This window comes from Schistosoma mansoni (assembly GCF_000237925.1).
Source record: "Schistosoma mansoni, WGS project CABG00000000 data, supercontig 0176, strain Puerto Rico, whole genome shotgun sequence".
Taxonomy (NCBI): Eukaryota; Metazoa; Platyhelminthes; class Trematoda; order Strigeidida; family Schistosomatidae; genus Schistosoma; species Schistosoma mansoni.
The window spans coordinates 305,010-377,098 of record NW_017386060.1 but is presented as its reverse complement, the minus strand read 5'-3'; the positions used below and the strand labels follow the sequence as shown (position 1 = coordinate 377,098).

At 35.4% G+C, this 72,089-nt stretch overlaps 1 protein-coding gene across 1 annotated transcript; it reads right to left on the bottom strand.

The window, feature by feature from the left end:
* Nucleotides 1–14,711: 14,711 nt before the first annotated feature.
* Smp_137210 (hypothetical protein) lies at nucleotides 14,712–52,074 on the bottom strand (the record flags this gene model as incomplete). The annotated part of the gene is made up of 20 exons (XM_018796187.1): nucleotides 14,712–14,854; nucleotides 16,120–16,264; nucleotides 22,044–22,124; nucleotides 23,992–24,302; nucleotides 25,766–26,094; nucleotides 27,471–27,762; nucleotides 30,513–30,807; nucleotides 31,744–32,092; nucleotides 34,482–34,616; nucleotides 40,568–41,010; nucleotides 43,095–43,257; nucleotides 47,456–47,556; nucleotides 48,515–48,811; nucleotides 49,419–49,608; nucleotides 51,189–51,300; nucleotides 51,338–51,427; nucleotides 51,465–51,638; nucleotides 51,670–51,865; nucleotides 51,903–51,972; nucleotides 52,016–52,074. 20 exons carry the CDS (start codon nucleotides 52,072–52,074, stop codon nucleotides 14,712–14,714), a joined length of 3,975 nt encoding a protein of 1,324 aa, XP_018646913.1.
* Between the last annotated feature and the right edge of the window lie 20,015 nt (nucleotides 52,075–72,089).

Below are 72,089 nucleotides of genomic sequence, written 5' to 3'. Positions count from 1 at the left end.
TGGATTGTACTGATACCCACATCCTATCTATTTTGCATCAACTTGTATCATAATGGCTGTAGCGAAGTAATCCGTACTGTATATGCATATGCCAATCATGATTGACCGAAGTTCAGTCAAAATATCAACAACACGATTAGCTAAACCATTTCAAATCGAATTAAAATGTAGGTTAGATTATTTGCACACTAGAAAAGGGAGTACAATAGTGGTTAATAAAGCGTCATTTACAAGCGTAAAACTTTCTTTAATCAATAGGCTTTCAAATGATCATATTGCATTACTTTTATTTTTCCCTTTTTTGGTTTCATAATATCTACATATCTTCATACCAGCGGGAAAATATTCGCTAGTCATCAAGAAACTTGTTGATTTCTATCTGGATATACATTTCGAAATTTTTCATGTGAAAAACATTTGAAAGGACCTATGGAACCTTAGATTAAAAAAGTTTGCTATACAGTTCTTATGTAGTTTTTTCAAAGAAAACCTTTGCCTAGTGAAAATATTAATTATATTATCAAAACAATGCTTCACACATCAAATGTTATAATCAGATGTAAGACAAGCAGCTTCACTCTAATTAATTTAGTGGCACTTGGTCTTTAGTGATTATCTAATTACATTTAGTCCGTGATATGAAAATTTAAACTTAACGATATTCACAACAATCTAAAATAACGAAAACCCTGTTCTCATTAACAATAATAATTCATTTATTCAATATTATATTTTTGCTACAATTTAGAATTCTCAACAAGTTATTGACTAACTTCAGGAGTTCTGGTCAAAAGCATTGATCAGTAGGGTTCAACCATGTTGAATTTGAGATAAATACCATCACTGGGAGTGGATAAAGGTCATAGTCACCCAGTCATAATCAATATAGAACATTGGTCCAAGTTACCGCATCACTTGAGCACGATGAAATAAAATTATCAAAATGAATAGTAATATCACAAATCAACTGAAGTTAAACTCACAAAATAATTGGATGCCAACTCAGTAGTCTTTATAGTAAGGTCTCACTGCGGTGTCATAATGTCCGGAGTTTGAGACCCATTACAAGCACAATCCGAGCTACAACTGAATGGTAACTTACATGTACCCTGTATCATAAGACATGATAGCGTGTGAATGCAATGTTTAGTCTCCGTGTTTAAACAATAATTTAATCATTGTGGTTCAGTTGTATTATTCTCATACACTGCCTTAAATTTCCTACTTCAAATGAACTAAAATTTGTTTTACTATCGTTATCAGAAGCAAATGAAGTGTTTGCGATATTTAACTAACGTTTTTTGACTGAATTATTAACAGGACGTGTGTTCTATTCATCATCTGTCTGGAATTATATTCAAGTGTTCTTTTATGATTTGTAAAAGTCATTGTTTGTACTAAATGTAGTACACCAATTGTATTTGCAAATTATTCTTTTGCGTAAAATTGTCATTTATTACGTTTAAGCACTTTATTTTCACTTAAAATTAAAAGTGAAATTTCAATCGAATAACCGAGAAATCTTTATCCTTGTCATTCTGATTATAGTGCCAGTATAAGTCAATCTTTTTCAATAATTTATCGTGTTAGTAAATTTTTATTAAAGTCAGTTCAACTCAAAGTCCCTCAAACGGCAGAAGCAATGGCTATTCGGGTTAAAAAAAACGCCGGAACTATGCGTACAGAAGAAATATGTTCAACCACCTCTATTACATTCGCTAACTTAAAGGCCAATAAACCAATCATAATTTTAACTATAGAATGAACGAATTTAACTAATGTGTATGCAACCTTTCTTAATCAAATATTGTTTTTGTTATGTTTATTCACATACATTGTATTATTATTATTATTATTGCTTTGATATCACTACCAATCTCTCGAACACATGATTAATTTACTTAGCACTCACCCCACTAAATTATTTCTGATTGAATTCTACCGAACAATCGATCGAATAGGTAATTACATTATCACTATCTCACACCCTGTTTAATGTATCATTTATTCTGATTATCAATTGCAAAATTTCATTTAATATGTGTAAACTTCTTCAAGTTAACACTTCATATTAGTTATCTCCACTAGATATTGGTTTTAAATTACTAACTTACTTACTTATGCCTGTTACCCATAATGGAGCATAGGCCGCCGACCAACGTTCTCCAACCCACTCTGTCCTCCGCCTTCCTTTCTAGTTCTATCCAACTTTTGTTCATTCTTCTCATGTCTGTCTTCATTTCTCGGTGTAATTTGTTCTTTGGTCTTCCTCTTCTCCTTTGACCTTGAGGATTCCATATGAGGGCTTACCTTGTGACTCAGTTGGGTGATTTCCTCACTGTGTGTCCTATCCGCTTCCATTGCTTCTTCCTGATTTCTTCCTCCGCTGGAATCTGTTTAGTTCTCTCCCACAGTAGCTTGTTGCTGATAGTGTCTGGCCAACGGATCCGAAGTATCTTGCGTAAACAACTGTTAATAAACACCTGTATCTTCTGGATGATGGCTTTCGTAGTAGAACTGTCTTGACATTAAAATTGTGTTTACTTCACTTATACATTACTAAGTACTCAGTATGTAATGAATTATGTCACTAACTTTCGAAGTCTTTAATCTATCTCGATTTACACTCCATTGAGTTTTTTTTAAATAACCGATAACGTGCCGGTGTGTTTCCTTAATTCACAGCGATGGAATCATCATGTTTACTCAGTTACCTAAAGTATGAAGAATTTGGTAATCATTTAGTTAATAATACAATAACCATTTTATTCATTCATAAGAAACGATCTACATAAATTAAGTTGATATTTTTTATAAGACGAGGAAATGACCTAAATGATTCCTAAATACGGAAGAAATTTTTAGTCAACTGTAGTCAGTTCACGATCACTTGACTTTAATAAATACTCGATAGAATTTTACTCAGCGTAAAATCGTTACGTCTTTACAAAATAATATAGAGTCAAGAATAGTTCAATTCAGAATCAAGTTTATGAATCATAGTTTTCATTCTGTGAGCTACCTACTGAAATAACTGATGTTTAATTGCGTACTACATTATTGTTTTCATTTAGTAATAGTGGAGGTATTAAACAATGTGGAACTCTTTTACAAAATTGAAGTATAATACCTTTTGAAAAACTGTTCTAAGAACCATCTATTATTCTATTGAAGGAAAAATTATGATTCCTAACTCTACCTTAACCTATTATGAAGTAAAATAAAAAACAAGATACGTATATATATGGATATATAACAGATATTTGTTGATGTAAAAATAGAACAAGTTAATCACTTAACAGTTAGGTGATAATCAATTATGATTTATCAAGAAATTAGAAGGCGATACAACGATGTGAATAATCTAAAAAACTAACTATTAGGTGGTTTGACCACAATAACCTCTATCAAGTTCGAATTAAGAACAACTATTTCAAAAAAAGGAAAAAAATAAACATGGTGTAATAAGAATATTCAACAATATTCCTATTTTTCTGTTATGCCCTCTGATAAGAATGATGATTTGATTCCACCTAGATTCCATGAGTTTTCACATAAAATCAGTGAAATACTATAGTATTGATAAATCTTTACATGAATTCATGTAAACTATCAGTGCAATAAGTTACTACACGTTTCCTACCACAATTGCCAGAAATATTCAATCAAAAGAACCCATGGAGTTCTAGCTAACAAAAAAATTTCTTTGAAGATCTGTATATCAATTTAATGTGTTATCATATGTAGGAACTGGAGTTTTAAAGACTAAAAATCCAGGTTAGCATATAAATATATCGTTCACAAAACAGTCATCTAATTTGTATGTTTATGTTTACACGTTTAGAACAAGACATTGTTTACCATTTTAAAAAAATGCAGTCTTATACTAAGTGTGTGGACATAAAAACAAGTTATATATATACTGAGGTAAAACGAAAGTAAAGTAAATAGCTACTTAACAATAAAAAACAATAAACTTATTTTGATGGTGATAGTCATTAACGTAACACTCATTCTTCTACCCCAAAACTCTATTCTGTCCTTACAATAATTATTGCTTATAATGCGCTCTTTGAGTTGATTACCTGTTATTTGAAAACTTCTAAGGCTATTGTAGACAACATCAAAGTTGATTCTGATTAAAGGTTGGCTTTTAGAATTAATCCACGAGTAAAAACTTAGTTTACCACAATAACCATGATTTTGTTTATGTTCAGAACCTTTTTTTATCCTAATGAGCATACGGAATCTTATTAACCTATTCCTTTAATTGATCAATGAGTGTAACTGTTTGAGCTTCTCCATATTATTCGATAAATTGATGATAAGTTAGCATGTCTACTGACTCATTATTTATCGAAATGCCACACTTCTAGAAATTCTCTGAGATTCATAAAGTTACGTCGATCGATGATCCACACAATTTATTGATGGAATTTCATAGCTTTCTCAAGGTATTGTTTAAAATATAACATTTGTATGTTACCACATAATTCATCTTTATAAATTCATTGATAAAGATAGTTTTCATTTACTTAAATTTACTTATTCTCACAGTTGATCCACTTTATCTCGAAATTATTATTGTAGTTATATACTTTTTTCATTGTCATTCAATGCAAAAAATAGAATAAAGTGGGTAATGTTTAGTTCGGTTTTCATCTTGTTTATAGTTGATATTTTTGAAATCGTTGAAGAGTTAATCTGTTATGTATTGAAGCTTCATTGTACCGTCTCGAAATATATATATATATATATATATATATATATATATATATATATATAATAGATAAACAAGTATTTATAGGCAGTTGTCTACGCAAAGTACTCAACATTCACTGGCCGGATACTATCAGCAACAGCGTTTTATGGGAGACGACAAACCAGCTTCTAGCTGAAGAGGAAATTAGGAAAAGACGTTGAAAGTAGATCGTATATACATTAAGGAAATCACCAAACTGCATCACGAGGCAATCCCTAACTTGGAATCCGGAAGGGAAGCGGAAAAGAGGGAAGCCAAAGAACACATTACGCCGGGAGATTAAAGCAGATATGAAAAGGATGAATGTTAACTGGAACGAACTGGAAAGGATTACCCAGGATAGAGTTGGATGGAGAATGCTGGTCGGCGGCCTATGCTCCTCCACGAAGGGTAACAGGCATAAGTAAATAAGTAATATAACAGATAAAAATTGTTTATTAATTTACTTAGTTGTTACATAAAACATTTTTTATGTGAACAAAAAAATCACCATTCTGGAGAATTGTCCACTATTTTCTTAATTTATATAGAATAGGGTTCTTTGTGAAGATTGGAGTAATTTTAATAGTTCAATTCATGAATTAATTAAAGCTAGACCATCATAGAAAACCTTGAAGCACTGGATGGCTGTCTCGTCCTAGTATGGGATTCTTCAGAAATGCGTATCCACTAATCCCGCGAGTAGGATTTTATTAATTTACTTAGCGTTACATAAAACTTTCTTTTCTTTCGATTTAAATAAGAGATTTTTACCATTCTGGTGAATTGTCTACCACTTTCTTAATTTATCTCGGATAATTAAATTAACATTAGAACAACAAGGGTGGACAATCAACAGTATGTTTGCTTAATTAGTTTTTTTATTCTATTATGGTATTAAAATTGATACATTTAAAGTGTTAACTATTTAATTGAATACATAAGAGATGGATACAGTTTTATTTTATAGATACACCTTAATTTAATTAGTAGAATTTATTAAAAAACAATGTGAATAAGTTTAATGAAGAAAACAATCGAAGTGATGAATATCTATCAACTTTTCATAATGAAATAAATAATTGTATTCAATTAAGATAATATAATTGAGGAATTAATTAATATGATTAATGTTACAATGAAAGAACAAACCAGATTCTAACGAAGGAAGAAATCAGGAAGTAGCGATGGAAACGGATAGGACACACATTGAGGAAAGCACCCAACTGCGTAACAAGGTAAGTCCTCACATGAGATCCTCAAGACCAAAGAACACATTACGCCGAGAAATGGAAACAGGCGTGAAGAGAATGAACAGAAATTGGATAGAACTAGAAAGGAAGGCGGAGGACAGAGTGGGTTGGAGAGTGATGGTCGGTGGCCTATGCTCCATTGGGAGTAACAAGCGCGAAGGTTGTAAACATGAAAAAATGTTAGCGAGTGAAGCATAAACGACATGCATTGGAGATGGCTGGGAAGCCAACTCAATTTAAGCAAACGCTAATCAACATTTATAGTCAGAAATGAATGACATACATATGATGAATAAGATACGAAATGTGCATACACATACGCTCATATAAAAATATAGTCAAGGTTAATAAGCGAATAATGAACAAGATCAAAATAGACTCATAATGTATAGGTGAATTGGCTTGGCCAGTAGCTAGAATGAAGTATATGGGCTTAACATATAAACTGATACTACAAACTGACCTCGAGAGTGTTCACCTACTTACTAGTGTTAAATGAGGGTCATAAACCAGTGTTATGAATTAAAATTATGACTTACAGTTTTTGGTTAAGGTTAGGGATTCGATTTAGGGTTTTCATCACAAATTGAAATCAGCTACAAAGCCAAAACCTATTTAGCCGATCGGATAAGTGAATTTCGCGCCAAAATCTGAGACCTATTATCCTAAAACTGATCATCTCGTCCACAAATTATAATCTCGTCGAAACATTTTTAAATTATTTTATTTATTTTATTATTATTATTATTAGCTTTATTCAATATTATATTTTTTGGTACGATATAGAATTCTCAGCACAAAGTACTTCAACAAATTTCCGTTTCTTACTTCTTCGTCCTTCCTGACGATAAATATTGAGTGATCGCCAGTTAGAAGTTAGCAGCCCAGTCAATCGACATCCGGTTAATGTGCATTCTTCTCGCTGAATATTGCCGGCAACCACGATATCTCTTATTAGGCCTTCTGTAATCTTTACAGCGAAAGGTCTTACACTTTTCAGAAACGCACCTGAATAGGTTGTGCGATTAATAAGCATAATGATATATTAAAACAAACGAAATTAGATAACTTGTTGAAATATCTAGATGACAGGAACAGGTAGCCCAGGTGTTTAAACAGGCCGCCCTAGAAATGGAACATAGTGAGTATAAAATAAAAAATATTGCTCGATTTTCTGGGACTTAGATTTAAACTGCTGAGCAATGAATATTTTCTAGACTTTAACATAGTTTTTGTCAAACTTGAATTCTATCATTTATTAGTAGGTTATCACTTTCAATGTTGATCATTACATCACATTTGAATAGTTCAAATTTTAAATACCTATTTAAAACTTAGATAACGGTTAGAAGATTAAAGAAGAGGTTCGTAACGATGAAATAATAAAATCAAGTGATTTGCTTATCAACTCAAAGTAACCATAAATGAGCATCGACTTCAAATTAATTAGTGGGTAAAATGTTTTATCATAATTACAATTTAGGTAAACAATAGTTGAATAACTAACAGAAATCCCTCCGAAATTCAAGCATTAGATTGTGACCAATAGATTAGACTTTTCTATGACATTTAATGGATTCATTCGCACAGATGTACATTGTCCACGCAAGCAATTTCAAAATGATGCAGTTAGTCAGTCAGTCACAACGTAGAACTTCGTACGTACCTACATCAGTTCGAGTTGCCATACCACATGGATAGAGGATATTCGTAGGCTGCTAGTATTCGATCATAGGTGTCTTCGAAGCATTGCTCGTATATCCTAGGACCACCGAGTAAGCAATGCAGTTGTTAGAAAACGGGTACTAGGTCAGAATGGCAAATCCATTGATGAAGTAGTGAAACTTCATCAGTTGAGATGGCTGGGACACGTGTTACGTATGCCCAACCACCGACTGCCCCGACGTGCGATGTTTTATGGTGTAGGAGTAGGTTGCAAGCTAGGGGCGGCCAGACCAAAACGTGGCACAAATCCATGAAGACACTGGCAAATGGACTGAGTCATGTTGGTAAGTGTAGACTACCTGGGTGGGATCCGCGAAATGATAGCAATCGATGGTTAGAGACCTTGAATGATATGGCTCAACATCGTTTGCAATGGCGAGGGTGCATCCACACTTAGTGTTTTCCCAAATTCTAATCTTCTGAATTCTTCATGTCTCTAACTTTTTCTCTTTCCAAATTTATTTCTCTGGATTATACTCCTTGAATAACATCTTCAAACCCTAATCTTTCAGATTACTGTTTATACTCTTACCGTTGTGAACAAGAACACTAGTTGGGGACAATCGAATGTATTAAAGCAAAAATTACAGACTATCTCACTAAATTCTGATAAGCATACAACAAACAGTTAATTTGCAAATTAACAAGCAATTGTCTTAATCTTCACTGTTCCTTCTGTAAATATCAGTTCATCTTCTCTGATTCCATTCATCATGCATTTTCCCACTAATTGCGCTTCATTTCAGTTCTTTCCTTATCGGTCTTCTGCCAAAATACATTCTATGTCTGACCATCATCATATACTACTTATATGGATATAAGTAGACCACACTACATTACTACTTCTATCACTATGGGATTTGAATCGACAACTGCATCTCTGAACTTGGAAAAATATTACTAAAACACGAATATTTAGGGAAGTTATAACAGTCATATATATTTACAACGATCCAAATCCATTTCAAAACGAAGGCTACAGAATAATGGAATAGATTTTCTGAATTCTAACAAGACTTCACATTAATCAACGGTAAAACATAACACAAAAGTTGTATTTGTTTTTGAAGTCATTATGAGTTAATATCTCATAAACACATCACTAATATAATTTTACATTCTTATTGTCAATAACTTAGCTTTATTATATTAAATATTAGTACTTTAATATAAAATAGAACATGACAGAATTCATGACAAATGTAAATTTAAACTATTAAAATGTTTATGCATCGCTTCATATGGTATAGAAGATTGATAGCTAACAGTTGGCCACCCATCAATATTTTCATCGTTTTCAAATGTCTATCTATTCGAATTTTTAATCAGTTCTTTAATTAGATTTTTCGTTTTTTAAAATCATAAAACTAAACTACTTATAACTTTACTTCACCATAAAAGTCTACATGATCTCTGTACAATGTACAATCAAATAAAAAGAAGAAACATTGTTTTGACATATCACTCATAAGTTATGCATCATTTAATTTTCCAAATATTTCATGGACTTGTCAACAGTTTGTTAATGAAATCAATGACTGAAATGGTATCCACTTCTAAACAATAAAACGTAAGCAAATAAGTAGTTATGATAATAATAATAATACAATTCAATGAATAAACAAGTTTTTGAAACATACATTATATATCATTAGAATTTACACTGTTGTTATTGTAATGAATTAAATGAGATATAAATCTATTCCACTGGATCTAAGTCAATTATGACTTGGGTGCATACATACATACATATACTACTTCTACCACTATGGGATTTGAATCGACAACTGCATCTCTGTGCTAAGATGGTATGGCAACTCGAACTGATGTACGTACGTACGAAGTTCTACGTTGTGACTGACTGACTTTATTTTTATATAGTTGAGATCATGATTCATTTGAAGCTAGACCACCATGGAAAACCTGGAAGCACTGGACGGCCATTTCGTTCTATCGTGGGACTCCTCAGCAGTGCGCATTCGCGATCCCACCTCGCGAGATTCGAACCCAGGACCTATCAGTCTCGCGCCAGTGCACTTAACCGATAGATCACTGAGCTGGCATTCAACGGTTAAAAAAAATATAACTTTCAAAATTGATTTGAACTGAGATTCTGTTAGAGCGGTTGTCAATGTACTTCAAAGTTATAATTGTCGATAAATAGTTCCAGTTCTGTTCAGGAATGTATCAGTATTTTAACTAATCACATCAAAATGAAATAACGAGTCAAATTAGACACTACATGTGAAACTTCTATTGCAAACTAGATTTAATGTAACTAGACGGTTATTGTAAGTTTAAAGATCCATCGTGTGATGCTTAAGGATGTTAAAATTAACAAACGACTGAAATCAAGCGTATACTTCAGGCACTTATTTATTTAAAACTTCACTAACAATTTGTATAATTTGCCACAATAAATGATCAAAAGGTGAGATTAAAGCATGAAATATGAACTAATAGCAATCAAAATGTATATTTGTCAACACTGAAATAGTCATAATGAAGGTGATGTGCCCAGTTTACAAGAAAACTATCTGTAAATAGAGTTTAATCCAAAATGAGATGATTTTTGTTTGAAAATACGATATTACTACAGTAAGAAAAGAAACACTAACTCATTTAATAACACCCGTTACCCCTCGTGAAGAAGCTTAGGGCTCCCACCAGAATTCGCCATCAAACTCTATCCTCGGCGATGCTTTCCAGTTCTTTCCAGTTGCTAATATTACCTATGATGTTTGCCTCCAATTACCGAAACAATCGGCTCTTCTGCCTTTTTCTTTTCCTTTCCCTCCAGGAGTTCAAGTGAGCGCTTGCCTTGTGATGTAGTTTGATGATTTCCTCAATGTATGTCCTATTCAATTCCAACATCTTTTCCTAATCTCCTCTTCATTCGTTAGTTAGTTTGTCCTCTCCTATAGTAGGTTGTTGCTGATAGTATCCGGCCGACGAACATTCAGTATCTTGTGTAGACGACTGTCTAGAAATATCTGCTTTATTTTGCACCGGTCTTCACCTGGAACGCATCTGTCATCTGTCTTCCATGCACCACTTTGCAGTGAAATCCGTCGTATGAATTCCGGATAATGATTTTATCAACTACTCACTCCATTGTGTCGAAGTTTCCATAATGTTCTCTTATTCACACTGTCAAACGATTTCTCACAATCAAAGAAGTTGAAGTATAGTGGTGAGTTCCATTTGATTGATTGCTCGACGACGATCTGTAGTGTAGTTATTTGATCTGTGAATGACAGATCCTTACGATATCCGGACTATTGGACTCGAAGCTGGACGTCCACTGAAACTTTCATCCGGTTCAGCAACACTGTCGAAAACTAATGACAGCAGTCCTATGCCTCTGTGGTTTTCACGTTTGTTCAGATCTCCTTTCTTTGCTATTTCAATAAAGTTTCCTTTCCAGTCCATCGGCACTTGTTCCTTCTCCCAAATCTTCCTAAACAGATTTTGGAGCATGTTTGCAGTTACTTCCATGTCTGACTTCAGTGCCTCAGGTTAGTGTGTCGTCTGGTCTTGCTTCCTGCCTACTCTTGTTTTGTCTGTTGGTCATTGTGATCTCTTCGATCGTTGATGGAATGACATCTGAAGAAACGCCTGTAGGTTCTGTTCAGTAGAGCTGGCCTATTCAAGAGTTCCTCGAAGTGTTCCATCCATCTGTTCCTCTGTTCTTGAATCCCGGTGATTGAACTCCTTGCTTTGTCTCTGACCGGTCTCTCTAGTTTACTATATTTCTCTGATAGTTTCTTCATCGTGTCATATGTATAGTTGTCTCATGTTTCCTTCTCTTACAGCTTTTTCCAATGTCGTTACTAAGTCTTCCACATTTTTCTGCTTGTCACCTCTAATGCTCATCTTCACTTTATCGTTTACTCCTGTGTATTCAGCTTGTGACTTGACTTTCTCTGTTCTTAGTCGACTGTTGTTGTTAATTACTGTCTTCTTGTTCTTCCTTTACTAAATCTTGTCTAGGGTTCCGATAGAGATTCATTTTTAATGATGATGCCTGTTGCGGCTCACAACCTCGTGACACGTTGGAGCTAGTGTTTTTTTGATCCTATTCCATTTGTCCTCCATAGTAGTTTCTCCTTTCAGTAGACCCTATAAAGCTTGGAACCTGTTGTCGAGAGTAACCTCAAATCGATTAAGTTTTTCAGTATCTCGAAGGAAGACTGTATTGAACCTTCGTAATGCTGTTTGTCCAGTTATCCAGTACTTCTTTAGCTTCATTTTTATCTTGGCAACCAACAGGTGATGATCTGAAGCTACGTCAGCACCTCTCCTGATTCTCACATCTTCGATTAACTTTGTGAATTTCTACTGATGCAAATATGATCAATCTGGTGTGGTCCGATGAAACCCATGTAGCTTTGTGTATGTGTTTGTGTGGGAATATTGTCCCGCCTGTAACCATTTTGTTGAATGCACATAAATTTGAGGATCTGCCACTATTCTCGTATCCTTCTCTTAGTCAGTTCATGTCGTCCTATGATGTCTTCATATCAAGTGTCCATTCTAACTTTGGCGTTTAGATTGTCAGGTGGTTTCCTGTGCACTTCGCAATGATCGATTGCAGCCTCTAGTAATACTGATCTTTACTGTCGTCGTTGCTATCATTGGTGGGTACATAACATTGGATAACATTCATTGTGATTCCCATTTTCTTAGTTTTGAAAGATGCTTTGATCACAAACACAGTCAGTGAATAATTGAAAACATTTGAAAAGCATCACAGCATTTACAACAAATCACGAAACAGTCACATCTCTATTTCAAACAAGAATGTTATTAATTAGCGAAAATATACTAGGCACTATCTTCAGAAAACAGGTAGATCTTTCAATTAAAACATTACCAGATGGGAAAATTGATTCGTTGTAATCCTGCGACAACACTAGTTGAGGAAAAGACTGAATAAATGATTGATTACATGTCAAACTACTTATTAATGAATAGTAGCATAACGCAAAGAACTAAAACTAAGGGCTCAGAGTGTAAGCATCAATGCGGTTACGTTCTCCCAAACTAGTATAGGGGATTTGTAGAGATTGTAGAATTTCATATTTTGCATCATGCACTGAACTTATTTAAAATCTCTGTCAACCAGGTAGACCTAATAAGCAGTCACCTACCGATGGCTTAGCAATATCAAGGATTAACTGTAGCTAGTAATGTCAGCTGATGGATGTCACCTTAGTGATCTAAAGGTCCAATACTCACTAGTTTAATCTTCGGTGCGCATTCGTAACGACCATATCATATAAAGACAGGGATAAAAAATAAAGTATGAATCACGAAAATTAGATCCTTCAATAAAATCCACGTTTCTGAGATTTTATAATTAAAGATGTACTAGACGTATTATCTATGTAAGGTGATGATAAACACCATTCAATTTCGCTTGAAAAATATCTCAGAAGCAACAAGTATTGAAACTATTTAAGATAATCAAAGCCCGGATTCTTATGATAAATAAGGCCACAAATAATTAGAATATTTGCTTATTTCATATCAAGCACTTAATATCTAGCTTTAGATCAATGAAAACGGTGCTGAGAAAATACAAAAATTGTCCTCACCAAGTTGCTTATACATCTCTAACTCTAGCAAGTCAAAGATGAACTAATAAATAAAACTTTTGTATTCAGTTCAAAGCCCTAACTAGATCTACACGACATGGCTAAACATGATAACAATTCACTTTGACAAATTTAGTAGTGTACGTTGATATAAGTAGAATTCGCATCCTTGTATCATTAAAAAAGAACAAAATAATAAAACATTCAACTCAACTATGGACAGAATGAGATCCCATTGAGTTTAATGTCAACCATTTTTGTTGCTGATTGGGCGATAAATTAAGTACCTCAAAACTATTTTGATTAATCGCAGTTCTTAACTGTTGATATCATGGTTATAGAGTGTGAGAAAATTCATTAATGTTAATTTAGGATCAAGGGATAATGCTTGTAGCTGAAAAGTTGATAACGTCTGCTACCATTAATGAATTGAACGCTGAAATCCAGTTTGAAAGCCTCATTCGTCAGAAAGATTACCTTATTCCAGTATCGAATGTGAGAAAATTATTAGATGACTGACAAATTTATTATTCATGCTGTAATCTAGTATCGAACTTGAATTGAAATACTAATCATAACTGACGATGGAAGTGAGAAAACAACTAATCCAAAAGTTTACTGGAACTACAAGCTGACTGACTTATGTAAGACATCACAAAACCAGGAAGCACTGGACAGCTGTTTTGTCCAATATGAGACTCCTCATAAAAGTTGCCCACCCACAAACTCCATAGAGGATCGAAACTACGATCATCAAAACTTGCAGCAAGTGCTTAATCTTTAAACTACTAAGCCAACAACCAACAGTTTACGTTTCATACTTCAAATAACTTGTGGTGTTTTTACGTCACACTTCATGCAATAACAGTTATATTAACAAATTCGATACAAAAAGTCGAAAATCACACGTAGAAATGATCATCCCATCTTTTTTCTTTTAAAATATATAAACAAATAGAAAACAGAAGAAAAACAACGATACAAACAAAATTCAAAACAACAAAATTGAAATGTAGGCAGGAAACTTGAGAAGAATATACTTTCTGAGAAAAACAAAACAGAAATACAAAAAAGTGAAAAATAGATTTATCCGCACACACACATACATACACACTGACAAGTAAAAAAAATACGAAAGTGTGCAAAACGGAATATAATATTAGTCATGTCAAATGATTCGTTATATATATATATATATATATATATAGTTCCATCTATCACAGTAAACAATATCAACTCGTATTTTGGTTAAAATAAATGACGAATGAACGGGAAAAAAATATATGAGGTTAAGAAATTGCGAAAAACGGAATTGTTTGGTTTCTCATTATTATTAAGTTTCAGTAATGATCATGATTGTTGTTGTGGTTGTGGTTAGTTCAAAAATTTATTCTATGACAAAAGAAAATCTATTTCATCTCTTAATGAATCAGCCATTTTTCCAGCTAAATTACAATAATACATAGCAGCTTCATGATGACCAAGTTTTATTAGAAATGAACCAAATTCCATAAATATTGATTCGTAAAATGATTCTGTATTTAAAAGAAAAAAAATTTTAAAGGAAATTATATATATATATATATATATATATATATATATATATATATACTCTCAAATTAAACACACATTGAGGAAGTCACCCAACTGCGTCACAAGACAAGCCCTCACATGGAATCCTGAAGATCAAAGGAGAAGAGGAAGACGAAAGAACACATTACACCGAGAAAGTGAGACAGATATGAGAAGAATGAACAAACGTTGTATAGAACTAGAAAAGAAGGCCTAGGACAGAGTGGGTTGGAGAATGCTGGTCGGCACCCTATGCTCCTTTGGGAGTAATAGGGGTAAGTAAGTAATATATTTTTACTTACGTAACAGTTAGAAAAGGCATAAAAATTTCATTTGACTAATGAAAAGAATGATACGCTAATGAGAAATAGTAAATAACTAACTATAAAGAAACCATTTCATTATATTAACTAATTTCTTCAATAATAGGTCCTTAAATAACAATTTAGATGAATAAGGTAAATCGTTTGTTAATAAATTTGATCACTATGCTAAAAATGTACTGCCTTATTTGAGTGAGTTAAATTTAAACAACTGGATATTATTTTTATGAGTTGTTATTTTATAGCAACCAGCCTACAATCAATTTCGATTATGGTTAATTTTGGTTAAGCCTTTTTATTAACTTACTTAACAGACATCGTCATTTGAATAATAACAATTTACATGATCTTTGTACTGTTATGACCACTAGAGCACATGGCACTCTAGCCAAAATGTTGATTGTTTAAGCATCATTCGATGGCTCATACTCCGCCCCAATATATGCGGGCACGCAAATCCTATTATCAGCTTTTGTTTGGTTTTGCTGTGCCCTTATCAAATTTGACTATAAATTGCCTATGTGATTGCTTGTTACTCCCTTGCTGATATTCGCTCATGTGCCTGTAAATTTCTGGTCTGCGTCATTTAACAATAAACTTTAGTTGCCGCTTCTCTTTGCCTTCTGATTTTACTCACTTTTAAGATTGGTATTATAACGGTTATCAAGGTGAACGATTAACGAGGCACGGCACTACAATTTTAACAACTAAATACATTAAACAATCATCATAATGTATGAAGATCTAATTTGAAAAAAAACAATGTTCACCACGAGTTTAATGCCTTGACTACACATGCACCAAACGAATGAGAAAAAATTTTAAGATGAAATCTCTATATGGGAGAATAATAATAACAATAATAAGCCTTGTTCATTAAAAAAAAAAGAAAACAAAATATTTACCTGTTTCTTCAGTTGGATTCAATAAGCCTAATTCACGGCATGCTTCCAGATATCTAGCTGCCAATTGATATTGTTTAAGATTAAAAAGCAACTTTAAAACATTAGAATGATCTTCTAAATAAACATAAATGAGTATAGCAAAATCCTTTAAGTTGTTTATAAAAAAAAGAAAAAGAAAAAATAATCATATTATTGTTACTATAAACATTAGAAATCTGGCTAAGTGATTTGACTTGAAAATATAAACAATAAGCTATAGAAAGCTAATAATAATAATAGTAACACTTTTGTCCAGTGGACTATAGATGAGAGAGAGCTAATACATATACATCGACATAAATCACAGTGATCTGTAACAGTCCCTTAAGATTGGGGTTTGACAATGAGGAAAATCCAGTATAACTTATGATTGTAATGATTATTGATACTGAGTAAGAGACTATGTTTATATTGGTGTTACACAGACGAAAATGTAATAGGCTCAAAGTAAAGAGATTTAAGTGTTAAACTGATGTTGATCACCTGAAATATTGAAGTTGAAAATCTAAAAGAAATGCTAGTACTGTAGTGAACAAGAACACGGGTGGGGATAATCGAATGTATTTTAGCACAACATTAAACAATATCTCATTAAAATATGAGAACAATATAGTGAACAGTTAATTTGCAAAATAACAATCAATTGTCTCAATTTGACTATTTCTTCTGCAAATATCCGTCCATAGTCTCCGATTATGATTGTTCATGCATTTTTGTATCAATTGCGTGCCGTTGCCGTTCTCTCCTTATCGACCTTCTACTGAAATACATTCAATGCTCGACCATCACCATATACTACTTATGTGGATATCAGTAACCCACACCAGAGTACTAATGGTCATAATTTTTTAAAAATAATTAGTCACAGTTACAAATTTAGAAGGATATTCTACGTATAAAAAAGATTATGGTTGTAAAGTAAACAAAAGAATTCGAAAAATATAGACTCAAGATTAGATTTGAAATATGTTTATTTTAATAGATAAAAACAAGAATTATCCTTTGCCATTTAGTCGTTAGTCAACCAATGAATAGGTAGTACAACTATTGCATGAATCATAAAGATGATGAGCAACTGCACTGATGACGAAATAATTCGTGAATAATAATTGTAAACCATGTTTTATTAATGATTTACTAACCGATGAGAACATTATTTATGACACGTAAATAACAATTAGACACACATCTGAAGTGATAGTATTTTGTTTGTTTTATTTTGACATATTAACTTTGAAATAACTCCGAATAGTTAAAGGAAATAAACAAGGAGTGTATACTACATTACTACGCATTGCCATAACTTCAGGTTGGTGATTATCAATGAAACATAAATAAACGAAGGTGGTATTTACTTAATTTTAATAGTATAAGAGATTTATTTTTTAAGTTTAGTTACATTTATTATGATTCTTACAGCTTAGAGCTTGATTCAGCTATACAAGCACATAGTCCCTTATTGAAAACGTAGAAGACCGATAGTAAGCGATATAAGTAGGAAAAAAATAAGAACAATGAACTAAACATTGTATTTCATCAATTATTTGAAAAATTCCCATATTGTGATTTAGAACAACATATCTAAGCGAACAATGTTGTTTTCGATTAGATCCTCATCAGGCTTTACTCTAATATACAGTAATATTTATATGCATATACGAAATTATTAAACCAATCAAGGCAGTTTATGAGTCAATGATAACTGGAATAGATTACATAATCAAAATTAATAATAAGTGAAAAGTACAAATTGATAGTGTAATGACAGGTGTACTAGTTGTGATAAGAATAATAAAAGGCTTGAATCAATGTTACATAATAGGAAAATAGGTCAATGATTAGAAAAATATAGACACTGAAATAACATTCATAGAAATTATAAGATTACGTAATAAGAAGTGTTCAGATAATTGGAATCGAATATTAGAAAAATTATAAGTAAATAATTGATAGGGGGGTGAAGAAAAATAAACGAAGAAAGAGTATGGAAAATAAAATTATTTATTAAGGCCAAGGGAGAGATAAGGGTGTTACAAATTTCTTATGAACACAAAGACTTGGGTTGTTGGATCGAATTCCTATAGCTTCTGCTATGTGTAGGAGACGAGATCGAACCCCATAAGGAAAAATAGTAGGAATACGATAAATAACTTTAAAAGACTGGTTTCTGTCAACTTCATGACCGCTATCAATCAAGTGTGAAAGAATCGAGCTCCGTATCGACTTGACCATACCTTTTCCTAACCACGAAGGGAGGTGTTCACTAACTCTTTGGTTCAATTGTCTGGTAGTGCGCCCAATATAGCTTTCTCCACAGGAGCAGCTGAATTTATAGATACACATAGAAGTGGCATAACCAGGCAACTTATCCTTTAGTTGGGGAATCACCATAGATCGTGTCGAGTAAGAAAGAAAGAGGTCGGCAGCATTAAACGTTCTCTTAACTGCTTTAGTCAGTCTATCCCGTAGTACATCATCAGCTAAATCGCCGTTGAATTGTAGTTTCAGGAAGAGTGGTTTCTTCGCAGCTGTTGATATCTTTACTTTCTTATTTGTTGAATGTAAATGTTTATTCAGGAATCCTTGTGGATAACCCCTTTCAATCAACATATTATGGATAACCTCTAGCTCATTGTTGATAGAATCGACTGAGCAAATCTTCCTAGCTCTATTTGCCAGACATTTGACTAAGTTCCTTTTATAGTAGATAGGTACGAAGCTTAAGAAGTGTGTGTACTGGCTAGATGAAGAGCTTTTCCTAAACAAACTTCTACTGATGGAACCGTTCGCTTTTTTTATTAACAATACGTCAAGGAAATTTAATTTATTATCTATTTCCTCTTCACATGTGAATTTAATAGCTTGATGCTTATTATTAAACTGTTCGAGTAGTTCGACTTTGCCTATGTCCTGATCCACGATAATAAAAGTGTCATCAACGTACCGACAATAGAAGTCAAGCTTGTTGATAACATCTTTGAGGGGTCCATTCTCTAGTTTCGCAAGAAAAAAGTCCGCTAGGATAGGACCTAGAGGTGAACCCATCGCTATACCATCAATTTGTCTATAATATGTATTATTAAAGACAAAATGAACATTCATTGTACATTTCAAAAGTAACTCTTTAAGACTGACCTCCGGAATTCCGACATTGATTTGTTTTTCATGCAATTGTTGACACACAAAATCAATAGTCTCAGTTAGTGGAACGTTGGTGAACAGGGAAGCTACATCTAAAGATATCATCCGTTTACCACTTAAGTTCAAATGTTCCACCTTCGAAATGAAATCAAAAACGTCTTTCACGCTTTTGTTGACGACTAGTTTGTGTAAGGGTTCCAGGATTTGAACTAGCCACTTTGCAGTTTTATGGTAGGGTGAATTATACATGTCTAAAACTGGACGAAGCGGAAGACCTGCCTTGTGAACTTTGGGTAGACCATATAGTCGTGGCATGTTCGATCCGGTGGGTTTAAGTGAATCGTGTATACTCGGAGTGATTATTCCTTTATTTTTTAATTCCTTGAGTGAATGAGTCAACATTTTCTCTGTTTTCATATTTATGTCTTTTACGTCGTTGAGTTTCTGAAATTTAGTCGTGTCATTCAAAATCGAGTTCATTTTATCGATGTAATCGGCTTTGTCCATTAGAACTAGACCTCCTCCTTTGTCAGGCTTGCTCATGATTAGAGTGTTATCTTTCTTAAGTATATGTAAAGCGTCTCGATGCTGTTTGGTAAGTGGATTTTTTACAGTATATTTACTATTCTTGAATTGTTGGCAGATGTCCACCAATGTGGTCTTAAACCTAGTAAGTTCATCAGGAGAGGTAGGGACCAAATCTGTTGTTTGTGTAAATAAGTTTTCAAACTGCACATCTGTATCAAGTTGATTTATTTTATTCCTATAGTCACAAAATCTAGGGCCGAGCGACAAAGCCTCTAATTGTAATCTGTCTAACGTAACACTAGAAAAGTTATGAACGTACCGCTCAGGGTCCATAGGAAATTTTCTTTCAGGTTTATCATGTCCCAGTGACTGAATTAGTTTTCTCTCTAATTTCTCTGATCTACTTTTCGCTACCATGTTAGTATAATCCATAAATTGTGATTTTATTTGTGGTGGTAGGTTATCTACCGTAGATCCTCTTTGTGAAAGATTTCTTTCCAGATTGTTTATGTACATTTTTAATGAATCTGTCTGGTTAATTGCCTGTCGTTTAAGGGTTCGAGAATTAGGATAAATTTTGTTCCGGCGTAACGATTTCCAATATGTTTTAGGATATCTATCAGTCCGTATACAATCATTAATAAAATCAATAAAAGGAACTTAGTCAAATGTCTGGCAAATAGAGCTAGGAAGATTTGCTCAGTCGATTCTATCAACAATGAGCTAGAGGTTATCCATAATATGTTGATTGAAAGGGGTTATCCACAAGGATTCCTGAATAAACATTTACATTCAACAAATAAGAAAGTAAAGATATCAACAGCTGCGAAGAAACCACTCTTCCTGAAACTACAATTCAACGGCGATTTAGCTGATGATGTACTACGGGATAGACTGACTAAAGCAGTTAAGAGAACGTTTAATGCTGCCGACCTCTTTCTTTCTTACTCGACACGATCTATGGTGATTCCCCAACTAAAGGATAAGTTGCCTGGTTATGCCACTTCTATGTGTATCTATAAATTCAGCTGCTCCTGTGGAGAAAGCTATATTGGGCGCACTACCAGACAATTGAACCAAAGAGTTAGTGAACACCTCCCTTCGTGGTTAGGAAAAGGTATGGTCAAGTCGATACGGAGCTCGATTCTTTCACACTTGATTGATAGCGGTCATGAAGTTGACAGAAACCAGTCTTTTAAAGTTATTTATCGTATTCCTACTATTTTTCCTTATGGGGTTCGATCTCGTCTCCTACACATAGCAGAAGCTATAGGAATTCGATCCAACAACCCAAGTCTTTGTGTTCATAAGAAATTTGTAACACCCTTATCTCTCCCTTGGCCTTAATAAATAATTTTATTTTCCATACTCTTTCTTCGTTTATTTTTCTTCACCCCCCTATCAATTATTTACTTATAATTTTTCTAATATTCGATTCCAATTATCTGAACACTTCTTATTACGTAATCTTATAATTTCTATGAATGTTATTTCAGTGTCTATATTTTTCTAATCATTGACCTATTTTCCTATTATGTAACATTGATTCAAGCCTTTTATTATTCTTATCACAACTAGTACACCTGTCATTACACTATCAATTTGTACTTTTCACTTATTATTAATTTTGATTATGTAATCTATTCCAGTTATCATTGACTCATAAACTGCCTTGATTGGTTTAATAATTTCGTATATGCATATAAATATTACTGTATATTTCATCAATTAGCACTTTAAGACTGTGCATACAAACGGAGGGGAAATGTAATCCTAGAGAGGAATGTTTGATATACACAAGCAAACATATCGAATCTAAGGTATTTACGCATATATTATGCTAATAATAAATAAGCGCTTTAGTTTTTCAACATTCCGAGTCAACTATCACCAACACATTCATAATACTTGTAATCCTACTGAAGCAAATACTAGGGAAAAGTAATGATGTCTAGGCATGTGTCATTTTGTTTTTTATCATCCTATATTAAAAGATGAGAATAAATATTTGAATATCCGTAGAAAACAAACGATTGAAAAAGTGTTTTAGTGAAAATAACTACCTTTCGACACTCAAATATAATAAACAGAAGGGAAAATTAACTAAACATGAGTATATAATTGAAACACCCTAAATAGACATGGCACAATGAAATATATAATTGTCAAGAAACATTTCAATGAAAATAAATGATTGAAAACAAATCTGGACATACTTTTCGATTAACCTGAGGTGAAGCTAAATAGGACGCCCAACGTTTCATTACTTTATCATGTTCTTCAATTGATAATGTACACTGAAAAAAAGGCGGGTAGAAGTGAAAATAGTAAATGATGAAAGACACTAGAAAAGGAACACAATAACTGAAAAAATGATAGTCTAGTGATAAGCAAGTAATAAATATAATATTCTATTTTGTTCAATATGCATACATTCTGGTAAAAATGTGTGCCAAACGACAGAAAAGTGGCACCCAAATACAATGATAATAACATGAACGAGTAAAAAAGGAGAAGAGTGTACTACCAAATAAATCAGTGATAGAGGACAGTACATGATAGGAGATATGGTTCAGTTGGAAATGCAACCATAAAAAATATTTTCAATTAAAGGAGTCACTCTCACTTTTATGATGATTGTAAAAAGAAGTACAATAACATCACTACTGAGTTTCCTCATCTCTAGGATCCCAGCCAGAGAGTGATGATGAATTACAAGATACAAGTCCTACACAGTTTTCTATCATATCCAAGTACCAAATTATAAACTTTCCACCTCTTCCTTTTTCCACCGAGTCCTAAAGTCGGGAATCAATGTGCTAAGAAAAAGCTGTTGGGGTGAAATTTCTTACACATGTTCAATCCACCGAACATAATGTTTCAAGGTAATGTCACTAATTGAAATATCACAACTGAACTCGAACGAAATACCCACTACTCATTTCAAAATCTATAAAAAAAATTGGTTTTCACTGTATTGATTCAATAACTTTTTATAATAAAACCTATAACTTAGTGTATAATAATATGAACTAGATCAAATATTCGCTAGGAACAGAAAACGTGAACCAAGACAAACATCTGAACATAGTTATCATTATTAAATAATGTCGATGAAAAACAAAAAAGATTCAGTGAGTTCATGTAAAGGTATTTTGCTAGAGGATAAACGAATTAGTAAAAATGTGAAACTTTTTCTGTTATTTTGCAATAAAAATTACTTAGTATATTTTTAATATTGTATTTATTAAATAACCAATTCATTATACTTTCATTTCACTTGACTTATTATATGTTATAATATATTTTGATATTTAGAAATTACAGTTAATTAATTATAAATCTTAGCAACAAGCTACTGCGGGAGAGAACACCAGCTTTCAGTAGAGGAAGAAATCAGGAAGAAGCGATGGAAGTGGATAGGACACACATTGAGAAAATCACCCAACTGTGTCACAAGACAAGCCCTCACATGGAATCCTGAAGACCAAAGAACACATTATGCCGAGAAATCGAGACAGACATGAGAAGAATGAACAATTGGATAGAACTAGAAAAGAAGGCCCAGGACAGAGTGGGTTAGAGAATGCTGGTCGGTGGCCTATGCTCCATTGGAGTTAACAGGCGTAAGTAAGCAAGTCATTGTAAATATGTTTGTTTAAATTTTATATTACAAACATTCTAGTTATTTGTCTGTTGAGATTTATCATTTATTAATATAGTTGTGATTTTGTATTTTATGCATAAAGACATGTGAGTTAAATAGCAAAAAGAAATAGTGCAAAACCAGTAATAATAATAATAATAATAATAATAATAATAGTAAATTTTCTGATGTTCTGATGAATGTTCAGGAGAATTTTGTATATCCTGTCAAAAGTTAACGTATTACAATAACAAAACTAACGAATTCATTATTGGTTAGTATATGTTAAAGGGATAAAACATTTGTTTTAATGAAATACTTATCACCTAACTGCATTTAGATCAGTTTTCTAAGATGATAGTATTCAGTAGTTTTAAGTTAGTGTAGGAAAATATCCTGTTATTGTTAATATATTAACAGTATGTGACAGAAATTATCATCAAAAAGAATTATTGTATCAATAAAATTAATTATTGATATTATACGGTTCAAAATGATCAAATATATAAAATAACTACCTTAGCTAACCATACAGAACGATCCCATCGATCGAATGATTCTAAATAACGGCATGCATCAGCTTGTAAGCCAATAAGACACAATAAACCAATACCGTCATTAATTCTCCCATTAGAAAGTAAATTTGTAGCAACTAATTTTAATACACTTAAATAATTATCCTCTGCAGGTTGATTTACATCAGACTTGGATAGAAGAGATTTTCTAGAAATATTTGCCGTAAACAAGCAAGCACGATACATATTTATAGAATAATTACTTGAATCTGCAGGTGTTTCCAGTAATAAAGAAACTGCACGATCTTGTTGACCTAAATTAAAATTAATTAATTAATGCTACTTCAATCACAATAAAATCGCAGATAATAACTAAAACTATAATAAAAATAATTAGTAGTTTGGTTATTAAAACGCAAGCTTGATAAAGTTAAACTATGTTTCCGAACCAATCAGGATCGAACGAGTGAGTTTATAGTCATGGTAGATTTATCAACCTAGAATGACGTTCACAGAACCACTTCAGACTAAGACGTGGACTGTAGACTATCCAATGAATAATTTTAGTGATTTAAACATCATGACGTTACGGGGGTCTTAGAAGCGCAATTTTGAGGACTCACATACTAGGAAGAAATGTTCATCCCGTGTTGTCAGGACTTTATTGGATGTCTAACTTAAATCGGTTTGAGATATCAATGAAATTCTGTAATAATCATAACCCTGATTATTTGCGGTCCTAACCATAAATAGGAAGATCCAAACAACCAATACAAATTAATTAAAATTCACCCCGTTGCACAAACCAGTGGCTATCTGGACTCAGTAATTAAGCAGACAACACTAAGGGGTTTGGAGAAAACAAAACTGGATTCGAGTCTTCACGTGAACATCTCAGATGCAGGTGCATACGGTCGATGAATCCCAAATAGGACGAAACGCGCATCCTGGATTCCCCTGTTATATATATATATATATATATATATATAGAGAGAGAGAGAGTTGCTTATTTCTAACAAATGGAACCATTTATTTGGGTTTCGAAAAGCTGCTATAAATATAGCACATGGTTTGCACAATTCTGTTACGAAGCATGGACGCCTCTACTAAGATGTCGTTTTACATGGAACTGTGATGCACTTAATGTGATAAACAAAGATTAAATTAGGCCAGAATTCGTAAAACACGACCATATAGCAGAGATAAGAAATGGCTATCAATTTACCAGTTAAAATCTGTTGGCAGAACATACAGATGTAGCTAATAAATATTAGAAATGCAATCTTCCTTAAATGTTGTCAGTCTGCTTCTTTCACATAGAGGCGGCTTCCTACAAAACTTATGCGATGAGGACAGTGGTAACTTTAAAATTATTAAGATACGAACCAAATTGTGAACATGTAGAATCAAGAAAAGATGACTAAGACTCTTACGATACCCTATTTTGGCTGGATAATAAGTAGAGAATTAATCCAAAGGACAGTAATAAAGATGTAAGGAATTCCTAATAACCGTCATGTGAACAGAGTGATAGTAGACTTTGATGGACAATGCGTTCTCAAACCGAGCAAGTTACTGTTGTTAAATAGTAAATCAGTAAATGTGAAAATCGGGAAATAAAGATTCGGTACAATATAATAAATATATTCTCATAGGAGCAATTATCCATGTGTGACTGAGAACTACTGACAATAAGCTAAATCTCCAAACATTTCGCTAAACCTGTCTATGATGCCACGTTTACCGGAACCGAAACCCTAGTCAAATTAATACTTACCGACCATAATTAGTGTATCAACACAATCCATAATTTCAGTAGGTGAATTATGTGATTTTTCCATACATGATATAAACTTTTCAACATTCTGACGATATAAATCACAGTCAGCTAAAAAATCCCAAGATAAATCTAAAAAATACCGAGACCATAACTGGTTATTTAATTGTTGTGAATTGTTATGTAAAGCTTTTTTGTATAGTAGACGATTTGCAACCAATCGCCAAAATTTTGCTTCATATACATCACCAAATAATTGAGCAGTCCATAAACAACGTTCAATAATGGTAGTATTCGAGAGATTCATAAAACTGGTAGATAATACATGTCTACAATGTAAGTGAACAAAGAAACGGATATGAGATATTTTTAAGAAAAATTTATATAGTGTGTTTTTAGTTTACTGGACAGTTTCAATTCAAGTGACACACTGTTTATTAACATAACGGTATACTTACAATGTTGAAATTAAAAGCCACATTGATTGATAAGCACAAAACGATTCAACTAGTAGGCAAGTTCAAACTCCACAGAGTTAATTCTTGCTCCAGAAACACTCTTATACTTTTTTTCAACATGTCTACAAACCACTTAATCTTGTACGCCATTTCCAAACAAAATCACAAGGTCCATCATACTTCAAGTCAATTAAAAAATGGAATAGAAAATTAGTACCACAGATAAATGAACAAAAAATAGGTAGAAACTAGTCACAATCCATGATTCTATATTAAAAATTAATGCATGTGTTGATGGTGTATATTTTAATCGATATCTCACAAAGCAATCATCCATAAACCTTAAATTCCGATAAAGACCTATTGATAATATGGTAAGCTAATTTTCGACTTACCACACTGTAACCTGAGCAAAACTAAAAATATGTAACATATAGAGATTTGGAACAAAATATCACATTTCCAAGTCATCAGTCACTTTATATCACAAAAAAACTCACTGGTTGAATAATTGTGTTATAGATAGGCTAATTGTAATAAAAGATCTTATTTCAACTAGGTATAAAAACCTGTTGTTAAGTTCTAGTCGACGACGGACATGAAGTCCAAAAGATTGTAGACACTAATTCAAATTGTAATCTCTGCATGAACACAGGACTGCAATAACTAGAGATAAAAAAAATATACTCTAGCAATCTCCAAATAACACTTAGTTATGTGTCGTAACATAAGAAAAGACTAATTACAATAAGGTATTCGGAGACACGACAATTCATTCTAATATACTCCAGCTAATTTCAGGGGTACTAAGAGGAAATATCAATAATAGTGGGGTCAAATGATTTACTTAAACCTCCTGCTGGCACTTCACCAATTAAAAAGAACGCTTTTATGTCACCTAACTTGAACGTTGGGTATTACTAACAGCATAGAAGATCAACAGGTGTTACGTGCTGTATCCTCGTTCATCGATATGTGAATATCTAGTTTTTACTACAAGAGAGAAAATTTGGCAAGTGATATATGCCTTTCAGTAACCAACCTATCAGAGGTCATGTAAATGCTGCTGTAATTAAAGCGATTAACGTGTTCAACTAATGGTATATGTGAAGAAATCAAGTCACACATTATATGAAAAGGAGAATTATCTCCCTAAAATCAGTTGTCATTTAATCTAGCAATAGGTGTACATAAGATGAAAGTTTATTAGAAATGAAAATGCGGAAAAAATTTTATCACAGGCATACCTTGTTTTGAGGCCATATAGGAATATATTTACAGCATTCTGAATCTTTGCAAAACCAGGAGCAAGAAGAGAACAGTCACTGCTAGAATAAGAGCTTTGGTCTGATTCAGTATTAGTTATGGTGGTCTGATCACATGTTAACGCTTGGGAACTAGAAGTTATATCAACCAATAAGTTCTCATTTTTAGATGAAGGGATATTTCGAGACCTTTTACACCATGGTTGATGTTGTAAGAGATGCCGAATATTTAAAGCGGTGATGGATGGAAGTAACGACGGGACTAAAACAGGATCTAAAATGAAAAAGTAAAAATCTAAATGCAAACAAACTGAGATTAAACTCAAATCCTTAGTGAACTTTTTAAGCAGAGTTGGACGGTGACTAACAATGGAATCCAGGACGTACTGTTCATCCTATTTGAGATTCATCAGCTGAATACACCTGCATTCGAGTTCATGTTTACTTCAAGAATCGAATTCAGTACTGTTTTCTTCAAACCCCTTAGTGCTATCTACTTAATTACTGAGTCCAGATAGTCATTGATTTGTGCAACGGGGTGAATTTTAATTAATTTGTATTGGTTGTTTGAATCCTCCTATTGATGGCTTAGGACTACAACCTATCAATCTTTTTCCTTGGTATATGTGCATTGCCTCGACATTACCATTAAGTCACAACTATTTTTTATAGTGAACTATTATAGAAAACAATAAAAATATACAAAGCCTAATAACAATAAACCAACTTAAATACCAAGCTAAGATGTATACCTATGTAAAGAACGTCTAAAATAATATTGTTTGTCAGACAGTTAAATAAATGCTCATTATCAAAATGATTGAGCAAGTTTATGTGTTCAACAACATAAACGAAGAATTGCATTTTACAATTTACTAGTAAGTTTACACAGAGCTTAAATAAACTTTCTTAGTTCAAAAGTAAATATGTGTTCATCATAATAGTTGAAATAGATAAGCTTGAAAAAGAACAACAACGAAACGCAAATCAACGAAATGAATCAGCCATTAGTTTAACTATTTGTTAAGATCAGTCAGTCACAACGTAGAACTTCGTACGTACGTACATCAGTTCGAGTTGCCATACCACATTAGCACAGAGATGAAGTTGTCGATTTAAATCCCATAGTGGTAGAAGTAGTAAGAGTATAAGCATTATGTGAAAGCTTAGGGTTTGAAGATGTTATTGAAGGAGTATAATCCAGTGAAATAAATTTGGAAAGAGAAAAAGGATAGGGACATGAAGAATACAAAAGGTTAGAATTTGGTAGAACACAAAGAGTGGATGCACCTTCGCCATTGCAAACGATTTTGAGCCATGTCATTCAAGGTCTCTAACCATCGGTTGCTATCATCTCGCGAATCCCAACCAGGTAGTCTACACCTACCAACATGGCTCAGTCCAATGTTAAGATAGACTAATATTACTGCATCAAGTATAATTGTATTAATAAAGACTTGTTTGATTTTCAAGAAAAAACAAGATTCAGTTGGAGCTATCTATAAAAAAAGCATAGAATTCATTTACCACTCTATATTGTCAAGATCTTACGAATAAGGATAGAACACTAAGCTTAAAAGATTAGAAAACATAAAAGAACTAACTGGACGAAGTTTGCTTAAATTCTCTTTCGTAGAACGTCGCATGAGGTAACATGTTTATTTGTATTTCCCACATACTTAATTACCGTATGCAGTTTAGACTATATGAATGCAGAATTTTATCAAACCTTCACCTATCACACTAATATTTAGATTGTAATTACCCAACCTAATCCGTGTGTAGATGAGTTAGCCATACAGAAAAGGGTCATTAAAGAGGTGATTTTTTGAAGAAAAAAACACAACTTTTAAAATTGATAATACTATTTGTCTGTTTCATTCGTACTCAGAACTCTGCTCAATCTGATAAAAACTTTCTTCCGCTGTAACTTTTTTGCCTTCCCATTTTAACCAGCATTTCTATACCTGTCACCATAATGAATGTTTCCAGAACTTTTAAATCGTTGTGACAAGTAAAAACTTAAACGAGCAGTCCGTAATTGTATTTTATTTTCTTATGTCTTTATGTAAACGACCTGACAGACAGTGAACATTGACATAGTTACCGAATCGATGGAAAAAACAGAGTGCGCCTATGAAATACAGTTGATGAATAGGATATTCTATCAGTTTAAGTACTTGCTTGCAACGTAAGTAAATTAATTATCGAACGTTTGCATAGGTTTATATATAAGCGAAAAGCCAAGGAATTCAAAGTATAAACTCTTTAATAGAAATCATATAGGTGGAAAAAGTAAACGCTGTAACATCACATGTAACATGGATTAAAAGAAACTTGAGTGAACATCGATACAACCACTGTTATAGTTTCCGTCTAAAATAACAGAGTTCACTGAAACCGATACCGTACGTATAACCATCAACAGCTCCACACAAAATCCACACATTCCTAACCCTCTAAAAAGAAAATCAGAAAGCCAGAGGAATGGTCATCGGAAGTATATCTAATCTAGGCTCACAAACGACGTGGATAAAAAATTAAAACGCGAGAGCACAACATACTATAAATAACGAGTCAACTAAGGTATTTTTAACATGAAGAAATACATGCAATAAGTTAATTCACTGTAGTTTATGAATATACAGAGATATATCAACTAATAAGTCAAAAATTGGATTGTAAAAACATCATAAACCAATTATTTGATAAATACACACAAACTAATTCGCCGAAAAATAGCTTTTTGAGCTTCATAATTTTCTTTCCTTACTTTCTGTCAATATAATACTTACCTTTTTATAAGCGAACAACGTATTGGTTTAATAACCCATAGATTTTGACATTAGTCTGTGAACCTATATGTAACAGTGCGGCAAACTCTAGGGTTTCTAGTCACAAAGGATAGACTAATTTTGTTTCACGATTATACATTTTAATGTAATTAGAAATACTCGATATGAAAGGTCTGAAATAGTTTCTCAAGAAAACAATTCATGAGTACATAAACATATTGGTTAATACCTTGAATGTCAGGTCTATCAGGTAATGGACTTTGAATGTAAAATTTTGAAATTGGATCTTGTAAAGTAGTTCCACGAGAAATTGTATTCCCAAGATTTACTAATTGATTAGAATAATTGACAACTGTCATTTCATAATTAGCTTGACCAGCTTGTACAAGTCGTAAAGCACCATCTCCACCCAAAAGAATACACAAAGCTCTATCCGATGATTTAGTAACAACAGAAACCCAATCAGCACAAATCGAGGAATTATGAACTGATGCACCGAATTCAATCATACATAAAAGGAGCATCTGGAAGAAATGAAAAATCGTACAGAAAGTGTCATAATATATAATTCAACCCTATAGAAATGCTTACAATATGCACGGAGATACTACAAAATTTCAATTAGAAGATTATGCTTGATTAGTAATTGGTAAGTATAGCGTTAATGCATACGTATTGTCTACCTGACTAGTAAAACTAAAATATGATGTAAATAAGAATACTGATATGCTCAATTTTACTTTACACCAATGATTTCACAGACTCTCGCTTTCATACACGATAATATAACACGCATTAGAACGCCAAACTAAAACAATTCCAATTTTAAGAAAAGGAACTGAAATTTCAACTTGATACACACATATGACAGGATGACAGAAAAAGAAAACAGAACGAAGTTCAGTGGCAAACGCTCTACAGAAATAACGCTTTTTAAGAGAAAAGAAATGCTGAAAGCCTACACAATATAAAGACAGATAATTTGTGTCAAGGTACGTGTTACTTTAGGAAGACTGGGTTATTTATTCCTGCGTGATGAATTAAAATGACTATTCAGCTAATGGGTATGATTTTTAAAAAACCATTTGGACATAGAGAATATTAGCATAAAAGCTGCAATAACAATATTTTCACCCACTACTTTTATTCGCTACCAATTAATACTATTCTCAATATATAGGGAGCTTACAGTAGTTGTCATTTATTATTCCAGTTTCATATGTTCACCTACCCTTTCTTTCACCCGTTTTCATTAATTTCTACCAATCGTCTCACAACGAACTAATAAGAAAATTAAACGATGTAAACTAATTTACCATTGCAATCGATTGTATTTAAGCAAATCAGTAAACATAAAGCCAGTATATACTAAGAATTTCCACTTTATTAGTTAAACGACTGCAAATTAGATAAAACTATGAATGCAGTGGTTTGAAGAAGATATACACTATAGCATTTACCTGTCTTGGTTCCCAAACACATACGGAATCAAACTGCAAACTAAGAAGACGAGTAAAAGTCGATAAACCCGGTGTAAAGCATAAACGTCGAATATTTAATGAAGGATGTACAACAGGAGTATTTGTTTCTAACATTATATCTGGGTCGAAATATTGTTCATTAAAAGTACCAAGAGCTTGATCAAAATAATTTGATTGTGACTTTGAACAAGTTGATCTAAACAATGTTCTTTTACTATGTAAATCTCGAACAGCTACAAAACCATCAAAAGTGCCAAAAGCAACCAAATCAGAGAACCAAGAGACTGAATTAATTCGATTTAAACTAACAGTAGGTAGACCGTTTAAACTATAATTGTACAAATAAAAAACGTAGATGTGTTGGAAATTACGTGATCAATTAAAATATAATAAACCATATTAACTGTAAAATGATTTGAAACTTAAAAAATAACAACTAACTGGCGTGTTTTCTGCTTGCTTACTTACTTACCAACTGTTGGGGATGACAGATCCCCAGAAATCACTAGTTAAATGTCTCAATTTTATAATTTTATTTTGGAAATTTGAATTTCTCATTTTTGCGCCCAAAGTCCCAACGTTTACCTTCAGTTTGTACATCCCACTTGGAAGGACCTTAAATGTCATTCATTCATTTCCCTTTCTAGTATGCTCTTCTGTGTGTACCTATTCGTTCGTGCTCCTGACTGCTTGTCGAATATACACTTCTCTTGGCTGAATCTGGTTTTCTCCCTCTAGGTAGGGGGCAAAGGTGTAGTAGAATAGCCTAGCTTATCCTGTAGTCGTGTTGTTGACATTCATCCCATTTGCCAGTTTTAGGTGATATTGTAGTCTCTTCAAACGTAGAACTCACCTATTACATCTGTTACCCCTCGTGGGGAGGGCTTAGGGTTCTCACCAGAATTCGCCATCAAACTAAGTCCTGGATAATCCCTTCCCGTTGTTTCCAGTTGCTATTCATCATTTCCATATCGGCTTGCGATTCTCGGTGCAGTGCGTTCTTTGGTCTTCTTCTTTTCCGTTTCCCCTCAGGATTCCAAATTCGCGCTTGCCTCGTCATGTAATTTGGTGATTTCCTCAATGTATGTCTTATCCACTTCCAGATTCTTTTCCTAATTTCCTCTTCATCTGGAAGTTGGTTTGTTCTCTTCCAGAGTAGGTTATTGCTGACGGTATCCGGCCAACAGAAAACCAGTATCTTACGTAGAAAATTGTTGATAAATACTTGTACCTTTTTGATGATGGCTATAATATTTCTCCAAGTTCCAGCTCCGTACAGTAGGACTGTTTGATGTTCGTTTTGAAGATTTTCACTTTGGCGTTGGTTGACAGTTGTTTTGAGTTCCATATGTTCCTCATCTCTAGGAATGCTGCCCTTGTTTTGCCAATCCTCGCCTTTACATCTGCATCCGATCCTCCACGTTCATCGATGATGCTACCCAGATACGTGAAACTTTCCACCTCTTCCAGAGTTTTTCCATCAAGTGTGTTTGGGTTGGTGTTCTCTGTGTTCTATTTGAGGATCTTGGTTTTTCCTTAGTGTATGCTGAGGCCTACTAATTAAAGGCTGCTGTTACATTGGTCGCCTTTATCTGCATTTGTTGATGTGTAAGGGATAGAAGGGTCAGGTGATCTGCGAAGTCCAAATCGTCCAGTTGCATCCAACCTGTCGATTTTATTCCTGTCAGATATGGAGGTCTTCATAATCCAAGAAAGAGAATGGGAGAGAGTAGGCAGCCTTGTCTGACACCGGTCTTTACGTGGAATGCATAAGTGAGCTACCCTGAGTTCTCCACTACATTGTATTATTAAGAAAAAAATTGATGTCGAGAAATTGGACGATAAAGAATCTGAAATAAATGAAATGTATTGTATAGTTAGAACGAACACTTAATTATGATGTAAATAGTCTTGGTTTACGGTTTTCTTTTGACGGAGAGGAGTAAACATACAACACTTAATTGACGAACTCGAGAGGGTGAAAAGTTTAATTAGTTATCGTATATATTTAGAGTGTTTTTAAACAGAGATAATGGTAATTCCTACAATATAGTCAAATGCTAGGCGAATGGAGTTATTCGACAGGAAACTCTATTCTGTTTCCAACCACCTGGCATCTCAACATAATGCACGCGATATAGTCTTCTAAACCATTAACCAAAATGGATCTTGATCAACTGAATTCAACAGGCACCAAGACCTAGAAAAAACATGGCACCGGTTGGAAATTAGTAACAAATCAATCGATAGTCAAATACGTATCCATGAATTCAACTACTGAGTAGTGTTTTATTTCACAAAAATTTGTCAAAGGACATAAAGAATAAAATTTATAGAGATAAGATAATGGTAGACAATCTCATGAGCACGCATAATTCCACTTATAGCACACTATAAAGACTCGCCAATTTCGAGATACTCCTTGACTACATATGTGGTGTATTATTCTAGTTGTTGAGTGGCTATTATGACTGGTTATCTGGACCCGGCAGTTAAATGGATAACGCAATAGCATTTGGAGACAATGGCACTAAATTTGAGTTCTAACGATAGCTTATGTTGACTTTTACACAATTAAGTACCAATACCTTAAATAACATTTAGTAACTGTTTAAAATGATGTCTTTGGTTTGGATTACACATGTTACACCTAGTGAAAAGCTTGAGTAGCTATTCAACATGGTTAACAGTATATATTAGTAAATAATGTATTTTACATTGTATTTGAAACTGAAGTGCTATCTACTGAATCATTATTCACTGCAATCAAGCGAATATTACCATCCGAAGTGCATAGAATACATGATTCACGAGTACGAGCAGATTCCTTTGAATGAACATAGTCCTCAGATCTAAATTAACAGACAAAAAACAAATAAAAATGTTTTAAATAAGAGAATGAGAAGATAAATATTGTGTAAGACAAACATACACGTTTAAAACTATATTACTTACTCATGACTACATAAGCAGTAACTAAAAATTGCTAAATAAACCTGGTACAGGTACTGCTTAGTAGAAAAAATAGTCATTCAAATCAATGAAAGAGGTGACACTTAACAATCAAAACTGATCACTAAACTAAATACCATCTGAATGAATTGATCCAAATTTCTATGGAATTGTAAACTGATCAATCAACGTTAAAGTCTTAGAGAAAAATATAAACAAAGTGTTAAATAGACTGAATTTCTGTTAACATAGATGAAATAAATTATTCAATATTTTAGAAAGAGAATACATTAACAAAAAAAGTCATACATCGACTAGTAGCCGACCTTTTTTTCATTTTGTGTACTTCAGTGACGGTAAGTTTCAATGTTACACAAAAATCATATACACACAAGTGTATTTTACTGGGAAATAATCATACTTCGAAAGAAAAAGTATATTTTCGCATCTACCATGTATCAACTTTGTACTACTTACCCTAAAAAGTGACTATTAAAAAGACAGTCAAAATGCTTTTTGTTAGCAACTTTATGGTACTTGTCGGTTATATTATTTTACTCTACTACTGTTGCATACTGATACCGATAGCCTAATAAGATTTTTTAAAACAGAGTTGTGACAAGGAAAGTGAGTAAACTGTACAACTAAATATACTGATATGATGCTCAAAAACTAGGTCTAACAATCAGGCCTTAATTACTTTGGGAGTGAGTGACCTAAAAACTAATGTCCTCCGACCATCTATAGCAATTTATCATGTTTATTTTGTGCTATATTTTATGCATAACCATACCATTCTATTACATAAAGAAATCAATTTTATTGAGACCGCTGGCCGATCTAATTTTGATCGGCCACCGCAAACCTAGAAGCACTGAACAGCTATTCCAATCTAGCATGGGACTACTCATGAATGGAACGTCCACAACCCCACCGCCTGCAACCGAACCCAAGATTTTCAGTCCTGAGTGAACGCCTAACCTCTAGATCAAGGAGCTGGGATTCAATGGTGTATAAGTCTAACTTTAATCAATCTGTGATACTATGCTAAAAGTATCCACCGGAGACAATACAAAAATGGTCATGCAATATTGTGAATTTATTGAAACAACAAGAGTTCACCAATGGGTCCCAGACCAGTGGTCTAGAGGTTAAGCATTCACGTGCGGCAGGTTTTGGGTTCGATCCTGGATGACAGTGTCTTAGATGATACATCTCCCTCGCAAGAATTCTCTTTCTTCTATTCCAGTTTTGTGGAGGATGATAGTTGAAGTGTTGCGTATCAGTTGTCCGGTCTATTTAATTGGTATAGATCCTGTTCCATATTAAGAGAATACCTCTCTCGTTCGTAATTTAGAAATACTAAACTCCAAATTCAATCCCCAACATATTTATAAATTCAGTTTGCTTTAATAACACTCATGTTTTTATAATGACATATGTTATCGATTGAATATCATTTGGTTATGTTGGAATTTGTAGGACTTGTCATTCCCCTTTACATTAATAAAATCCTAACAATATCTAGTTTCCGGTGGACAATAACGACACTAATAAATCTGCTCCAAGAAAGTGTCTTAAGTATAGTTTGTTCTGTTGTGAGTTACATTAATCTAAATATTTTTCTGGCTCGAGTTTAACTTTAATCATTAATTAGTACCATAACACGTTTTACGTCCTCACTAATATCTCATCTTCAGTTTACTGTATAAGCATCAAACTGGACGAAGGTTATCATTAATTACTGCCTATTGAGAATTCCGTTCATACATATCAACACACGCAAAAGTCAATTCCTTAGAGAGCTGAAATTGTACTGAGAAAGAACGAAATATTTCTACAGAGAACTGAAATTAATCGGCTAGACAGATCCAAGAAATTAAACTAGAAAAAAATGTCAAGACTAAAATTCATGCACTTCGAATCCCTTTGAACGCACTAAAAGTGATATTACTTAGTGTAACAGTAATAAACTACAAGTTTCATCATTTGTTGCTACTAAATTGTTCATCCATCAATTGTTGCTTACACCATGTAGGTAATCCTGATGTGTTTGAGTGTTATGAAAATGATGATACAGCTACTGTTACTATAATGAAACAGTGGTTGAGACAAGTTTCGTTTATGTTATTTCAACGACATCTCTGCTGAATATGATTGCCTGGTAATACTGTTGTGAATGAGAACACAGGTGAGGACAACCAACTATGTATTTAGCACAAATTACAACGTTACTTGGTAAAATACAAAAACCATGCTATGATACACTATTTGCAAAATGTTCTTCAATTGCCTCAGGCTTCATTGTTCCTGGATTTTCACACAAATTGCTTTTTATTTCTGTTCTTCTCTTCTTGATCTTCTCAATCTTCTGCTGTCAGATATTCTATTCCTTACTCACCATATATACTACTTATGTTGATATCAGTAGCTCACACCACAATACGACTAGGTGGGAAAGTGGAAAGTTGTTTCATAATATGGCACCAAAGAATAAAGGATAGTTGTGTCGGTTCATCATAACGGCTTAACATAGTATAACTTGGTAGCAAGAAACATAACCAGACACGCCTCAGTGAAGAGACCAATACCTAACCTGATGTAGTTTGCTATTGCATTCCTCCTAAATAGTAAGACTTATCTTTGGGTGAATGAAATATATCTTAATTATATTCTTATTTGAATAGTATCACGTAATATTTTCACTCTTATTATTATTATGACTTTCTCAACGTTACTTTTCCAAAATTTTACCATTTCGTTTGGAATGGTTCAGTTCTTAATGCATCATTGTCTGAAGCAGTCTTATATTATAAAAAAAAATGAAAAATCATTACAAGTGACAAATTCACACGTGAATAAGTTTTATTAAAATCGAGTCCGTAACACATAATAATCAAAATTTCCTGAAATTCATAGTGAGTAGTGGTAGTTTTAAGGAAGAACTCTCATAAACATGCTTAATTAAAAGAATTTTGTCCTTCTATATATATATATATATGATTTCCCCTGAGTTTTAGTGAAAAAACGTCGATAATCAAAGAAATGCTTACCAATGGAATAGGATAGTAAGCGCATCACACGGTACATTGACTGAAGTTGGGAAAGATAGACCATCACATTCCAAATCAATGACTGAATAGCGTAATACTCATATCCCAAGATATAAAAGTTCAACGGTTTATTGTTACGCAATATTATCGGTGCATATATATGCGTACAATAGACCCCATGTCTGGTTATCTGCATTTTAGGTTATGAGAATACCTTAACCCTAAACCTGATCATAATAATTACACTTATATTGTTCTCTTGATACGGTTTAATAAAATATTAATTACGAATACTACTTAATAATTGTATATTGAATACAGAATTAAAGGGTTTTGTTTGCTAATATAACAGCTAAACCTTTTGAAATGAAAAAAAAATCAGTCCTTTTTTAAATTAAATAATGAACTCACTTAGAACTCTTATCTGAAATTTTACGACTTCGTTGATATTTAGTTGGCGAATGACACCAGTCCTACAAAAACGAAATGAATAAAATAAATATCATGAATTTTGTCAAAACACATAACAAAGAAACTATGTAATTGGAAACTTTAAAAGGTATGTACAAAATTCTGTGATTAAATTATAAAAATATAACTGTTGTATAAGTGTTAAAGATACGAGTTGTTTAACCATATCAAAATAAGGTGAAATGAATGAAATAACAGGCGAATGTCAACAACTGAAAGGTATATGATATTGATGAAAACACCTAAGAGAATTAAACGATTATTTTAACAGGTAAACAATCTTGCATTGCTACTTGTGGGATTTATAAAACTGGATTTCGTCAGCGCTTTCACAAAAAACTGTATACATCATCTGTATACTTTAAGTCGATGATAAGTGAATCTTCAGGTAGGGATTCAGATTAACATATCATTTCCGAAAAAAATGAGGGAAGTGGAGTCTTAATGGACGCCACTTGAGTTATACTATTGTCTATCAGTAAACAAACGAATTATGATTGACTACACAATTATTGTACTAAAATACCAGCAAGATTAATTAAAATGTTCCAAATATAAATGTGACTTACCAAAGCAACAGCTGTTAAATCTGGTAGGAGAGGTAGTTTAACTATTAAAGAAGAATTAGATAATTTCCATATTTCTACAGGACTCTTACGAATCGCTATGCCAACGTATTGGCTGGAAATATTTAAAAGATATTAAAAAAAAATTTTAACTTCTAAAGTTAAAAACAATTTCGATAAATCTAAAAAGTCACCTCACAAGTACTTTTATTCCGAACTATTAGTACCACCGCTGAAATTCATAGAGTTATAGGAAACATTTAAAAATAATAAATTAACTCATTTGCCAGGTATTTAGGTATAACTCACACTCTAAATGTGAGAGCCAATGATACTACCCAGTTACTTAAACCGAAGTAGGAGAAGAGTTCAAACCTGGGACAGTGGCAGAACAGTAAACGCCCTAACCACTAAGCCATTTCTCCATTTAACTTTTAATACTGAACAAAATTATTAGTGATATGATAGAAAAGATACTGTGATAACAAGGATATTCTGTATGAAACATAAGACCCAATGTTAAGAACTGAAACGAAAGGGACTTAATAATAATCCCACAAATAAATCGAATATAATCTATATTATTTACAAAGTACACAATGTTTCAAAATTTTGCATAGTTGAATGGCTTTTTAACTATGCTTCGACTTCAATTTCATTGAAAACCACTTATTAGAAACATGTTTTCGTTACTGAGAGGAAAATACTATGATTAAACTAAATATACCATTGTATAACATGAGCAGTCATATTGGTTTAACTGACTCTTAAAGCAAATACAATTTAGTAGAATAGGAAATATAGTAGCAAACATTTTGCATCTTGTCAAAAATAATAACCAAGTAGGAGTTTGTGAACTCAACTTTTAGGCACAATTTCTTGTATGAAAATTAGTGATGCTATTGATGTGCCCGAACCGAATTGAGTGGAGCAATGGACGAGTTCATAACCCAGAAATTGAGAGTCAAGTATTTTAATCGCTAAATAATCGTTCCTCTATTGTGTTACTCACAAACCCTCATATTTACTAAAAGTATATTTTTGCAGATAAGGAAAAGACAATATACTTCAAAGCCTTAGTATTGAATGAAATTTAAATTTGATCTAAAACGACAAATTGCAGAAATTAAACAACATAATATAATAAATAAACAGAGAAATACAATAAATGAGTAACTGCAACATAAAACAATGGTTAAACATTCACTAAACTTGAAGCTTATTTCAACAGTTAACAAACCATGTGTGGCAGTTTAGAAAGCAAAATTGTTCATTATAGGTTGGTTTCATCTTTTTTCGGGATTAAATTACAGAAAACTACAAAATAAATATGCTGAAAGATTATAATTTCTTATTGCCGATTGAATTTTACTAGTCTAAGAATTAAGGTGAAACTGTCAAGTCAAACTATTTGACATCACAATATACTACGCTTAATCTGTTACCACTTACTTGAAAAGTAAACGATAGTTATTTTAAATTTTACCTTCGATACTTCCACATTAACAGCTAATTAATCGTATTTAATATCCAGTTAGTTAATGTGATTTATATTCACAGTATAGACATTTCTATGATACTGGCTAACTCTACAGTGTTAAGGCTTGTTCTCACCTTTTATCAATCAATTATATACAGAATAAGATATTTATTTCTTTTTAAAAACATACAACATGAGTCCTAAAAGATGGAAATGATTCAATATTTACTAGTAATAACCAGAAACGGTAAAAATAATGATTCCCATAAACAATCCTTTACTTTAAGTGGCTAACACAAAGAATGTCAATGGGTCCTTCCAAAAGATTTTCTTGATCGTTAGATCCAGATAAAAGTTGACCACTGGGAACACTGATTCCTATGCGAGGACCTGTTTTGTCAATCTTTTGATTTGAAGTATCACGAAATATACGCATATAACCTGTTGATAAGTCCAGTGTAGTAACAAAATTTTTTCCTGTTGTATTTGTTCTATTTAATGTATTTTCAGTAAGAGAACTTTGATGACCATCTTTGGATTGCCAACCATGAACAATTAAACCTAACGAATATTCACATGATGCTGATGATGATCTTGAAGAATCTTCATTGATTTGTTTACTTCTATAAATTGTTCGGGGTATTGCTATCCATTCAATTCCTTTGATAGGTACCGGTAGTACATGATATTCACGCCATAATATAGCTGATGATACATCCCAAATCTATAAATAACAAATAGAAATAGAAATAACACAAATGGACGTTTCTTTATATTAAGTATTATAACGCTGAAAAACTGAAGGTGACGAAATTATAATAATTATGCCCATGATAATGTTGTGCAGTTAAGTACATTACCAATTCACACTAAACGTTAAAATAAAACTGAGATATGCAAAATAAAAAGAATCTACAAAATAAATACTACACCAAGATTCTACGAACGTTTCCCAGTTAGAACCATTTGAAATTTCGGTACATATTTGAACAATTTATTTAATTGCCTAAAATCTGTATATGAAACATTAAAACTGAAATTTTTTACAACTTATGTGTAAGCACATATCATTATCGACATGACAGAGATTTAGCTCATTATTTTCAAACTAATTAGTTGATCTACGACTTTTCGTTATACCAATTGGCTATTTTGTATCCAGCCCGAATTGTCATCAATTGAAAAGTTTAAGCTAAGTTAGCTGACAGTATCTGAAATTGATTTTCTTTTGATACGACATCCTTTACATTCCATACGTTCTATATTAATTTAGTCACAATATAATTGCTATCTTTATTAATGCTATAAAACAAAATGGAGCTTCAATATCAATACAGTGTGACAGTGATTATTATGGATTTAAATAAAATAGCTTGAAAATAAGTTAATATCTAAAATACACTGTTGCTCTTAAATTTATTGGTACAGTCGGGGCTTGATATGTCCTCAAATTATCTTGGAATTAACTTCATAAATGATAAAATGGACATCTGGATGGATGGAATCTATCTTGATCGTAGCGTTGTTCAGACAGTATTCTTCAATAGTCTCATTTTTACAATAACTATATGATCCTTTTTTTTATTTATTTAAAATGTTATCATTTTGATGACAATTACCTCCAATTTGTAGATCATCTCCAAAAAACATCTTTCATAAATAAATGGATTGGTCCGAAAGCAAAAAATATTATACTTAGAATGGGCAAAGAGCTCACTTAATTGTGGAAGGCAAGAGAGGAAGAACAGGAAAATAAAAGAAAATACTGTATTCTCAATTATTAACAACAATAAACAGTTTGATAGTGTGCTATTAGAATTTTGGACTATTTTACATAAATATGGAGAAAATAAGATAAAACTAAAACAATAGGAATTAGATTTTCAGTGATTGGCAGTAGCTGGATAATAAATTACTTTGTGATCTTGCGTGATAAAAGTAAAAACAGAAATATTGATTAATATTTGAGCGTGAAAATAGTTAACTAAATGGTAGATACATAATTTTATTACACTAAGTATGTAATTTTAAGAACTTGTGTAGATCTCATATAAACGCATCTAATTATGTTTAAATATAACTTTTATCGAACTCAAAACAACTGCCAACCAACACAAGTGAGAATTTTCAATACGAAAGTCAAAACAGTTAGTTTTATTGTATGGAGCTGAAAATTGGAGAACTATTACAGCCATCATTGAAAAGTACAGGTGTTTCTAGACAATTATCTACACAAGATACCGAATGTTTGTTTGCCGGATAGCGTCAGCAATAACCTACTCTGGAAGAGAACAAACCAACTTCCAGATGAAGAGGAAATTAGGAAAAGAATCTGGAAGTGGATAAGACATACATTGAGGAAATCACCAAATTACATGACGAGGAAAGCGCGAATTCGGAATCCTGAAGGGAAACGGAAAAGAGGAAGGTCAAAGAACATACTGTGCAGAAGTAGACATGAAAATGTTGAATAGCAACTGGGAAGAACTAGAAAGCATCGCACAGGACAGGGTTGGACGGAGAATTCTGGTGGGAGCCTTAAACTTCTCTCCACGAGGGGTAACAGGCGTAAGTAAAAAGTTAAAGGACAATTAAGAAACCCAAGTATTTTGTAACTTCCTCACAGTTAAAAACACACGATGTGAACATTGATTAGTCAAAAAAACATACAAAAGTATTCCTAAAAATTGTACATTGGCATTGTATCAGATACTGGTTAAATACTGAAACGTGAACCACATAAATTAAAATATTGTAGCTAAGTAATCATCGAAGTACATGAAACGAAAATCGAAAAAGTGCAGTCACCTGAATATCACCACGATTATTTCCAACAGCCACTAATGGACCACGAATCGAATCTATCATTGAAAGTCCCATCAGATTTGGTGGACATACGCGACACAGTGTTGGTTCTGATCTATTTGGAGAGTATAAGCCATTTAATTCGAGATACAACTTTATTGGAGCCCTACAGAAAAAATTAAAACACCAATCGTATTAAGCGTTAAATTATCTTAAGTATAAATTATTGGTTTCCTTTGCAGTACTCACCGAAAATTGACCCAGAATTAATGAAATATATTTGAATTCACGTTAAAAATAACCCTTAAAATCTAACCGTTAGTATTTTATCATTAGACCTTGAAATTTTCACTATGGTCAAAGCTACTTACCCTTTTTACAAATTCGCATAAAAAGGTAATTTTATTTAATCATCTGCTAAATATGTGAGAAAAAGTTTACTTGAAAATCTGACGTCAATCATTCTTTACTGCCTTATCAGATCACCTTAGGTCCATGATTGTATATTATAAGTGTTTATCTTTCTACGGTAGATATTAAAAGATTAGTACCAAGAATAAAATTTCTTAGCGAATAATCGTGAATTGATGGCTTCAGTCATCTAGTCAGTCATATGTAACGTACCACTCAACACATACGTGTATCTGTTCAAGTTACCACACCACATGAGTACAGTGAGATAAATTTGTCAAAGCAAACGATAGAATAATAAAAGTAGTAACACTGTCAATAGTATTATAAAAAATTATGTCAAGAAAGAATGGAAAGTATAAAAAGATTTGGGGACTTTGAATATAAAGGGAGAAGGAAAGAGAATGCATTTAGACTATTGAAAACGACTCTGAGCCATATCAACCAACGTCTCCAACCACTGATTACGGTAATCGTGCAGACCCCAGCCAGATAGTTTGCACCTACCTACATGACTCAGTTCAACTGTCAATAACTTTATGGACTAATGGCACCTTCTGGGTTTGGACACCCCTTAGCTTACTTCCATCTCATCCTTACACCAGCCAACCACGCGTCCAGGTAGCCAGTAGATGGGCATACGTAATACGTGTCCTAAACACTTCAGATGACCAAGATTCTCTGTCTCGTCAACTGACCTGCAATCCTCCTACAGTACTGTGTCTAACCTAAGAATCGCTAAAATACATGATTTGAAGCCACTGATGATCGAATACTAGCAATCTACAAATACCCTCTATTTTTAAAAGACTACTTTCATAGCCCCCAAATGCCAGGTACGGTTGAGGGTGGGGAGAGTCAATCCTCTCTCTCTCTCTCTCTGGAAATGCTCTCACATGACCACGCGTATATAGCTACTGTAAAAGAAGTTCTACTCACAGCCTTCTCGCTTCGGTTTAAGCACCCGGGCAGTATCACAGCCCTCGCACAAACCAAATGATGATTACTACTGGAAAAATTATTCTTACTTCAACTCGCATTCAGACAAATACCATTCATAGTCATTTGATAACATTCGTCTTTATTTCTTTTATACTACGCCACTTGTGTATTCCCCTTTATTTCCGAACTTAAACAACAGCTCATCAATGGCGGAAACCCCATTCTATCTAAACGATCTCGAGTCACTGACTGATCAAAAGTTGAGTGCTACCTCCGAATACGAATACTTAAAGTCTTTCTGAAACTACGTATACCATTCAGACTGGCTCCTTTCAACATCCGCACATTGATGCAGATCGGACAACAGATAGGGTTGGCTATGTCTATAAAAAGTCTTAATATCGATGTCTGTTGTCTATCTGAGACCCGTATTCAAAACCCTAGTGAAGTATTACAAATCCGCTAACCATATGTCACTTTGAAAAGCTCGTTTTATGTGAGTTTATCTAAGGACCTTGTTACATCTTCCTCTGGTTTTGATGTTGTTGGTGTCGCGCTTAGCGCTATAGCTGAGGTAGCATTAATCGACTGAATCCCCATTAACAGTCGGTTATGTACTGTTAGATTAGAAACTTCCATCAAAGTAAGAAGAAATCGGCGTGAGAAACGATGTCTTTCTGTCATCTCTGCCTATGCTCCGACAGATTGCAGCCCGGATGCAATCAAGGATGAATTCTACCACTAATTAACCATTCTTCTCCAGAAAGTGCATTCGACAGATGTTGTAGCACTAGACGGAGAGTTGAATGCACAGGTCGGGCGTCTAGACACAGAAGAGAGTCGCTTAGGTGGCCGATGGGGACTTGTTGGTAGAATGTCAGATAAAGGTGACCATCTACTGCAACTGTGCACAGACTACAACCTGTTTTTGGCTAGCACTAACTACCGGAATAGTCATCGCCGATGTGCTACCTGGCTTCCTCCCTCTGCATCTCAGGCTTGGACTTAGATTGATCACATCGCGTTGTTGTGCACAAGACTGCCGCTCCTTTTGGAGTACCTATCTGGACTCTGATCATGCCCTGGTCTACGCCGATCTTACTTTAATTTTCAGTGGACAACGAATCGATGTCAGTAAATTGGTTGCAGCATCTGTTGCAACTAAATATCAGACCGAGCTAGGTTCAAGGCTAGCTACCATCCCACCAAAAAGTATAGATGAGCATTGGTTGCAATTACACCACGCCATGAAAATGGCGAGTCAAGTTGCTTGCAGCTTCGCGAAACGTCCCGCTTATAAGTACTGGGTTTCTTCAGGCTTTTAACAACTTGTTGAAGCCCGTCGATCGATTCCAGGTGACCGCGAGTTTGACCACAAACGACGACTGTTACATAACGAAATTAGGCAGTGCTTTAGTAAGGACTGAGAAGCCTGGTGGTCGTAGAGTGCTAATGAGTTGGAAGCAGAAGCTGCATCTGGTAACTGCCGGAAGGTCTTTCAACTCATCCAAACAGTAAGAAGTCTGGTGTAAGTGAAACAATCTGTGACGCTGATGGGATAGTAAACAATAACATCTACAGACTTCCTGAACGATGAGCAAAGTTTCAAGGAGCATTTGATTGGTCTGCTGCCCTAGCGACATCGATAATGAATTTCATCAATAGTGGAAATGAAGAGGAGAGGCGGAATTAGACAGCTGAGAAGTGGTTTTGTGACCTTGTTGTGGTAGCTTAAATATGATTCCTTTTTGCTCGTATGAATGATTGTTTGTTGCTAAAATATACGTACTGTCTATCCTCGTATGTAATAAATGACCTGATCCGCGTTGGTTAATAACGGAGTTAAATAAGTCAAATACGAGAATGGATTTAGAATACATATATTTTCTATACTCATTGATCTGGCCAGAGAATCAGAGTAATAAAGCGAATAAAAGCGAACGAAGAGAAAGTGACATGCAGTGGAGATGGCGGGGAAGCCAACTCGAGAGAGAAGCGAAAGATAATGCGTATCGGAGATGGCGGGGAAGCCAACTCGCCATGGGCAAGCATTACTCAATATTTATAATCAGACAAAAATGAATGACAGACATATGATGAATAGAATACGAAAGGTACATACACATGCGCTCATATAAAAATATAGTCAAGGTTAATAAGCGAATAATTAACAAGATCAAAATATGACTCATAATGTATAGGTGAATTAGCTTGGCCAGTAGCTAGAATAAAGTATATGGGCTTAACATATAAACTGATACTACAACCTTACCCTACCTGTTGTGATTTTGTATTTATCTTTCAGGATCATAGTAAACCCAGGCATACTCTTCTCTAACAAATAATCCCACAACATAGTGCTGTCTGCTTATCCTACAGAGGTCAGTACATATTCTGCCCCCAAATGCCCTGGTACGGCCGAGAGTGGGGAGAGTCCGCTCTCCCTCTCCAAATGCTCTCATATGGCCACGCGTATATAGCCTCTTCCAGGAAAGTCCTACTCACTGCCTTCTCGCACCATGGGTGTTGTTTACGAAATTGAGGACGAGAAGCGAATGTCCGGCGCTTTAACTGGGTTGGTGGACACGGAAAATCCACCTAGGGGAGTTGGAAAACCCTGATTCCAAACCAATGGTGAACATGGACTCCAGTATCCTGAGGGAACAAATGGTGTATGAACCAATTGTTGGTCACCGGCTACCATGGGACTGCATCTCCCCACGATGCTCCACTGCCTTATGGGTTAGACCTCCAGGTCAAAGGCTCCGGGTGTGGCCCCCTAAGAAAGCCACCTGCTTCAGTTTGGGCACCTGGGCAGTATCACAGCCCTCACGCAAATTGAATGAGATTTGTGCGGCGCATATGTATCTGGTGCTTCCTTGTACCAATATTTATGTGTTTAAATAAAATATAAAATAAAAATACGGTACATATTCTAATATTAGATATTAGGTGACTAAAACATGAGTAGTAATCAATGTATAAATAAAATACTGTAAGGTATTACTCACTTATCTACAACAGGTGCATGGGGTAGCAGGTCCGAAAGGCTCCAAATTGGTTTCACCTCATCACAGAAAGTTGAGTCTCGAACAGCTCGCAGTTGCCAAAACTTTGGAAATCAATATAGGAATAGATATATATCTACACATGGACTAACAGAGGATATTGAGACAAAACCACTATGACAAATACACTCTCATGACCTCATTATATATTGGTATTGGATGTTACATAATAGTTTAGTGTGTACTGCATAATGTTACGTACATAATTTTAGCCAAGACCTAGTCTTATTTACATAAATAACAGGACCTACAGTCTTCCATAGGCTATAAGCTAAAAGATGTGCTTAATTATTATAAAGCAACTTTACAATCGGAAAATAACATGAATTCAGTCTCGTAACTCCAAAGTGATAGTGGACTGAACGTGAAGTTGTATACTTAAAGTAAATAAAAAAGCAATTATGTGTCTAAAGATTTAAACACAATCCTTTTACACTTTATAAACACCTAAAGTGATTTCCACATAAAACTGTATATTAATCTAAGTGCTAACACTTCCACTTTAATAATGAATTATATTCACGTAACTCACTTCCTAAGCACAAACTTAAGTATCTGATTTAAGTATCTGTTTACTTGGGTGTTAGCGGTAATACGAGGTTGTCTAAACCAAAGTGGATGGAGCGGGGTTCTCACTTGAGACCTAAAAGTTAGGAGCTAAATGTTTTAACTACTAAGCTACCGCTTTTAATACAAATTAACTAACCAGTTAAAACAATGAAAGAATGAGAATGTTGGAAACAGTTTCAGCCATCCTCACTAAATTACTACGATTACAGGACCACGAACCATCTTATAATTACTGACAAAATTGATAGGCAGAACAGTTGCAAGAAAAGCAGTAATCATCTGATGAGTCAAAAAAAACTAAAACTGCCTCGTAAATTAATTTGGTTTTAAATTTACAGGATCTGACTAGGAATCATTGTGTTACACGTCAAATTACAAAATAAAAGCTATTAAAAGTGAAATGAACATTTGACAAATGTTATTAAGAGTTACCTGGAAACGCCCATCGATTGAAGCTACGACGATATTCAACTCATTCATTTGGTTGACAGAAAAATCAACATGATGTACTTGTTTTGGGCGTCTAGAAGAAGCAGCAGTTGCAACAAGAACATAAGTGCAGCTGTTATCAGAGTGGAGATCAGAAGATTCTTTAGTAGGTTTTCGCAGTAAATGAGAGGGATGAAGAGAAGGATCCGCTGCTAAAGCAAGACCACGACAAGCATATACGCTTAAATTGCCATTTTCATGTAGGCAAATGATGACATCACGTTGAGTGCAAGAATAAACCTGCAAATCAGAAGTATGCTTATAAATATAACTACACATATTCCTTATTCTAACAGTCTCTAGCTATGCTTTCCACGTCAAATCCTCTCGGAAAACGAAATTTTGCTCTTATGCATCCAGACTGTCACATTTAAAGGAAATGAAAATCACAAATTACCAGAAATCTGGTAAATACGTATTCATACATTTTCATCATGTATTGAATATATGTCTCTATAGTGATAAGCATGATGAACAGCCAATAAAATAATGTATTGGTGCGTTGTTTTCTTTAAAAAATGGATTACGCAAAGCCACCCCAGATTCTTTCAGCGATCAAAATTACCACTTCTGCGATGAACAAAAGAAATAATCAGTAATTTATACTTTTCTCGAATACTAAATACTAAAAATGAGTTCGGTGGATAAACTTTCATGCACTTGAAAAGGATGGGACCATAATATATGTTTGACATTTCGTAAAATATAATTACTGTTATTCGACGGGTTATGCTAAGATATGGGAGAAATCTAAGTATATGGGAGCCTAGAAATGACCTGCCTCAAAACTATGAAACTAAAAGATCACCTTCAACATCGTTAGTACACATAAATTAAACTGACTTACACGTGAGAAAGAAGGCCAAGAAGGATCTAAAGAAACAACATGAAGTGGGCGGACCAGTCCCAGATTCACAATAATAATCTCCCTCCTAAAAACAAACAACGCACAGTCCTTGTGATATCGATGGTAAGTAACCTGCAAACATGTTCTAATAGATGTTATTCGGGAATTATCACTCGAAGAATCACATGTCCTGAATAAAAATTGGAATAGTAATAACTTTGAATTAAAATAAACACAGTAAGGTTTATTTAATACGTGAGTATTCATGTATGATGTTTCTACAAGTACAATGAAAAAATGGGACAATATTTGACAGATGTGCACAACTAAGAACGTGATATACTTTCTTCTATTATGTACTTAACACTAAGAAGAGAAGGCAAGTTGGCTTTTGATAGCAACTTCCTATGAAGTTGATAATGGAATTGTTTCCGCTACCAATTACAACTTATTTATGGATACCGCAGAAATCCTTATTGGAAACCTAAAGACAAATGAGACGCAGATGTTATGAGATTAAACTGTTCGACCTGGTACTAGTTTCAGACAGAATGACGAACTTCGAACTTTTAAATTACTCTCGTGCTTTGTTTGATGAAACAGTGATCTAGTTATTAATGCATTCAACCTTCACCCACTACGTCCCAGGTTTGAATCCGGACCTATTTATTTCTGTTTCGTGAACCACGAAGTATCACTAGCACTCACATTCGGAATGTGGCTTGAAGCCAGGTGTATGAATCTGTACCTATTAAATGACTTAATTAAAGTGCACATAGAAAAAAATATCAGTAGAAATAGTTTACTGTTATGTCTACAAAGTGTTTAAATGACTTGTACTTGGTGCTTAAACCCCGGATCTGACGACACATGGAGAGAAAAATGCGTGGTGATAAGGATTTATGTAATCCCCAAAATTAATCAAAATGGCGTGTGAATACACCACTTTTCATATGATTTATTTAGTCAGATTAGCAATGATTTGAAGTGAGTAGTATTTAACATTAGCCACTCAATAACTTACCGCGTGAAAACACAATATCATAAAATTCAGTATTCTTTATTGAGATGTGATTACATATCACAGACAATTTTATTATTTATTTATTTGAACACAAATATAGGCATAAAGGGGCACCATATATATATATGCATCACATAATAACAATGAGAATGTGGAGAGATGACGAATGTAAGGTGAGTATAAGAAAAAGGGGAACAATAACAAATTGGTGTATAATAATGAAACAATAATGATGGGAGGAGCAGTTTAGTTAGCAAAGGTACAACCAAAAATTCTTCCAGTTAAAGAGGTTACGTTCATTTTTTATACTTCTTATATTTATAGTCGAACGCAAATATGTTACAGACATGTGATGAATAAGATAAGAAGTGTAAACACAGGCTAATATGAAAAAGTCAGGATTACTAAGCGAATAAGTGAAAAGGTTAAAATATGGTTTAAGAAGAAATGAGTAGATTGGTCTGTCCAGAAGCTAGAACAACCTACGTGGGCTTGACATACCATCAGCCCCTACAGTAGGGCTCAGAATACTTCAAGGTAATTTTGCGAAAGCTTCTCTCAAACTAGTATGTGATAGCTTCCAATGCTACTTATCACAACTCTGTGGCCAAGCACACATCTATACGCCTAGATATGACCAATACCCATTATGTGACAACTGATGATATTGAGCAGTCGTCCAACCAGAAATATTATTTAAAGGTCATTTAAAACTTAATTTTAAACCAAAATAATTTGTTAAATACCTATCAGAGTTCCCCGGACTGACTTTTAGTTCACTAGACGATAGTTTCACTGGCGTTTCTCCTGATGTTGTTCCACGTGAGTTTATTTCATTAATAAAACACTTGTTGCTACCTTTAACCATAAGTTTTAATATGTAGTGTTAACCAACCAGACTCAGAAATGTTTAGTTTCCTGCCTTTTCCAAAAGCACACGAAGTGACGTTGAAATTCTCCACAATGAAATATTCCTTTGAGCAAACTTAAGGATTCTAATAAGTAAGTGGAAAATCAGTTACAAATCATCTTTGAATTAGAGAATATATCCAAAGAAAAAGAAACCACATCGTCCCCAAAAGAGTGTTTCCACAATCTTGTTTGAGTTTGTGTGTTCCAGATAATGAATCTGTTGTGAGAGTGGAGAACAGCCAACAAATCACGTGAAACCCACTGATTTGGTAGCCATAATATATCTAAACTAGTAAGCAGAATGAGAAAACTAACCCAAGACGAGTGAATCTGGCTCACGGAACTCTGAGGTTGCAGATGATGTAGTAGCATCCCAAATAATTATTACTCCAGACGCGTCAACACTAGCAAGTTTTAATTGAAAAGGGTTTTTATCATCATGATAGTGATTTTCAGGAGCCCACAGAACATTTACTATGTTATTGCGGTGACCCTGAAGCGACTGCAAAGACTAGAATTAGGTTAGGAAAACCATTAAAATCTGTTACTTTACTGAAACAAGGGTCAATTATAAGTATGTTGGTGAAACTGCCAAGAGCAATAAGTCCTTTCCAACCGCTAAAACAAGAAAAATTAAAATCCTGGATGAAAAGCCTTTTACTAATCAACAGCTATACAGGCTTCTGTGCTGACACCGACTGACAGTACCCTTGGTCTCATGACACCCACGTATTCACCAAGTAATCATTACGAAGTGTTTCGAAACACCTCATGCAAAGCGCTATCGAGACGACCTTCAGGCTTCAGTCTTAAACCTTCAGTAATAAGGATAGTAGGTTGATGAACCTGTGTTAATCCTGACAGATCTCCTTCCAGTGAAGGTCCAGCTTCTTCTTGAAAATGTTCACTGATGGTGCTGATACCACTTGTTCTGGTAAAGCGTTCCAGTCATTGACCACTCGATGAGAAAAACGGGACCCCACCTTTAGTTTATTAGATCGCGGTTTCAGAACCTTCTTGCTATGACCTCGGAGATTATTAGTGCTGGAGGGAGCAAAAAGATAAGACATATTAACACCCAGATCATAATTAAAGATACGAAATGCCAGTATAAGGTCACCTCGCATCCTACGATAAGATAAGGGGAAAAGGTTTAGACGTTTTAAACGCTCATCGTAAGGGACTTTAGAAAGACCCTTTACTAATTTTGTCCCTACACGCTGGACACGCTCAAGCGATTTAGTATCCTTCATCAGACAAGGGCTAGCTGCTTGGATACAGTATTCTAAGTGTGGCCTTACATAGGTGGGATATAAAATTCGAAACATATCCTCGTCGAAGCATTTAAATGCTCTGCGAAGCGACCATAGCGCGCGATAGCCTTTGGAAGCAACCGCATTGCAGTGCGTAGTAGTTTTTAAGTCGTGACTTATAATTACTCCTAAGTCTTTGTGCTCTTGAACGCGTGGAAGAGATGTACCATTAATGGTATAGTGGTAACTAATATCGTGCCCGATGTGCATGAACACGCTCTTCTTGGAATTAACTTCCAGGCCCCAATCATGAGCCCACCTAACTAATTCGTCAAAATCTGCTTGCAGATAACAACGATCAGTCTCATTTATTATTGTTCTCCAAATTTTAACATCATCCGCAGACAATAACGTCGACGACTTAAGTAATAAAGGTAGTTTATTAATATACAGAAGGAAAAGTAAAGGGCCTAAGATGGTGCCTTGGGGTACACCACTTTTGACCGGTTTCCATTCGGATAGAGTTCCATTGACCTTTACTCTCTGTCTGCGGTCACATAAGAAGCTTCCTATCCATTCCTGTATAGCACCTGTTATTCCAAAGCTCGAGAGCTTTTGCATAAGACCTAAGTGTGAAACCTTATCGAACGCTTTGCTAAAATCTATGAATATCACGTTGACAGACAGGCCGTTGTCTAAAGCAGCTATCCAATCCTCTCTCACAATGAGTAAGTTAGTCAAGCAAGAATGCTTGTTACGAAACCCATGTTGCTCGGGAGTTAACAGATTGTACGAATCTATGTGACTCAGTAGCTTAGCCCGAATTAACTTTTCAAGTAACTTAACTACTATACTGGTTAGGCTAACGGGCCGGTAGTTAGATACGATCCGTCTCTGACCATCCTTAAATATAGGACTAACTATGGCGTCTTTCCAGTCTCTAGGTAGTTGAGCCTGTGAAAGGGACATGTTGAAGAGCGTCGTGAGCGGTCTTGAGATAATGTCCACAAGCGATGACAGCAAACGTGGGTGTAACCCACCGGGGCCCGGTATCTTACAAGGTTTTAGGTTAGTTATCAAAGGAAGAACAATACCCTCTGTCACGTGTAAAGGTCCTATGGCTGGTATCTCATTGTCAACGGGACAAGTAGTTGTTACACTACACGTAGAGTAGATTTCACTGAAATAGTTAGCAAATTTCTCCGCTTTCGCTAGATCAGATTCAGCCAATAAAGCTGAATTTTCGCTTAACAGTAACGAGGGGATACCATCACTACGTTTCGTCCGCCTTTTAACGTACGAAAACAGTCGCTTCGGACAGGTACGGCTATCGTATGCCAACTGTCGTTCGTAGGCCGTGCGGGACTTAGCTATGGTCTTTTTACATATACTCCGGATTTTTTTATATTCGCACTTAAATGATGCCTGACCTGTTGACAAGAATTACTCCCAGAAGTGTTTCCTACGCTTCAACAGCTTCCAGGTTTCCTTATTAATCCATGGAGGGCAATATGATAGCTTACGTGCTGACCATGGAATAAACGGTTGAGTTACGGATTCGAACGCAGACTTAAACCTATTCCATGCATCATCAATCGATCCATCAGCATCGACCGACCAGTCAATCGAGATAGCATAGTCCCTGATTGCCGGAATATTAGCTCTCCAGATATTAGGACGGGGTGGAGCAGATGCAAATTCTATACCATGTATCCGGAACTTAAAGGAAAGTACGACATGGTCACTATTCACCAGTGGGGGAAGGTGTTGAATGTCGACGATATCTTCACAGTGGTGTGTGAGGACAAGGTCTATCAATGACGGATCATGTTCCAAGTCTATATGCGTCGGCTTAACGATACATTGTACAAGTGCACATTGAATAATTGATGACAGGAGGACGCTATCGAAACCCCCACCTGGAGCTGTGAGCTCTATCCAGTTTATATGGAGTGCATTGAAGTCTCCAACGATGAGACAACATTCTGCTTTACTCCAAGAACAGACGTGTCTTAGGATAAAGTCGTCAGCGAGACAACACGGACTACGATATATTCCTCCTATCGTCACTAACCCGTTTCTAGACCTAATTGTACAACATACTACCTCACACGTACCACTTACATGCGCCTCCGATATGATCGAGTTTATGCGGAAGTGGTCCCTAACATATAATATTATGCCTCCTCCCTTGCGACTTCTAACTCTATCACTTCTGATACAGATGTGGCCTGAAATGACTGGAGAACAGTCTATATCTACAGTGAGCCAAGTTTCGGTGATAACAATTATATCCGGATTTAATTCGTCTACCATCAGACTTAGCTCAGACATCTTATTCCGAAGACTACGGGCATTCGTGTAACACACATTTAAGGTGTTTTTGGAGACATACGTTCTACCCACACAGGTCTCGGAAGCATTGGCCTCCAAGACCTGACTACCCGAAAACCCTTAATCGTAAGGTTCGCTTCACCGTTTAGCTTTCGAGTTTTTAACTCTGTTAGAGCATTCTTCCACTTGATCCGATCCTCAAGTGGCCAGTCAGGTCGAATACGAATGTTTGAGTCACGAGTTTTGCGTGCGTTATTCAGTACTACGTCCCTTTCCTCAAAATTACCGAGTACTAATTTAAGGATCCTTCTCTGTTGGGTTTCGCCTCCAACATATTTACCGAGTCTGATTACTTTCGAGATATGTACCCCTGGGACCTCATCGGGCAGTATATTTCTGATGAGAGATCCCACTAACTGCAGTTCGTGGGCATGTCTCTTAGCGGGATCGGTGTCGTTTGACTCTTCCGAGTTCCAGATGATTACACTAAGGACCTGTTTAACTTCCTTAAAAGTCGTGTTCACGGCCTTCGACCGTGATGTCAGATCCTGCCGGTTAGCTACCGGCTTCTTACTGTTAGCTTTCTTTATAACAGTGTCATGTGGGTCGAGCGAGTGACTCACAACAACATTTGGTGAAGTCGAATTGTTCCCATCCACAACAGTACTAAATATTTTCTTACATTTGGACTTGAGCGGAGTTGCCTGATGCGCAGGGCGTGAGTCCAACGAGGACTTATCGACTATACGCGCGCTTTCTTTGGGTATTTTTCCGTCTCTTTTACGTTTCCGCGTAATCCATTTCCCACTAGTCTCAGCATCCAGATTGGAACTACTCTGGACGATAGTGGTTCTAGCCGGGTCATCAGTCACTGCTAAAGCAACTTGTCCCTCAGTACTTAATGGCATGTCTTTCATTGGTTGTATCGGAGTAGAAATTTTTGCTTCATGTTGCAAAATCGGGTGTCTGGTACCTGCCATGGCAGCATTTACGACACTAATACAATCTTCGTTATCAGTATCCATGTTGCCGGCACGGCCTACGTCGACCTTTTTAGCTAATGCTAGAGGGCTAATGGCTTCCTGAATGAGTAATGTCTTGCTTGAGCAACAAAACATACAGAGCCAATGAGAATTGGGTTTCGAGCACCTTTTATAGGCAGCAGGGCTTAAGCGGGTGCACATTTTGTGAAACCACTTCTTACATTCGTCACATTGCATCCCTTCTTCCACGGGGAATAAGCAATATGGCTGTCCACACTTGTGTGCAGAGCCGACCATCTTAGAATGAAGCAAAATGATAGGCAAGGTAGATATGTAAGACAAATCACAACCTTAATCAAATAATCAAGCCGCAGTCGACCAAAAATGCTTTGATGCAGTAAATACACAAAAGCAGGATCAAAACACACAAATACAATGTCACGTTAACTGAAATAAATTCAGTTAAAGTGTAAACAGTAGTTTTGATACGTAATTTACGATCAAAACAGTGAATTTAACTCAACGAGAAACAATACCACTGTCCTTTTAAATAGCGCGCGACAGTAAGTAGGAACGACAGGAGTTCAATCAACCCATGTAAGTCTTTGAAATTTGTGGTACTGTGTGAATCTAATCTCACTTTGAATGTATCGGTGGAAGCTATTGCTATTACGTGTTCTAGTAGAGAATCCAAGTAATTCACTACTCGATGTGAGAAACGGAACTCCAGACCTAGACTACTGGACCCCAGTTTTCAAACTTTCTCAGAATGTCCTAACAGACTACCGGTCCTAAATTTATAGAAAAGACCAAACATATTAGTACCAGAATCATCTTTCAGTGTACGGTATATCAGTATTAAATCACTCTGGTAAGATAGCGAAAATAGTTCGGGGCGTCTCAGTCTGTCATGATAAGATAGGCCACTGAAACCTTTCATCACTTTTTTTCACCTCCTCCGGACTAGTTATAGCATATTCGTCTCATGCTTGAAACAGGGACTCGCTTCTTGATCCTTATATTGCTGATAGTGCCTCAAAAACACAGGGTGTAAAACCCTAAACACTTCGTCATCCAAGTGACGAAATGACATACAAAGAACTCATAAGGCCCTAAAGCCAGGGCAGTCCTGCAGCCATTTGTAGTTCCAAGGTCTTTGCCTATTACGACTCCCAGATCTCTATAGTTAATCGCATGAAGTAACAAAATTTCAATGTTTTTAGTGACATGAATCGTCTCAGTTATTTACTTGAATCACCACACACTTTCTAGGATTGACTTCGAATGACCACCTATTTATCTGCCCACCCAACGAATTTAGGTCGTCTTGCAATATTATCCTAACTGCGAAACAGTATGTGGGTCCCCGAATCTTCATGTCATCGGAAAAAGTAGAACAGATTGATTTGTTACTGTTGGTAAATCAATGACATACTGCACAAAGATGATTATAAGGCCCAATTATTTCACTCCGAAGGACACTACTTTTTATAGATTACCATGTTGATAATGCCTCGTTTACCCATACCCATCGTCTCCTATCACTGAGAAGGCCTCTTATCTAGTTTCTGATGAGACGATGATGATTTTGTAGTGACCTCCTTTTGTGACGAGAACGCGATTGGTATAGTGGAAACAATTATTATTATAACCAATTGTACCAGTGATTGTTTTACTGTACTTGTTTGTTTAAGTGTACAAAAGGCACTTTTCCTTCCGTTGCCTATGATCTTGCACGAACTCAATTACGCTCGGCAGTTGCGCTTGTAAACTTTGGCACATCTCGGTATTCTTTCGACACCACGAGATCACTAACAAATATGTCTTATTTCAACCGTCAACAGTCTTCTAGTTTTTGGCCTACCGAGGGATCCAACTCCATACCTGGTACGTAATCTTTCTGTAGTGATGATCATAGTCAATCGCGACTAGACACCATTTACAGTTTTACACGGGTTTTCAAGCACGACTTTAGAGTTGTGACCACAACTACCCAATGACATTTCACTCTCTGTTTCGAAGGAATTTTTTCATGTTTATGTTTTGCATTTCCTTACTTTTCTCATCCTGTAAGCGGACTTACTACACTGGCACATCCTTTGTAACAGTACCCAAGTCGCCAGTGCAGCTACAACTAACGTTCTTACTAGATAGTGCCAGAAGGCTTATTACCTCCCGGATCATATGTGTCTTACTCAGAAAGTACTCCAGTATCTTTGTCACAAGGTTATATAAACCGAGTAATTTCTTTGTACAAGCTTACTGTTGTTTCAGTATGGTACCAGGTTTATGGTAGTGTCCAATGGTGACAGTCTAGCCATTCGATTGTACTAATTCCAGCCAGTTTGTCAGTTATTTTTGGATTTGCATATCCTGCCGTTTGAGTGAGTGCGCTTATTTCAGAAGAGTAGCGGTTCTGGATACCAGTAGCCATCACTTTACCAGGTAGGTGGCTGGTTGTTTGTAAAAACAATAGAGCGATAATTCAAGTGCTGAGAGAGGAGAAGTTTTCCAACAATGGTAAATGTGTTAATTAGCTGGTAACGTGCGAGATGGAATTGAAAGAATAGAAAAGGAGACAGAGATGATAATGAGAAATGTAGGAAGTATTTACTGATATCCGGGAATGATCGCCGTGGTAATTTATGAGACATGTATTGAACATAGCACGTCCGTAAGGGAGGTGACAGATCATAAATGAGAACGTTTTTCAAGTCTCCTCTTAGATCTACCACTGATGAAGCTATGGGCACTTTGGCCGGGCGAATACTCTGAAATGGGGGTGACACTTAGTCACAAAAAAATATGAAAAAGGACCTGGTCGTTCGCTCTTTGACGTGCAATCTCTCGAGTGTTGTCTTGAGCGGAGTAATCATGATTTTCTGGTAATATCTTCGTGATGGGGTGGTCTAAAGTACTTAATGTGATGTAGGTTATTATCAGGCCACCTCATATTTTCCTGCAACTGAACGAGGTTTTGGGTTCTGTCCTCGTAAGATTTATATTTTAAACTTATTACCAACCTAGTTACTTCTCTCTGTCCTCGATCCAAGAGATTTATATCTCTTTTAGGGAGGAGGGGTGCAATGCGTGAGTTTTAACTAGTGTCAGAAACATTTCCTGGGTGATTGAGCTAACTTGTCTACACACAAAGTGGAGAGTTGTGTTTGCCTTGGCTGCATCCCCCATGTATTTTGACCTGGTATCTAGGCTCGAGATCACGCTCTGAAGAGATCATTGGTATAGGATTTCCATAGATAGTAATGGTGCTTTGTATCACATGAGACCGAGTGTTCTAGACATGATATTTTGACTGGTTAACTTTCAACTCACTACCTACTGAGCACTCCTCTTCTGCCGTAAGGTCCTTCCTATGCCCAAACAAATACTTTTCACTCTTTCTGAACCTACAGATCTTTGCTTCATCTGCATAGATCAGCGCCGCCGAGCCAATCTTATCTAACAGGTCCCTAATGAAGACCAAGAACAGGAGCGGACCTAAGATCGTTCCCTGTGAAACTCCTGATGTTGAGACTCTCCATCCATGATGGTACAGAGCATCCTGTCTTCTGACTAGTTATTTCTCACCAGCCAGGCTCTCCGTCAAAACATTGTGTCTCAAGTATTTAGTTACTTTCTTATTTTGTGTTAGCATTATATTTCTCATTATTTTACACTGAATGTCAGAACTTTGTATGTCTACAATTATGTCCTCGCGCTCTAACTATTCTTTTAGAAGATCTGAGTAGGACGTATTACAACCACGAATATAACGATTTCCAATGTAGAAAACGAAGAGTAACTAGCAGCATTGAGTATACATTCCTAAGCTAATTTGAGAACATCTGGACTTTATCGTAATCGCCTCTCATTTCTGTGTAATGGTACTGTCTACTGCATAGTGTCGCTATGCCACCTCATCCCCCCTCCCCATGGTTTGCATATGGATATAAGCGTTTTGGGTGCCCACCAAGCACCTTAGCGAGCTTTTTTTCGTGTAACCTTCTAGACTGAGGCTGAGTGCATACACCTTCAACTTTATGATATTGAGCTTTTCCCTCATCAGTATCCAGTTCCCACCACATCGTTTTCTTATGGGGAAGGGTATGGATTCGCCTGCAAAGCCATGGTGAGTAGCTTCCTCGATTTCTCGTTATGGTCCCAGATATGTGCGATGTTGCATACCATAGAGGATTCCATTTCAACAGTTCATTAAACTGAGGAAACTACTTTACGAACGCTTGGTTAGACCTGAGCCGACACATTATGAGATGGTGGAGAAGATTTGTAGCTCAGGTGGATGATTTAGAAGGAGTTTTGTTCTCTGAGCTGGATGGTTTGGTCGTGGGCAGACTTCTACCCGAATTTTGTGCTAATGATGTCGTTGAGAAGGACAACGAAAGCTCCATGGCCAAACCATCCAGCTCAGAGAAGAAAACTCCATCGAAACCGACACATTTTTGTTGATAAGGTTATGAAGACGTTGAACTTCTCTTTCTCCTAACTTATACCCGTTCTGTAGCTTCCGCTGGAGTTGCAATCAGTGTTGTATTGCACCCGGTTTGAGATCCAGAGGAATTTTCGACAAGGTGAGACCTGAAATTTGACACAATCTTTGCTAAAATGAGTGATGATCGTAACTGGAGAAACTCAAAATATTTAACCTATTACAAACTATTGTGGTAAATATCACACCCTTTGTCTGGTTTTTGACACATTTGTTTTGCCCGACATTTGGACTCGGTTTGGTGATAACACTGGCCTCAACAACTTGGCTTCTATTATGCCTTTGATTTATCATTCTGCATTTTGACTCTGAAAACCTAAATACAAAGTTTTGTTATGAAATTCATCAACATAATCACCATACAGGACGATGTTCCAAGACAAAACTTAACCATTTTGACCTCAAGATTTCGAAGTACTCGTTTTTAAGCTGATGGTTGTAAATTTGCTATGTATTTGTATCTTAATTGAACCGAAGCCGGAAATTTAGTGACAAAAATTATTTTGTATACCATGGTACGCATAAATTTTCAGTAGCTTCTGTTTTCCAACTGCACTCAGTGCAACACTAAAACGTAAACCTAATGATTAACTCTCTAGGGCATCTGCAAGATTGTGCTGTCACTTATATACGTTTATTTCGTTTACTTAACAACCCTGCTAGAGAAACATACTGTGAGTAAAGTGATGTTGTAATTTATAGATCGCGTCTGCAAAAATGGCGTATAATTGACCAGAGAGAAATACATAGTAATAATATATAGTGTGATATCCGATAGATGTACGACGGTTTGTAAAGACTGAATGATTCCTCTACCCTCACTTATTGTTTTGTTGGTGTGATTCCGGGGCGTTGATGGAGTCAAGTTAAAAGAAATCTAGCCAGATGAGTACACAACTACCAGTGTACTTGAAAGCTACTTGTAGGCTACTCAAAGTAAACTCAGCTGTCTCAGCACAGCAAGGTCCCGGGAACCAGTAGTTATCACATTGATCGCCTGTTATTTGAAAATTACAGAGTTTGAATCCAGGAGAGCGGAGAGAAGATAAACGTTGCGTGAAGAAGATGAATTGATTAGTCAAACGATATGAACGATTATGGGCGTAAGAATAACGGGGATAACAAGAAGCGAATTGAGTAGAAATAGGCTGATGGCTTATGATGATGATGATTATGATGATGATGATGACAGAGAAATAATTATAGTCAATGCACTTCGAGACACGCACCAGGTACGGCTATTTCAATCAAAAGACGGTATAAGCCAAGTTGTAGATCACCTATTTATCCACTGTTTTGAATTCCTTCAAAGGTCCTAATCATTTCTAGGCCATGTATCGCGACCACTCAACCGTCTTATTCTAGAACTTGTGCCGCTGGTGTCTAATTAACGGTGTACTGATTGTTATTGTCGTGTGCAATCCGTGTTATTAAACCGATGATGAAGTTGACTTACCAAAGAACAAAGTTTGGACCACCCAACCAAATTTTCTTAACGATTTCGGACTTCAACCTCGTCATTGCCACCACATATTACTCAAAAAGTTTGTTTACGGTTTCCAAATAAGAAAATTGGCTATCCAAATATTTTTGAAAACTCGTTGGTGTAAAGTAAGAATGACAGAGGACTTTAGATAATTTTATTAAGTACAACGCTCCGCGTTTCCGTCTGCGAATAGCCTACTCCATTCTTCTTTAATATGAACACTATTCAAGTAAACATCGACCGTTACTTCGTACTGACTGGTGGAGGTCCATCAGGGCAACTGGGAAATGAATTCTACAGCTTACAAATATCAAGTTCATGTGTACCTGTATACACCCCCTTCAATTTTTAACCTATAAGTTACTCCGTGCTAGATATTATTTGACGCTAAACTGTGGGAGTGATCTTTTTAAATGAAGAGAACTATAAACACCCTGTGGTGTTAAATAAATCCCCCAAATCAATAGCTCCGTAAGTGTTCGACATCGAACGCTGGCCACATTAGTTTTAATGGACTCACCTAGCTGAAGGCGCTCGGTCATACATCCGCACCGGATCACGAGTGAGAACGCCGTGCTCAACTTCTCCTACAACCGCTAGCCAGTTAGATCAGTGGTTTCTCGATATATTGATAGCCTATCAAATATACCTTCGAACCTCCTCGCTTCTGACTTTTGATTTCACTGGGTGGGCACGATTCATTTATAGATGTTACTGGTTGAAGTATTGTCAAACTAGAAATACCCGTGACATCTGCAACCCCAGCCTTATTCCTCTTTTCCCACAGCACTATTCATGATGCAAGTTTAGTATCTGGAGGCTGAAGAAGAAACGTTTATTCTTCTTTTACGAACCTCAGGAACTGTATTTTATTATCCACTCCATTAGGTTCCTAATAGAAGCCGTAAGTTCATCCCCCGTTTGTCTTATCTGGAAGTACACGGTCATTCAAAATCAACAGGTTACAGGAACCCGTGTCATCAATCATATACAAGAGCATCCTAAATTTGAAAAACAATAGTTACCTTTTCCGTGGTCTTTAAAGGTAACAACGAGCAAAGAAGCTGGTGCGCTTGGACTTTCTTGTTTCCATTTCCTTATCGCTATCATATTTTGTTCCACTTTATTTAGAATTAATTCCATTTATTTGTCTATTTATATATATGTATGTTTTGACCGATCGTTTTAGTTTCTCTTTTTTAATTTCTATCCGCTCTCTTTGGTATAATTTTACAATCTTTCAGGTAACCAGTCAAGTGACTTTACGGTGATGTAACTGTTCCTTGTCCCAACGAGCCCGTTGCTCTGGGACTAGTGCGTTTACCTGAACTCGTATTACATAAAACTCAGGATAACTGATAACCAGGGAAAAATATCAAAGCCATTCGATTGAACATGTCTAACTGAGCAATACTAGAGATCTGGAACTGTTCTTTTAAATCAAAAATCAAGCTCAAAGAAGTAAATTAGTTTAGGCTGGTTTGTCACGAATATTTTAGATGCTAAAAATGATTGCTCAATAACTGACGGGGCCTGTCAAACAACTTTATTCACCCATGAAGAAGTTACGAAAACAAATTGTCAAATATAATATCCATATTACTACCGATTGAACTTATACTTGTTTCTTGTTTATGAGACACACTTTTACCTCTAGACTGATTGGTCACCCAAAGGGGTTGTTCAAGGGCGGTGCAACTTTGAAATTTATGTTCTAGCAAATAATTTCGCTGTGACAAACATACTTAAGTTGGTCCGAAATAGTATGAAAGGATTAAGTTCTGTTGCATTCTTTCAATTTCTTCTTAGCCTTTTCTTCGGCTTCATTTTTCAAGAAACTTTAAGCCACTTGGAAGCATCTCTATTCGACCTTTTATTAAAATATTTTCCTACCACTTTAAGCTCTATTTGCTTCATTAACTAGTCTTTATACTGCATTTCATTCAAGTCTACAGTAGTTATCTTGGGCAACAGCTACGCCACTCCTGAAGTCAGTAAAGGTTGCCGGTTGTTTTGTCATGACCCTAATAGATAAATTGATTTATAAAATATGAATCCTTCTGTAATTCATTTTCAATCCAAAATGAAAGAATATTCTATTCTGAATACAATTCAGGTTTTCGAATTTCTAGTAATAGACTTTTTCGAGCTAATTTGTTTTCGTGTGACTCAGACTCACTTCATTATTTTTGTGATAAAAGGTTTTAGTAAAGATGCTTACTGCTTCAGTTTATTATTAAGGAACTTTTCAATCCTAATCGATTTTGTCTAATGTATAACAAAATAATCCCTCAGAATTCCGACGTAAACCTCATAAATGAGGACTATTTCGACAACTTAACTGCGAAATACACTTTAGGATTTAAAAATGACACAATAAAGTGTTATGTTAATACACTGAAACTACGCTACAAAATTGTCTCATATGTTCAATTAGGAGTAAATCGCCACTCTTTATATTTCTGTCTTCTAACTTAATATATTTGTAATTTCTTTTCATCTATCTCCTGAACACTTCAGAATAATGACAGTATCAGTAGATGATGGCGAAAATAACTTCATTGAAAAAAACAGAAGTGAAAATATCAGAAAAATTACGAGTATAGCAAAATCATGGGGAATTAATGGAAAAATGACAATGCGTAAAATCAGATTGATCATACTTCTCTGTTTTTTCTAGATGAACTTGGTTTACTACTTGTCGAAAAGTCCTCAACATATCCCGTACGTAAGAATGTAAGCATTATTTTCTTATTTTCTATTCATTATTTATATTCTCTCAATAATATTATCTCATTTATGCATTTCTTCTTCTTCTTTGCTTCCCTTCAAAACAATCCTACCAAGCTTTTGGAAGCATTTCATTTATTGTATCAATTGAAAGCATCCGATGAAACTTATCCACTAGTTATTATCGAAAAAACCATCACTTGTTTGACTTTATCACTCACACATGAATATAAACTTGAAGCATTGAAGATACTACTGTTAATAGCGTTAGTGTTATTGAAACTAAACTTCTGAATTATCAAGTCAGGAGGAGAAAGGATTGCGAAATATATTAAGATTGCAAGGTTGTGATGCTACACTCAATCTATTGTTTAAAGCTGAGGAAGTTTTGAAACCTTACTGTTTAAATCTGTTGATCAGGTAACTTTTGTAAATATTTATTTACTATCGTGTTCGTACTAGTAATTCTGTGTGAAAACTAGTGTTGTGTATTCCCTGATCTTACTAGTTTTTTTTTAGAATAGTGCTGCCAAATTCACTTCTCTTAGATTACCTTTCCCATCAAAAATCTGGTGTATAGGAAAGGTATTAGGTATATCTTAAAATATTTGAACGACAATTTAGTGGGCAATTTTACTAATACATATATCGTCAGCATGAATTCGTTTGTCCAAGTATCACATACATATAAAAGGGAACTAAACAGAACATTTCAACAACTGTTTTATTATATTTCGAATCTTCATTTTGATAACAACAAGACTTATAGTCCTATATTCAACGGAAGTAACTTTTTCACTTGGATTTTCATACGAGAGCCATTGTTAACATAAGTTCTCTGGTGTACTATCTGACCACTTAACCTCACTTAAATCCAGTCGGTCTAAATGTTGTTGTTACAACAATGTTTAAAAAGTAACCTAAAGTGAGTTATTTGGAACTGTGACTGCACTATGTTTGCTACTTTCAACAGGCTTTTTAATACTGAAATTACTTGGAAGACTCAGAGTAACGTTTAATTTTACTAAGTTCGAATACTCAACAACTGATTATAAATAGTTTTAGAAAATATTCTTCTAGATACAACTCCATCCCTACTTTTCATAAGATATTTAATTAGTGTTTACCAGAGGGCTAGAATGTGACCAATACATTCACAACCTGATTAAATCACATAATTTCCATTTAAATGTCGTTCAACATATGTCTGCAGAAACAATATGAATAAACTAACCCGTTTATCATGATTTTCGCAACAGGTTTATATGCAATTCATAATTTTATTCAATTGCCTTCTTATAAATTTTATACGGTAGAGAAGTATCTTCCAAGTTTTTTTATAATTTCGTCTAGAATTTCAGAATCTTTGAGGGGAAGGATTGCTATTCTTGAATATACGGACTCGCCTCAGCAACTCCTGCTACAACTACAAAAGTCAAAAAAATTTAGTAATCAAATACTTCAGGTACATTTTACAGAAAAATGATTTGGTATATTGGATGTGTATATGCTTTATTTCAACGATTTGTTGTAGAAGAAGTGTTCAGTACAGTGTTTTTTATTATTTACTTACTCGCGCCTGTTACCCCTCATGGTAGAGCAGAGGGCGCTCGCCAACATACTCCATCCAACTCTGTCCTGGATAATCCCTTCCCGTTGTTTCCAGTTTCATGTCTGCTTCCGATTCTCGGCACAGTGTGTTCTTTGGTCTTCTTCTTTTCCGTTTCCCCTCAGGATTCCAAATTCGCGCTTGCCTCGTCATGTAATTTGGTGATTTCCTCAATGTATGTCTTATCCACTTCCAGATTCTTTTCCTAATTTCCTCTTCATCTGGAAGTTGGTTTGTTCTCTTCCAGAGTAGGTTGTTGCTGACGGTATCCGGCCAACAGAAAACCAGTATCTTACGTAGAAAATTGTTGATAAATACTTGTACCTTTTTGATGATGGCTATAATATTTCTCCAAGTTCCAGCTCCGTACAGTAGGACTGTTTGATGTTCGTTTTGAAGATTTTCACTTTGGCGTTGGTTGACAGTTGTTTTGAGTTCCATATGTTCCTCATCTCTAGGAATGCTGCCCTTGTTTTGCCAATCCTCGCCTTTACATCTGCATCCGATCCTCCACGTTCATCGATGATGCTACTTAGATACGTGAAACTTTCCACCTCTTCCAGAGTTTTTCCATCAAGTGTGTTTGGGTTGGTGTCCTCTGTGTTCTGTTTGAGGATCTTAGTTTTTACTCTGTGCATGCTGAGGCCTACTGACTAAAGGCTGCTGCTACATTAGTCGTCTTTATCTGCATTTGTTGATGTGTATGGACTAGAAGGGTCAGGTGATCTGCGAAGTCCAAATCGTCCAGTTGCATCCAACCTGTCGATTTTATTCCTGTCAGATATGGAGGTCTTCATAATCCAAGAAAGAGAATGGGAGAGAGTAGGCAGCCTTGTCTTACACCGGTCCTTACTTGTAATGCGTCTGTCAGCTGTCCTCGATGCACCACTTTGCAGTGTAGTCCGTCGTATGAATTCCGAACGATGTTGACGATCATTTCAGGTAATCCATAGTGTCGAAGAAGTTTCCATGATGTTCTCTTATTTACACTGTCAAATGCTTTCTCATAATCAAAGAAGTTGAAGTATAGTGGCGAGTTCCATTTGATTGATTGCTCGACGACGATCCGTAGTGTGGCGATCTGGTCTGTGCATGACAGAACCTTACAGAATCCAGCCTGTTGATTTCGAAGTTCGGCGTGTACTGAGTTTCATCCGGTTCAGCAACACTGTCGAAAACTACTGACAGCAGTCCTATGCCTCTGTGGTTTTCACGTTTGTTCAGATCTCCTTTCTTTGCTATTTCAATAAAGTTTCCTTTCCAGTCCATCGGCACTTGTTCCTTCTCCCAAATCTTCCTAAACAGATTTGGGAGCATGTTTGCAGTTACTTCCATGTCTGACTTCAGTGCCTCAGGTTAGTGTGTCGTCTGGTCTTGCCCCCTGCCTACTCTTGTTTTGTCTGTTGGTCATTGTGATCTCTTCGGTCGTTGGTGGAATGACATCTAAAGGAACATCTGTAGGTTCTGTTTCGTATATCTGATTGGTTCAGCAGAGCTGGCCTATTCAAGAGTTCCTCGAAGTGTTCCATCCATCTGTTCCTCTGTTCTTGAGTCCCAGTGATTGAACTCCTTGCTTTGTCTCTGACCGGTCTCTCTAGTTTACTATATTTCTCTGATAGTTTCTTCATCGTGTCATATGTATAGTTGTCTCATGTTTCCTTCTCTTACAGCTTTTTCCACTGTCGTTACTAAGCCTTCCACATTTTTCTGCTTGTCACCTCTAATGCTCATCTTCACTCTATTGTTTGCTTCTATGTATTCAGCTTGTGACTTGACTTTCTCTGTTCTTGGTCGACTGTTGTTGTTAATTACTGTCTTCTTGTTCTTCCTTTACTGAATCTTGTCTAGGGTTCCGATAGAGATTCATTTTTAATGATGATGCCTGTTGCGGCTCACAACCTCGTGACACGTTGGAGCTAGTGTGCACTTCGCAATGACCGATTGCAGCCTCTAGTAATACTGATCTTTATCGTCGTCGTTGCTATCATTGGTGGGTACATAACATTGGATAACATTCATTGTGATTTCTTCCTTTGTTTTGAAGGATGCTTTGATGATCCTGGATCCATGAGATTCCCACCCAATGAGTGCGTTTCGTGCTTCTTTGGACAGCATCAGAGAAACTTCCTGAGTTTGTGGGACATTTTCTTCGTGGTCAGAGTATAGCAACATCTCGCCCGAATCTAACCTTTTCTGTTCAGATTGGGTCCAATGGGTTTCACTGATTCCGAGTAATGCCAAGTTGTATCTCTTCATTTCCACGGCTATTCGACTGGTCATCCAGGTCTTCCACATTGTCCAAACGTCCCATATACCTATAATAATATTTGTTCTGGTTGTTAGAAGGGGCATCGTCTTCGTGGCTTCCGAAGAATCTCGGCTTTCATCATGAGGTGTCGTAATTCTTTCTTCAACTCCCAGGTCAGAGTTTAAATGGTTCGAATAGTTTATTCTGATTAGCGTTTATCAGCTAGATTTTTTTTACGGGATAGGGTTGTCGACCCTATATCCAACCCTCCTTCTTTACCCGGCCTTGGTACCGGAAGTAGCCCTAGAAGGGCTACAGGCGGAGTTACATTGTGTGTGTAGAAAGTAAATATTCATTTTACCATCTAACACGTTTAAAATGTTATTTATTTGGATATTCAGGTGAATCCTCCAAGAGTATCAATATTATTGTTCACGGGGCAGGACAAATTTAAATGGTCAAAAAGTAGTTGTTAGTAGTAAAACGGAATTTCGGTTTACATATTTTAAGTCAATTGATATTCATATGGGATCAACATCATAAATAATATGGGGACTATGAAGAAATAGCTTGTTTCCACATGTTTTCCTCTTGATTATGGGATCGATCTTAAGAGGAGTTAAAGTGCACTAATTGAAATTATGCGACCGACACGAACTAGTTGCATCGCGTCTTCCGATTTCTGAACAATTCTTTAGATGATATCAGTTTATGGAATCTACCACCAAAGGATCATTTCTTTTGAATGTCCTTTTATTTATAGACTTTGTTATTTATCATTGTATTTTCTCTTTGCAGCTCATAACTAATTTATTGGGAGTACCTACAGCTAGAAAAATGTTCAATGTTCCAAAATTTGTAAGTATCGACTCAACACTCATTGATTCTATAAATCGAATCTAGTATGAGAAAAACTGTTTTGTAGAAGGATAGGATATAAGAATGCATCACGACACGGATTGCATGCACTTAAAAAATAGGTTCATCACTGAACTTATTTTTTTTTGAGTTTTGTCAACATCTTGTGACAATTCTCGGATCCTTACTACATCTTTTTTCATTCTCATATTCAAAATTTCGCTTCAGGACTAGTTTAATTCGGTAGCTAGTTTTACTGTAAAGTAAAGTGGCTGGACACATTCATCATCCCACTTCCAGGTCTTATAAACCCTCATAAATTGGTGGTTGATGTAACGTAGCGTTTAGACACCTAGTCGATCTGCGACATAGGTCAGATCTCCGTCTTTCTATCGGTACATGTGACCTTTCATCTTAGGAGATTATCATGTTCTCCTGTAAGATTGGTTAGAGGTTCGGATGTGTGCAAAAAATGGAGCAGTGCTTTAGAGATTCAGACATTTGATTTCCAACTATTAGATCACTTTTTTCATTGATGTCCTTAGTTTATCAATATAAAGTGTGGCAAGTTGAACTGATGTACATTTGTACTAATTCCTATATTGTTCCTCCGTTGTTTGCCTCAGGGTATTGAGTATGTAGTAACATCTATAAGTCCTGAGTAAAACAACCCATAAATCACCGTGAAAACCTTATGTTATTGATAAATATCTGTCTAATATTTTAAGGATCAAATTTGCATATTTTATGTTTCAGAACTATCAAATGCAAGTCATGGTTAGGGATATTAGGATATTATGACTTCATTTTGCTTAGAGTCTGTTAGACAAACCGAGGTAATTATTTACAAAGAAACATATCGTCCTGAGCTTAGTTGCTAACTAGTTTGTGAATCCCATCCGTTGTGACCATGGAGAATTGTGAATTAGTTATTTCCTGTAGTTCTCCTATAGTCTAATTTCTAATTCGTCTTGTCTTTAGAATTTCATTGGGGCCCTTGATAGTCATTTTTCATTAATTTTTGTATCATATATATGTGTTCCCAATTCTGGTCATGTTACATAATCGACTTGTTTCCGGAGGGGGAGTATTCAAAAACAAGGACTATTTGAACGAATGATTGTTTCCAGTAACTTCATCATCAGGTTGTGCAGTTATTAATCCAAAGTTTCTTATATTGGTATACCCAAAATAAGGCAAATAAGTATTTGTAAATGGATTAGACAATTCTGTGTCAAAGTAGTAAACTTTCGTATCGATCATGGCTTAAATTTATCCAAAATATGTTATTTGTAAACTTGAAAGGTCATTTAAGAAAAGGGTAGGAAAATTCTATATAAGCCATTGATTTGAGCAGTAAAGTGCAGTCATTTGACAAAGATAATGAAAACTGTCCTCCTGAAACATGTCAAGTAACTAGTCAACCCAACATAATGATTTAAACCGAAGAAATCGACAAATTATTTTGCCACCAAAGGGCTATCAAGATTGGTTCTTGTATATGTAAGTAATCGAAGCTGTAGCTGATTGATACGACAACAACCAACATATTGAGCTGAACAACACGAACGGACAAAAAATACGATTGTTTGTCACTTCCCTCCGTTCTCAGTTCTTTATACCTCAGTGAGCCTCAGGAATACCAGAGGACAATGTATCTGACGTCTAGCGGCGAAAGTTTAGATATGTCCGTTTCTTACAATGAAGTCAAAATTATTTATTTATTTATTTATTTAAACACATATATATTGGTACAAAAGGGCACCAGGTACATATGCGCCACACAAAATAATGAAAGTAGGAAGAGAAGGGATGAAAAGATAAGGCGGACTGAAATGTACAACCAGAAGACTCTTTCAGTTAGGAAAGTTAGAACCATTCTTTATGTAGAAAGTAAAAGAAGGTTGCAGCAGGATCGCCACTGGCTTCTATTCTGAGCCATATCTGATAACGTCTCTAGCCACTGTGTTGCACCATCTCTCGGACCCCAACCAAGGAGTCGTGAAGGACCAACAGAAGCTAGCCCTTTGCAGCTCTCTTTCATGCCACGACACCATGTCATACACTGACCTCCTCTCCGCTTTTTCCAACCAGTCCCAGAGTCGGCAAATAATGCACGACGTGGAAGTCTCTGGGACGACATTCGTAAAACACGTCCAAGCCACCGAAGTCGGTGTTTCAAGATGGTGACACCAATTGAATTATCGTCTCGGCGCCCGAACACACGATGCCGAACCTCTGCATTACTAACATGGTGTTGCCACTGAATGTCAGCAATAATTCGGAGACAACGATGATCGAACACAGAGAGACGTCTAACATCCTCAACTCGGAGAGGCCAGGTTTCACAAGCATAGAGCAAAACTGCTCTCACCGACGCGTTGTAGATCCGACCTTTTACAGCCAGACTAACATCACGAAGGTGCCAAAGATGGCCCAGATTGGCATAAGCCGCTCTGGCTTTCATTATACGTGCACCAATCTCATCACTCACGCCACCACCAGCACTTATGTAGCTACATAGATACACGAACTTCTCAACTACTTCAATCTGCTCACCATCCAGAGTGAGTACGGGATGAGAATCCTGTCAGTCTTGTAGGAGTACTTTGCACTTGGAGGGTGCAAAGCACATGCCGTACCTGCGGACACTGATTGCCAACTGATTAAGTGCTGATTGCATGCCTTGGGCATTATCGCACAGTAAGACAATATCATCCGCATACT